Raw genomic sequence first — 60,948 nt, 5'->3', positions numbered from 1 at the left:
GGGCGCGTCTGCCTCCTGAAGCCCCCTGCCCTCTTCTACGCTCCATTCTCTCGCTCTCCTTTTTCCCGGCGAGCCTCCGCTTTCTCCATCTGCTCGTCGCCGCCCTCGCCCTTTCTTCCCTCCTCCTGACCCTCCCCCGGGTCGCCCCTCCCTCGGCAGCCCACCTTCGCCGCGCTCCTCCGCGGGCTTCTCGGTCCTCGCCCCTCATCCCTGGCCTCCCCTCGCCGGCCCCCAGCCTCCAAGGCCCCCGAGGCCCCCTCCCGCCCCCCTCGAGGCGCCGGCGGCCCCTTTCACAATAGCGCGGCCCGCCTCCCTCCTCTCCGCTCCCGGTTCGCTCCCGCCCGCTCCCCGCCCGGCGCATGCGCCCTCCGGTCAGCGGCGGCTGCGGCGGTGGCGGCTGCGAGCGGCTCCGTTTTTTTAAAGGGAAACGCTGAGGCGCTGGGGGTGACTGTGGGGGAGGGGGACCCCGAGCCGCGGAGACCCCCAGGGGAGGCGACAGACCCCCTCCCGGAGTAGGAGGGCTTTGGGCGGACCCATCCCTCCCACCCCTCCTGAGGAGGAGCGGGGGGAAAATGGAGGCTCGGGGCGGCTGAGGCGAGCTCCGGGGCGGGGGGCCGGGGCGGGGAAGGGGGGGTGTGGGGTGGGGAGACGAGGCGGGCCCGGCCGGGCCAGGGGGGGCCGAAGCGAGCTCCGGGGATGAGCTCGGGGGCGGCTGGGTGCGAGCTCCTGCCTCTGAGGCGAAGGCGGCGGCGGCGGCAGCAGAGGCGGCGGCGAGGCCCCCATGGGCCGGCGGCGGGCCTCAGCCGCGGCCTCCACTTCTCCGCACGCCGGCGGGATGGCGCCCGGGCCCCGGAGGAGCCGCGCTAGCCAAGGCCTGCTGCCGCGCTGCTGAGGCGAGCCCGCCAAACTCCCCTCCCCCTCCTCCGTCCTCGACCCCCCACACCTCGCCCCTTCCCCACCCCCTCCTCCGTCTCGGTCCCCGGCGCTGCTCCGGACCACTATGACCATGAGATCCGCAGTGTTCAAGGCGGCCGCGGCCCCTGCCGGCGGCAACCCTGAGCAGCGACTGGACTACGAGCGGGCTGCGGCGCTGGGCGGGCCCGAGGACGAGCCCGGGGCGGCCGAAGCCCACTTCCTCCCCCGGCACCGTAAGCTCAAGGAGCCGGGGCCCCCGCTGGCCTCTTCCCAGGGCGGGAGCCCCGCGCCCTCCCCGGCCGGTTGCGGCGGCAAGGGCCGGGGCTTGTTACTCCCGGCCGGGGCGGCCCCCGGGCAGCAGGAAGAGAGCTGGGGCGGCTCGGTGCCCTTGCCCTGTCCGCCCCCGGCCACCAAACAAGCCGGCATTGGGGGGGAGCCAGCGGCCGCGGGAGCCGGCTGCAGTCCCCGACCTAAGTATCAGGCGGTGCTGCCCATTCAGACGGGCTCTCTCGTGGCGGCGGCCAAAGAGCCTACGCCCTGGGCTGGGGACAAGGGTGGGGCGGCTCCCCCAGCTGCCACCGCCTCGGACCCGGCGGGACCCCCACCACTACCTCTGCCGGGGCCGCCACCCCTCGCGCCCACCGCCACCGCCGGGACCCTGGCGGCCAGCGAGGGCAGATGGAAGAGTATGAGGAAGAGCCCTCTCGGGGGTGGCGGCGGCTCGGGAGCCTCCAGTCAGGCCGCCTGCCTCAAACAGATTCTTCTGCTGCAATTGGACCTCATCGAACAGCAGCAGCAGCAGCTGCAGGCCAAGGAAAAGGAGATCGAGGAGCTGAAGTCAGAGAGAGACACGGTACGGAAGGGGTTAATTTACGTTCGGGACGACGAGCGAGTTGTGCGCATGCTCGGGGGAAGGGGCTGTAGGAGGTTAAGGTATCCCTTGGTTAGGGGTAAGGGGGTTGGCCACCAGCAAAGGAGTATCTTAAGTGTTGGGTCCTTGGGAACCAGGCTCACAGACACGTCTGATTGGAGGGAAGGGTTAAAGGGCAACCTCCCAATGGGAGGGGGAGGGGAGGTTTCAGGTGCCAAAGGGTTAATTTAAAATGACAGTCCCAGACTTGTGGGAAAGACGTGGAGAGTGGGAAAAGACCTGATTTGTGAAGGGTTAAATATGTAAAGGTGGAATGCATATGTGGTGGCTTTATGGAAGGGGTTAAATGAAAGAGCTTTTGCGTTAGAAATGCATTTTTAGAGAGGGACAGAGCAGCTGTTGCACTGCTGTAGCATCTTTAGATAGGAGGGCAGTAGGCCTTTTAACTGCCAGAGAGGTAGAGGTGATCCACAGTGGAATTCTGTTTTAGTTTTTTTAAATGATATGAAGAGAACCACCGCCTTTGATTTCAGACAGTTTTGAATAAGAATCTGAGTTATAAAACATGACCCACTGACTAGCTAGCTCCCTTGTATAAGCATGGTGTTGAAGGGCTAGTAGATTTTAAGGCATGAGGGGAAAGTGAGTTTATTAAATGTACTAAGTAGACCCTCTCCCTCCAAAATCCCTGTTTTAGAATCTTAAGATAGTAGGGCAGTAATTTATTATTTCTTTGTAGTTCTGAGGAGCATGGCTATATAGGCTTGTTTTCACTGCAGCAGTAGTCAAGAGCACCTTATGCGTTAAAACATAACCTTTCAGGTACCAGGAAAGCTATGTGTATGGGGGGGGGGGTGGCGGTGGGTATTACTGTGCTAGCATACCTCACAGCTGCCTAAAAATAAACATGGTTTCTACAATTGTTGTGTTCAGGCTGCAGCAGTCTCTCTCTCTCCCTCCCTTCCTCTCCCCTTTTCTCTCTCTCTTTTTGGCGTTGTGTGCGTGCGCACAAGGGCTAAGCAGGGGAGCAGAGGGCTATTTATTTTCTTTGCTTTACAAATGAATTGCATCAGGCATCGGGCTCTTTTATTGGAGAATGCATTCTGCAAGGTGGAATGGGAGCTGGGGCAGGTCTCATCAAAATATCTCATGGTCTTGATTTGTGGAAGTTACTCAACATGGAGGTGGCACTGCTCAGCTACTGTACTGCAGTCTAGGGGTGTGATGGTACTGTAATTACAACACATCATATCCTTACATGGGAAGGGGGGAGAGAAGGACCAGTGATGGGGAAGAAATCAAGGAAATGTCACCCACAGACCATGGTTAAGTAATGTTAAGGCTGTGAATGAAAAGAAGATGAAATGAAATGACAGTATGGCTGACAGGGGGGCTCTCTGCTAATTGTGGAGGTTTCTGCTGAGTTCCTGAGGTAGTGACCCCTTTGCAGACTTCCCCAGGCAGGAAAAGTGGGGTGAGTTAAGGATAGAGTATCAGTCTGAACTTGGCATTCACTGTTTCTGTTGTGTATTGCAGTCTTAGCATTGCTTAAGCTTGTTTCTCTTATTCCAGTTGTTGTTTGGCCTCTACTGAAATCACTGCAGCTAAGTAGATATAATGAAGAGAACATTAATATTGCTGTCTACCCAAATAAAGTTCTCACGGTAGTGTTTAAATAGCATAGTTGGCACCTCTTCTCAAAACGTTCTAAATGTGAAGTTTTCAATGCTAAAGACGTCCATTTTCAGTTTGATTATGTAGTTCTCCTTTAATTAAAGTTAAAAGATTTGGCTTAATTAATATTTAGATAAATAGGTAGATTTTTTTCTCAAATGCAAAGAAATACGCATATTTCATGATCAGTGGGACTATGGGAACTAGTTATAATTCTTCCAGATTGAGTGTTCATTGTTTAAATGCCCTGTACACCCCTTTCAAATAACACTGCAATCCCTCATGGCACTGTGACTGTGAGCTTTTCATTCCTTCTCAATATACTGTTTGGACTTTGCCCTTGTGTATAGCATTTTGGAGTGAAAGTAGAAAGGATAGGATTTGGAGAAACCTAGGGCCTCCTAAAAGAACATAAGGTTAATTCTGGAAAACTCCCAAACTGACTTGGAGCCACATGATTAGCAGTAGAGAGACCATGCCATTTGAAAGGCATGTTGTGGCCCCTCCCAGAGAAGAGGATCTTCTTTCAAAAGAATGAACTACAAATTCCCTCATGCCCCTCCTCAGTTAGGTTAGCCCTAAAATTAAGCAGAGTACCTCGTCTTCTGTATCGTGTTTAAGGAAAAACTATTGAGATTAATGCCTGTTAAAAATAAGTTGAATTACTATGGTCTAGGGAAAGAGGCTGAAGACCATACTGATGCCTAAATGGGGCTAAGTACCTGGGTATAATTTTTTTGTGTTTTAAGTCTGCATTTTGGCACTCTTTCTTTTAGCTCCTTGCTCGGATTGAACGTATGGAAAGGCGGATGCAGCTGGTAAAGAAGGATAACGAGAAAGAAAGGCACAAGCTGTTTCAGGGCTATGAAACTGAAGAGAGAGAGGAAACGGAGCTATCGGAGAAAATTAAACTGGAGTGCCAGCCGGAGCTTTCCGAGACATCCCAGACTCTGCCTCCCAAGCCTTTCTCTTGTGGGCGGAGTGGAAAGGGACACAAAAGGTGTGCTGATCACTTTGTTACACTGTCTGGACATGATGAGAACATGTGTTTCCAGTAACTGAGAGAAGGGGATTAGGATTTCTGAATTAGTTTTAATACCACCTTATCCTGAATTATGAGGTCTTCCATTTCTGAGAAACTATCTTGAAACATTCTTGTAGGCTATAAAAATCTGTTAGGAACATTTCGGTCACAGTAGTAATTACAGAATGTAGAGTACATCATAAAGAGAATGGGCAACAAATGTGATGGCTGAGTTTCTTAAAACTATAGCAGTTCACTTCAAATTAGGAAGTGTTAAATTCCTTCATCATGTTAGGTAGTAGTGGATAAAGAAGTAAGATCTGACTGTCCTTGGACCCAAAGACATAAGTCAGACTAGTTGTGAAGGTGGTGTAAAATCGGAATTCAGTTGCAATAAAATAGGAAAGTAGACAATGGTGATATAAACTGAGTTTTGTAAGATTCAGAGACATTAAAGATTATTCATTCTGAGGTAGAATAGTGAAACTTTAAGGAGGAGATGGATCTTGAAAAAGAAGTATAGAATTTAGGTTGGTAAAAAGAAAAGGAGGTGGCATTCTAGGAATAGTGGTGGAGGGAAGGAGATTGGTGGGAAAAAGCCAAAAGATAGCAAGAAAAAACAAATAGAGATTATAACTAACATGGTATAGAATTTGGGGGAAAAATAAGAGACTGGTCTCTGGTTGATAGGAATGAAATAGGCCACAGAGTAGTGGCACCTAATGTTAGCTAAAGGGTCTTGAATAAAATAGGAACCTTCTTAGATTTAGTAGGCAATAAGATACTATTAGAGGTTCTTAAGCATGGAAACTCACTTGTTCAACAAACACTTAACTGAGGGCTTGTTACATATACTGGTAAGCATGAGGCTGTTCCTGCTTGTGACTGCCAACTGAACCAGATGTTTAGATATTTAGATACCTGAACTTGTTTGTTCTCTTGCCCCCAAATGTAATCAAATAAGATTTTATCAAGAGTCAATACATTTTATAATGTTTTCTTCCCTATCTAATAGGAAATCCCCATTTGGAAGTACAGAAAGAAAGATTCCTGTTAAAAAGCTGGCTCCTGAATTTTCAAAAGTCAAAACAAAAACTCCTAAGCACTCTCCCATTAAAGAGGAACCCTGTGGTTCCTTATCTGAAACTGTTTGTAAACGTGAATTGAGGAGCCAAGAAACTCCAGAAAAGCCCCGGTCTTCAGTGGACACCCCGCCAAGACTCTCCACTCCCCAGAAGGGACCCAGCACCCATCCCAAGGAGAAAGCCTTCTCAAGTGAGATAGAAGATTTGCCGTACCTTTCCACCACAGAAATGTATTTGTGTCGTTGGCACCAGCCTCCCCCATCACCGTTACCATTACGGGAATCCTCTCCAAAGAAGGAGGAGACTGTAGCAAGTAAGGCATAGAGAACACTTGCTCTTATACCCTAGTGGTGGCGGTCAAGCTAACAAGTGTGAAAATGCCTTTGGCATTTTTAAAAAAGTGCAATCAATAAAGCAGAGTTCTGTCAAGAATGAGTAAGTTAACAGCCAGAGACAGACACTGTGCAGGCATTGCAAATAGATGGAATTACAGCAAAATGTGCTCAATGTATTTGCCTGCTTACAACACTGGGAGATGTGTTTGCCAGTAAGTTGCTCATCACAAGAGCACCAGACTTGGGGGTGTAATCTCCGGCAACTTGCATGCCCTCTGAAAGAAGGGTTTTCTGTGCTGTGAAATGCATAGAACTTATACTTTGCCATGCACGACTGTTCCTGCAATTGATATTGTGTGAAACCTGGGAGGGTGGTCTTTGGGTGTTCTCAGGGGCCAATGGTAATTTTTGGGTTGGGGAGCCAGCTTGGGGTGGGGAATTTCACCTGGGCCTCCGCTCTTTAACTTTATAAACATTTATCTGTATCTCTATGTCCCGGTCTGGGGGGCAGGAGGAATCTGCCAAAGACCAACAGTCTTACTTTATCTTACTATACTTCACAAAGGTTCTAAATGTGAAGAGTTTACTTGGATTGCAGTAGCCCATTGGTTGTTCATATATTTAAATAAAATGGTCTACAAACTATTTTTCAAACAATAAGGACTATCTTGGGATATCTGAGCTGCTTGGGGAGGGTGTCGGGTACGGGACCTTGGTCTTCATTCCCTTTTTTTTTTCTTTATGGCTTCCACACAGAAATGCTCCCCTATCTCCTACATCAACCAGTAACTGCAATGTGCCTTCAATTGTGTAATGTTAGTCTGTGACAGTCACTGCGGGCGCTCCGGGGTGATGGTGGGGGAAGTCTTCTTGAATAGAGCCACCGCCCCAGGTTTCTACCACTGTGTCTTGCCCTAGCAGGGATGGGGATGGGAATCCATTCCAATAAGACAAGAGCATTCTCCAGGCTTTGTTTGGCTGTTCTGATGACAAAATTAAGTGGGGGAAGATAGATTACTCTTCTTAACTATCTAAAATTCATTAGGCCTCACACTTGAATACATGAGCTAGACCAGGATCCTGATCTAGGTTCAGGTTTTTTGTTGGTTCAGTCAGTTGAACAGGTTCATCCTTAACGGTTAACTTTCTTGCTGCCATGGCAATGCTGTGTAACAACTTAAGAGAAACTGTGAAGCAACTTCCCATCCGGGATTGGGAAATGGCTTGGTCCAGAGCTGTTCTGTTTGACTGGCTGTTTTGAAAACCCTCTCTGCCCTAGTACAGAAAATCCAAACACCTCTGAGATTGTGGGGATAGCAGTACAGAAGGAGTCTGATTGGGGGGAATCCCAGCCCTTTGAGGAGCCTGAGTTGTGAATAAACGTGTGAATCCTTATTCTTGCTGCCCCTATCTCAAGAGGAAGCTCAATGGCTTGTTCTAAGGAAGCCAAAGTCTTTGTGCATGTTGTTCAGGCTGGACCAGCAAGGTAGTTTGTTTGGAGGGAGGAGGGAGCTGTTTAAGAAGACTACATATGTAAGTTTTGAGAACACTGATCTTTTATTTGAAAAATAGGGTCAACTTTTACTCACCTGCCATGTTCTGAGTTTAAGGTTTGATATCCTTGGCCATCAACTGTTGCAGGGAAACCACCCTAAATAATGAAGAAAAGAAGTCGTCTCAGTGTAAAAAAAAAAGTGGTGGGCTTATTTTCTTTTCTTTTGTCTGTTGTTCCCTCTTCCCCTCCCCCAGAGAGAAATTCTCAAAAGAGCAACTCAAAAAAACCAAAATGGCTTCCTAGTGAGAACTTCAGTGATGATCCTTTCCTCCATTTTGGGTGTGGGCTTTTTTTCTTTTTACACTGAGATGATTCTTCTTTCCTGCATTATTTAGGGTGTCTGATGCCATCAAGTGTTGCAGGAGAAACTTCAGTCTTGGCTGGTGAGTAGAATAGGAATTGTGCTGGCTGGGCCTGGGGTGGGGGTCGGTGGGATGGTGGATGGTTGGGAGCTGTGTTTCCCATCAGCTGGATGTGGGAGAGTGAGATTCTTTGGTGTATGATTACACTATAGACTTCAAAATGACTACAAATTTCAGTTGTTTTTCAGGAACTGCAATAGCATCCATTATATGAATTGTCAGGTATTGGCTTAGGGTTTTTTGTGCTCCTGTGTTTGGCAGACTGCAATGGCATTTTAGGTTCTTTTATACCATAGCGAGGACACTGAATGTGGCTTCAGGTGAGGCCATAGAATGGATTCCTATCACTTGGTAACTTTGTCCTATCTGGGAAGAGGCCTCTTGTCCTAGTGAATAGTAGGAGGGTTGTGTGACTTTGGATTTAAGGGTGGTTCCACCCCTCCTCCCTTTCTTTTTCTTTCTTTTTTTTTTTTTCAGTTCCTTCTTGGAGGGACCACTCAGTAGAGCCTCTAAGGGACCCAAATCCTTCAGACCTTTTGGAGGTAGGTACCCAAGACCTGTCAGCAGAGGGAAGTGAGACACAGAGTAGAAATGGAGGTTTAACTTGAATGTGTTATAGTGACAGGATGGATGGGTTAAATAACTCTAAAGCCAGAACGGAACTTGAGCAATTATCTAGCCCAACTCTTGTTTATGTAGAAAACTGAGTTGCAGAGTGGCTAAATGATTTATTCAAAAAGAAATAGCTAGGCATTGTTCAAAACAAAATGAAATTTCATGCTAAGTAGAAAAGTTAGAATGTGCCACTCAGCAACAAAATTATGTCTTTCAGACTCATTTGACTCTTAAAACTCAGACTCTTGCAAGGCATGGAGGTAGGAAGGATTGCCTCCCTACCTCAAGCCTCTGGGGTTATTTCAGTTTGACATGATTTTCACCTTGGAAAGTTAAATAATTTTTAAGTTTGGACCATCTGCAAGGGTGGGTGTGGGGAGAAGAGTATGTGTTTTGTTGATTCCGTTACCAAGAGGTTCCCATGACATCCATAGAACTTACAGACTCAGGTGGACCTGCAGGGGAAAGATCTGACATTCCTGGAAGCTGGAAATGAGTTCGTATACACATGTGTCACATGATGATAAATTGTTTATCAGCTGCTGTTCTTTACACAGAACCTGGATGACAGTGTGTTTTCGAAGCGGCATGCAAAACTGGAGCTGGATGAGAAGAGAAGGAAAAGGTGAGACAAGATACTCATCCTGGAACAGCTGAGCCCTTGGACCCTAACTTCTCTCATCCATGCTCTGAAAAGTCCTGGAGCCCTTAACACACTTAAATTACTGCCATCGCAATTGGTTGAGTATCTTCGTTTGAAGTGGTAGTTGTAAAGATGTTTGGCTTCTTAAGTAAAGATGTTTGGCTTCTTTTTCTTTGTGTATGCCCTTCCTTAGTTCCACTCTCTGTGGAACATCAATGCATGATTTGGACTGCTGGACCTAAACAGCTCTTTCCTGACCTGGCAGACAGTTCACTTTACTACCTCCACTCTCCCTACCCCATTAAGAAGAGTAAGCACAGGGGCTCTTGGGTGGCTCAGTCAGTTAAGCATCTGCCTTCAGCTTGGGTCCTGATCCCAGAGTCCTGGAATCAAGTCCCGGTTCAGACTCCCTGCTCCGTGGGGAGCCTGCTTTTCCTTCTGCCTCTTCCTCTCTGCCTATTTGTGCTCTCTCTGTCAAATAAATAAATAAATAAAATCTTTAAAAAAGAAAGAAAAGAGTCAGTACAGGTCTCCCTAGTGTCTGGATTGTGTTAGTTGCTTTTATAGAGCAGGTTTTCAGTAATACTGGGTTTGTTTGTTTGTTTTGTCTGGTTTGTTTTTTCCCAGATGGGATATTCAGAGGATCAGGGAACAAAGAATTTTACAACGACTGCAGCTCAGAATGTATAAAAAGAAAGGAATTCAGGAATCTGAGCCTGAGGTTACCTCATTTTTCCCTGAGCCAGATGACGGTAAGTTTTGTCTATCTTAAAGAGTAGGTTTTTCAAAGAAGGAAAAGGGTGCGAGGCTCTATGGGTCAAACTTGCTCTGAATGAATGAACAGCATTTTGGAGCAGGTGTAGTTGCCAGACATTTCCCCTCTGTGTCACTAACAAGGTCCCATTTGGCTTTCTTCCATAGTTGAAAGTTTGATGATTACCCCCTTCTTGCCTGTTGTAGCATTTGGACGACCATTACCCAAATTAACTCCACAGTAAGTATAAAAGTTTCCACCCCCTCCTCCCTTCTCAGGTAGCCTGCACTTTACCTCCTTTTTAGACCTCATAAAAGCCTAGATATTAGGTGGAACAGGTGGCTCAGGAATAGCCATGACTCTTTGACAGAAGAGTCTATCTGGGCAACTAACTCTTGCAGTGATAAAATAATTAGAAGGATTGCTTTTTGAGTTAGAGATTATTTAGTCACTTTAATAGCACACTGTTTCTCTGGCTTTGAGACATTCTAAATTTGGAACTTGACAGTCAAGGTTAGGAGTGGTGAGGGGCAGAGTATCTTTTTAGAGTTAATCTTTTGTCCACACAGAATCCCTTCTTGTCTTCCAAGTTGATTTCCTTACCCTTTCTTTGCCAGGAATTTTGAGCTGCCCTGGTTGGATGAGCGTAGCCGATGCAGGTTGGAGATCCAGAAGAAGCAAACACCTCACCGGACGTGTAGGAAATAGCTGGGCTGGCAAGAACCTTCTGTCTTCAGATAGTTGTAGCATGCCATTCCCAGAGAATGGCAGAGACCTGTATATGTGACCTATGTCCTCATGTATGTTATCATTCGCTGATAATGCCCTTCCATATTCCCTTGATCTTGTTTTGTTTTCATCGCTCTGATTTCACAAAAACTCTTTCATTGGGCTAATTGTGAATTATGGACGGTGATTGGGATTTCTTTTCCCTTTTTGGGGAAATGAGCTCTCAAGCTAAATCTATAGGATGGCAGATTCGGAAGCCTCAGGGGTCTGCTTCTATACATTTGCCTACGTTAGAGGGGTAAAAGGGCTCTCTTCATTAGACTTGTGGAAGATGAAGCAACCCCTGCCTTTAGAGCTGTGCCTGCATGGCACTCTTCTCGCCCTGGTATACCCTACCTTAGAGTCCGAGTATAGTGGTGTTTACCTTATAACAAAACAAACAAACAAAACCTCACCATGAGCTTAAGGACCGGATGAGGAATAAAAAGTGAAGTGATGAAGCAAGTCATCTTCACAGGGTAGAAGAGAGATTGAAAAGTTGGCAGATAAATGTCCGAAAAGACAGTTATTCTCTTAAAACTATTCTGTGATAAAGCCATGTGGGAAGGGATTTGGGCTGTGATTATTTTCTTAGTTAATGGGCAACTGAATTTCTTCCTCCATTCCTCAAGAAATAAAATCCTTGGAAAAGAGAATGGGGATGGTTAGTTCAGGGCAAGTTATGACTCTAAACAAAAGCAGTTGACATTTGAGGATGGCATGCCAGAACCTGTATAGATGTCCTTGTGTCACATCACTTCTCAAGTATTCCTTAGTTGGGCTTTATTCTTTTAGCTGAGCTCTTGGTGGTGGGATAGAGATTTAGGGAGGGTGGGGGGTGAATGTGGAAATATGTGCTTCCTTTGGCTGGCAAATGTCTACATCTTGAAACAAACAGATGTACCTAATGAGCTTCTCCATTCACTTTGTAAAAATAGATTTGTATGTATATCATCTTGGTCCCCCTTTCCCATTTTGTTAAAAAATTTCAGGACAGCACTTCAGGCCACTTTGGTCTCAGTGTAAGATCCCTGTAACTATCTGGAAGGAAAATAGAGCCAAGACCTCTGGTCTTAAATATATAGGAATTGCCTTTCTTTAGTCTTCATGACTATTGTGTGAAAACAAGTAGGGGTCTAATCTCCTAGAAGGTAGGGGCTTTTATCCTTGAAGAGAATATGTCCCCAGATTATTAGCACTTTTAGAGGAGAAGCCAAGGTATGTAGGGTGTGTGGCCGGCCCATCAATGGAGCATGAGAGAATGGGGATACCATTGTGGGAAGAAAAGAAAAGTTCCTCAGGGGCCTCCCACTGCTAAAGATTTTTGTGACATGTTGATCTGTGCTCCCTGGGTTTGACTTTTAAAGGAATTATTCCGGCAGCACATGTAGTATTCTTGGATGATCTTGCTGCTTTTATTTCTCCTTTTGTGTGTGTGTGTGTGTGGCTATGGGTTTTCATTTGTAACTCCATCTGCTTAGGAGAGTGGGCTCTCCACAAGGGAACCTGCTGTGAACTTCACTGCAGTAAGAGTGTAGAGAGAAATAGGACTTACTCCACTAGGGGCTCTCATCTCACACCTTAAGGGGAGGAAGGAGATTTCTAGAAAAACTGGGCCAGATTTTCTTTGTTCTCCATCATTTTAATATGGCAAGCTGTTTGGCTTTCCTATTCTGACCTGTGTTATGTTCCTTTATAATGTGCCCAAGAAAAAAAAAAAGACCAATCAGTGTCTCTTTACATTGTTCCTGATTCCTCTCTTCTTGATTTTCAGCATTTGTTGGATTCCTAATTTGGATATGGGTTCGCAAATTTAACCTTTGTGCCCTGCCCAGGGGACTCCCCAGATTCTGAACTTGAGCTAAACTAAGAGGAATCCATGAGGTGCTATCTGGCCAGACTTAAATGGATTCTATTTCCTTGGTTATCCCTCTACCTAGGACCGTTCATTTTATTGTCCCCTCTTCTAGATCAGTTCTCCTTTGATTCGGATATGTTGGGGTTTGTTGAGGAGGTTGGAGAGTAGATTAGCAAAATTCCAAGAGTGAAATTACAGTGTGTTAGAGTGTGGGGGGAAAATTAGTCTTATTTTTTCCCTACATGGGATACAACACTGTGAAATTCAATCTTCAGCAAAGGCCCTGCAATTCTCCTAAAACATAGTTCTTTGTTTCTTTCTTTAACAAAGTTTAAGCTAGTGTTAATAAATTAAAAAGAGAAATTGCTTGTCTGTCCACTTCAGCTTTGTTTTATGCCCATTTCATATTGTTGTCTGTGTTGTAATTCATACTTTTGATACCATTTCTGATGTGTAAAATTGGTTGTCTTGTAAATATCTTATAAAGAGTTCAATTGTAAATAAACTATTGTGGCTGTTAATTTTTGAACTTCTGCTTCAATTTATTAGATTTATTGGGAAGCATTAAATAGTTCTGCTTGTAGATACTAAAAGATTAGAAAAAAAATCATTTTCACAAAATAGAGAAATACACCATTTTCTTTTTTGTGTATGAGCACAACATATGTTTTTCATCCCTCTTTGTTCTGTGTTCTCCCTTACATATATGGTAAGTGGCAACTTTAAAAACAATATCCTAGGATAGGATATTCGGTGCCTGGTGTCTAAATGAATAAAACCTCATAGTTGAAAAGACCTTGGAGGTCATCTAGTCTGACCCTTAATACATGATTTCCCCTTCACAACATTCCAGACAAATGAAGTCCAGCTTTTGTTTTAATTCTTCATTTTTTTTCTATGCATTTTTTTGAAGATTTTATTTATTTGACAGAGAGAGAGATCACAAGTCAGCAGAGAGGTAGGCAGAGAAAGAGGGGGAAGCAGGTTCCCCGCTGAGCAGAGAGCCTGATGCAGGGCTGGATCCCAGGACCCTGAGTTCTTGGTCTGAGCTGAAGGCAGAGTCTTTAACTCACTGAGCCACCCGGGCGCCCCAATGTATTTTTTCCTAAATGATAGAAAATCCTTTCTCACTGATAAAATCTAACTTCCTATAACTGCAACCCATTGGTTCTTGATTTGCCTTTCAGGGAGATGAAAAAAGATCCAATTCTTTCTCGTTGTCTCTTAAATAGTTAGATTGCTGTGGCTATCTCAAATCTTCTCTTCATGTAAACATTCAGAAAGCTTACACTTGTTCCTCAAAAGCAAGGATATTGAGTTTTTCAGTTCCCTCGGAGTGAACAAGCTTGCTCATGTTCATTTAAAAATTGAACCCAGACCAAACAACTGAAAGGTAAAGCATCAGATTATCACTTTCCTTATTTAGACACTAAACTTGGCGGCTTCATTTGCATCAATTTACCTTGAAAAGATCCTCCAGATCTTTCTAACACTTACTAAATCATCCATCCTCCATTTTGAACTCAGGCAGCTGGGTTTTGGAGCTGGATTTACAAGTTGTCACATTTGGCCATTTGTTTAACCAGTTGAGATCTTTTTGGATCCTGAATCTATATGAAGGCATCCAAAATGCCTCCTAGTTTCATATTGTCTATAAATTTGGTCAACATCAAATCTTTAGCCACACAACTTGTAAAAATAGTACAGAGGGCAGAAATCGGTGCTATGCGATAGTTACCTTTCACCGTTTTATATATATTATTAACGTGCACTCCTATAGGCAAACTAATAACTTATGGTCCAAAGAAAAGAGACCTTTTTTTTTCATTGCCGACAACCTCTTGCCAAAATCAAAGCATTCCCCTCATCTACCTGTCTGGTAACCCTTAAGGAGAAAATCATGCCAGAATATTGAACCAACGCCAGTTCCTATGATCATCTCTTTTAAAATCGGTTCCAAAATCTTCGTTAAGTCTAGCATCATACCAGCTTGCACTGTGGGAGAGATGACAGCCGGGGTGGGAGGATACAAGAAGGAAGAGGACATGAGAAAACACGGTAGCGCTGCAACACTAAGTCCTCGAGCTTCACTGCAGACAACTCGCTTTCCCTTCACTCTTCAACTTCCAATGGGCTGCTGTGGCAAATGTGATGCAGCACAACAGCTTTAGAGGTTTACCTTGGCTCGTGATTTTACCAAGCAATGGAACGCAGTAAAATGATCTGCTTCAAACGCGGGTAGAAACGAGAAACGGAAACAGAAAACTATGAAACTGTCCCAATGCCGCAGTGAAGCTGTGACAAGTGGGCTCCTTCCACTCGGAAGTCCCAAAATGGCTGGGCGAGGAACCGGGGCCTCAGCTCTCCTCGCCCCCGGCCCACCCAAGGGAAGACAGGGGTCGCGGCACGCCCCCCGTACGTCACCGGTTACGTAATCCCGTTCGCCGGCAAACGTGCCGCAGGGCGGCCGCCCCGCCTCTAAGCCCCTCCCCCTGAAAAGCGCGGCGGCTAGTGTTGCACGTGAAGCATGCCGGGACTAGCTCCGGAGCCTCCCGGCAGTCCCTGCGACGGGCGCGGTACGTCAGGAGCTGGCCGGCGGCGGCCGTTCTTCGTAAGATGGCGGATCGGCGGCGGCAGCGGGCTTCGCAGGACACGGAGGACGAGGAGTCTGGTGCTTCGGGCTCGGACAGCGGCGGCTCCCCGGCGCGGGGCGGCGGGAGCTGTAGCGGTAGTGCTGGAGGCGGTGGCAGCGGCTCTCTGCCTTCCCAGCGCGGAGGCCGAGCGGGGGCCCTTCATCTGCGGCGGGTGGAGAGCGGGGGCGCCAAGAGCGCTGAGGAGTCGGAATGTGTGAGTACGCGCGGGTGGGGCGGGCCGGGGGGCGGGGTGTAGGTGGTGATGGGAAGCTAGGAGTTAATGGTAGATGCTGGGGCATATTAGATGTTAGGGAAGAGAGGTAACCCCAGTGCGTCTGGAGCCCCAAGGGAGGAGGAGCTGTTAGGGGTTTCTGGGGGAAGGGCAGAGCCGCTGCACGAGAAAAGCGGATGTTTTTGTGGAAGTGAAGGGGCCGGACCTCCCTTGGTTGCTACTTGTTAAAGATGTACCTTTCCTCATCTCCCGTTTCAAACATTCCGTGTCGAGTCTTCAGCTCCCCGCCCTTTGGAAATCAGGGAACTAACCCATGTCATCTTCTTTCGTTCAGGAGAGTGAAGATGGCATCGAGGGCGATGGTGAGTAGCATCATGACAAGTTTTTTGACCGTAAACTCAGATCACCTATTTCCACCAATTGACATCCTCTCAAACTTAAGGATTTGGAGGAGGGTGCCACAACGCGGTTCTTTGTCGCACAGTGACAAAGACCTACGTCTTAGCAGTATGATCTTGGGCAAATCACTCTTTGACGCTGTTCCCCATTTGTAAATGGGGACTATAATTTTATCTTTCTGGTAGGTTGTTGTCAGAATTGAATGAGAGTCTTAACTTGACTTAAAAAGCAATCAGGAAATGTGTTTCGAATAATTTCTGTTTATTTTCTTACTTTACATATTTCTGTTTTCTTTCAGCTGTGCTGTCGGATTATGAAAGTGCAGAAGACTCTGAAGTGAGTGTGATGGGTTCTTTTTTGTATGGTATACAGGTTGGAAATTTTTACATGTGTTTTAAAAACATGGACGCACCTGTGGTTCAAAAGTACCCATGACCTACTTGTTATTTCTCCTGTGCTTTTCAGAAACTGTCACAAAAGGTCTTGTTTACTTAGAGTGAGGGAAGTTTGGTGCATGCCTCTTCGGGTTTCAGATTTTTTTTTAAGATTTTATTTATTTATTTGACAGAGATCACAAGTAGGCAGAGAGGCAGGCAGAGAGAGAGAGGAGGAAGCAGGCTCCCCGCGGAGCAGAGAGCCCGATGTGGGGCTCGATCCCAGGACCCTGAGATCATGACCCGATCCGAAGGCAGAGGCTTTAACCCACTGAGCCACCCAGGCGCCCCCAGGTTTCAGATTTTTTAACACTGTTAGTAGTTCACTTTTCACCCTGTCTGAAGAAAATAAGGTTTTAAATAGGATGAGAACGTTCTGAAGCCCTTCACAGAATGACAGTTCCTTTTATGCTGCTTAGGGAATGAAACCAGCTAGTTGGATATTTTTCCCAAGTATATCTGAAAACCTTAAAAGGGCAGGATTCTGAGTGGTTTGTATCAGAAACACCCCTCAGTTTATAGGGAGCTTTCTCCCTCTTAAATTCAGGAGAAATTTTCCATAAGCCAAGCTTTCGTGGTCTTATTTGTGTTGGTTGGTGCACTACTGGAGATACTATGAGAATGGCTGCTTGTTTCCTGGAGTTGAATAAAAAGGCCTGAGTTCTGGAATTTGGGTCATGAGTTTATGGACAGGAGGAATTGGATTTTATATAAACTTTATAGAACTCTTGGTACATTTTAGATTTCCATTAAGTTGTAGAGATGCAACAGTGAACGCTATACTACAATTTCTGTGCCTAGGAATGACTTAGGAAGTGAGATAAACATGCAGACAGTTATATGATGTGACAACTGCTTGGGGTAGAGTTAAGTAGGGTATTAGTGGCTGAGTACTGAATCTATCTTAGGCAATCAGAATAAGTTGGAGTCAGGTCATGTTATAGGCAGAGGGAACAACAGCTGTGAAAGTCCAGACATAGGAGAGAAGACTGATTATTTGGAAACTTGAAAGTAGTTTGGTGTAGCTGGAACATTGTTGGGACAGGATGGATACCAGAAATAAAGGCAAATCAGTGAACAGGGGCCAGATCATGAAGGGGTTTACTTGTTCCTTTTCTTCGTTATGTACCTGCTCTGTGCCAGGAGTTGAACTAGGCCCTGAAATAAAAAACATGGTTCTCCCCTCCTGGAATTTGCATTTTGGGGGAAGACAGACAATTAAACAAGTTATTATAGTAATGTTTGATAAGTGTCACAATATCAGAAGCATAAAGTGTTTTGGGAGCACATGGCAGGGGTAGCCAACTAACTGGAAATGCTTAGAGGATGAGATGTTAAAATAGAGACTTGAAAGGTGAGTGGGCGTGAGCAGAGGGAACACTGTCTGGGAAGAGGGTCGTGAAGGGATGGATGGCATGACAAGTTGGAGGATATGAAAAGTTTAGTGTGACTGGTGCTAAGTGATGGGTCTGAGTCCAAATCTTAAAATACATTGTGAACCCAATTAAAATGGATTTGTGTTTCTTCTAGTTTTATTTTTTAAAAAGATTTTATTTATTTATTTGACAGAGAGAAAGATCACAAGTAAACAGAGAGGCAGGCAGAGAGAGAGAGGGGGAAACAGGCTCCCCAGTGATCAGAGAACCTGATGTGGGGCTCAATCCCTGGACCCCAAGATCATGACCGGAGCTGAAGGCAGAGGCTTAACCCATTGAGCCACCCAGGCGCCCCCCAGAGTAGCTTTTTCTAACTTCATAGAGCTCTTTCTTCTGTTGTTTTCCTGTAGTCTTTAAAAAGAAAAGAAAAGAAAAGAAAAGAAAACATGGCTTGCTTTCTGAGATTTCCTGCTCTTGTTCCCTTTCCCAACATGTTTTGTAGCTTCTCTTCATTCCTCTTGCCCCCTCCTCAATTTGATCCTTCTCTCAAGTTTTTCTTTGGTGTGGGACCCTATCTAGAAGAGATCCCTGTCAGTTGCTGTCAGTTGAAGGGAGCTGTCAGTTGCAAGATTTCAGAGGGGATAGACGGCTCTAGCCCTTTCAGAGCTTCTTACTGGAGGAGTCTCACATTCAAACGCTATTGGAGATACTAAGATCCGTCCTAGTTGCAACCCTTTGTCTTAGTTTAGCTTTCTATCAAATACCTGTTGATTAGTTCAGGCTTCTCCTGTTCTCAGTTCCATTTACTACCTGTTCTCAGGTCCATTTACTACTCGTCTCTCTTGAGTAGGGACACTAGTCTGATGCAGGTCTTATGGGTCTTGGTGCTTTATTCCTGTGTACTCATATTTTGGCATCTGGGGGATACTTTGTAACCTAGTTTTGGTATAAATGTTGTTTTTAAAGGGTTTAAATGGGGGCACCTAGGTCGCTCAGTGGGTTAGGGCCTCTGCCTTCGGCTCAGGTCATGGTCCCAGAGTCCTGGGATTGAGCCCCGCATCAAGCTCTCTGCTCAGCAGGGAGCCTGCTTCCCTCTCTCTTTGCTTGCCTCTCTGCCTACTTGTGGTCTCTGTCAAGTAAATAAAATCTTTAAAAATAAAATAAAAAAATAAAGGGTTTAAATTAGGACTTTGATTTTGCTGGCTAGAAGCCCTCATTTCATGTGGAGATTTGAAGGGGTCAGAAACTATGCTGCTCACTCTGGAAAACAACATGGAGGTTCCTCAGAAAGTTGAAAATAGAGCTACCCTACGACCCAGCAATCGCACTACTGGGTATTTACCCTAAAGATACAAATGTAATGATCTGAAGGGGCACATGCACTCAAATAGTTATAGCAGCAGTATCCACAATAGCAAACTATGGAAAGAACCTAGGTGTCCATCAACAGATGAATGGATAAAGAAGGTGTGGTGTATATATATATATACAACGGAATACTATGCAGCCATCACAGGAAATGAAATCTTGCCATTTGCAACGATGTGGATGGAACTGAGAGGGTATTATGCTGAGCGAAGTAAGTCATTCAGAGAAAGACAATTATATGATCTCCCTGATACAAGGAATTTGAGAGGCAGGGTAGGAGCTTGGCGGGTAGGGAAGGAAAAAAATGAAACAAGATGGGATCAGGAGGGAGACAAACCATAAGAGACTCTTAATCTCACAAAACAAACTGAGGGTTGGTGGAGGGAGGTGGGTATGGAGAGGGTGGTTGGATTATGGACATTGGGAAGGGTATGTGCTATGGTGAGTGCTGTGAAATGTGTCAGCCTGACGATTCACGACCCATACCCCGGTCTGTGTTTTTGTGTAATGTGTATTTCCTGGGGGAAATAATACATTATATGTTAATAAAAATAATTAATTTAAAAAAAAAAAACAAAAAAACTATGCTGCTGCCATTTTCCCAGAATCTTCCAAGAGGATTTTTTTAAAAAGAGACTTGACTGTGAAAAGGAGGCTAGAGAGATGGTGGCTGGAAAAAAGACTGAGGTCAAGAGAGATTTTGGTGGTTATTTTTTTCACATTGGAGAATCAGGTATGGTTAAAAATTGAAGGAAGGGAGTGGAAAGGGAAAGAAAAGAGAGGCAGTAGATAATAAGTTTACTGGTGTCCTTGATTGGCTTTGTGAAAGGAAATAGGAAACAGCCAAAGGAAACATTTTCTTTGGTAATTATAGAGAGGTGGGAAGGAAAGGTATGGAGGAAGGAAACTGCTATTCTCTTCTTCATTTTGTTTTCTTTATGAAATAGAAGGAAAGACATCGAGTAGGGAGGTTAGTGGAGGGAGGATCAGGGGAGGAATTTTCAGACTAAAGGAGGTTTAAGTAGTTGAGGTTGGAGGTGGCACTGATGTGTAAGCTTATATGACTTTTTTTTTTTTTAAGATTTTATTTATTTGACACAGAGAGATCACAGATAGGCGGAGAAGCAGGCAAAGAGAGAGGAAGGGAAGCAGGCTCCCTGCTGAGCAGAGAGCCTGCTGGATGCTGGGCTTGATTCCTAGACCCTGAGATCAGGACCTGAGCCGAAGGCAGAGGCTTTAACCCGCTGAGCCACCCAGGCGCCCCTATATGACCTTTTTTTAAAATTCCTTCTTTGATGATTATTAGTCTGGTTGTAGACAAAAAAGGCAGACATTTTAAGTTGATCCAGTCCTTGGCACAGGGGAGTGGCAAGGTACTTGGTGATTGGAACTTAGTAGTGATTGAAGTGAATAGGCCATGGAGACTAAAGAGAGAGGAAAGTTTTAAAAAAAGAGAGAGGAAGGTGTGGAATAAGACTGGTAGGGAGAAGGTAGAAGGATCAAAGGAATGGATATCTTAAGTTGGAGATGAGAGGATAAGCGAATAAGAATAGGAGTAAAAGACTGGGGTTTTTTGGTGTGTTTTTCTTGTTTTTGTTTGTTTGTTTTTTTTTTTTTTTTTGTTCGTTTTAACCTAAACTCTAGGGGCTTTTGGGTCGCTCAGTTAAGCATCTGCCTTCAGCTCAGGTCATGATCTCTAGGGTCCTGGGATCAAGCTGAAAGTCTGGCTCCCTGCTCAGCGGGGAGCCAATTTCTCCCTCTCCCTCTGCTGCTTCCCTTGCTCGTGCTCTCTCACTCTCTATATATCAAATAAGTAAATAAAATATTTTAAAAATAAGATAAAAAAATGAATAAACTCTACTCTCCCAACACGGGCCTCAAACTCATGACCCTGACATCCGTCGTGCTTGCTCTACAGGCTGAGGCAGCCAGGGAACCCTAGGCAGGTTTTTTTTTTTTTTTTTTTTTAAGCAGCTTTATTGAGATATAATTCGCATACCATACAATTTATTTAAAATGTACAGTTCTGTGGGTTTTTTTGTATATGCATAGATATATGCAGTTATTACCACGATTAGTTGCAGGACATTTTCATCACATTGAAAAAAAACCTTGTATCCTTTAGCTGTTATTCCCCCTGCCCCTTAGTTCCTCCATCCTCATCCCCTGGTCCCTAAGCAATTACACATCTACTTTTTGTGTCTAGGAGTTTTCCTATCTTGGCCTTCCATATGAATGGAATCATAATATATGAATTTTTGTGACTGGCTTCTTTCACTTAACATTATGTTTTCACAATTTTCATCCATGTTGTACCATGTATCAGTACTTAATTCCTTTTTATGGCTGAGTAACATTACATTGTATGGGTTTACCACATTTTCTTTATCAGTTCATTCATTGATGGACATTGGGTTTCTATTTTTTATGTATTATGAATAATGTTACTATAAATATTAGTGTACAAGTTTTTGTGTGGATGTGTGTTTTCATTTCTTGGCTATATATCTAGGAATGGAGTTGCTGAGTCATGGTAATTTTTTTTCTTTTTTTAAATGTTTTTTTTTCCCTCAAAGATTACTTTTTTTTTTTTTTTTTTTTTTTTAAGATTTTATTTATTTGACAAAGAGAGACACAGCGAGAGCAGGAACATAAGCTGGGGGAAGGGGAGAGGGAAAGCAGGCTTCCTGTCGAGCAGGGAGCCTGATGTGCAGCTTGATTCCAGGACCCTGGGATCATGAACTGAGCTAAAGGCAGTCACTTAACAACTGAGCCACCAGGTGCCCCAAAGATTACTTTTCATTTATTTATTTGAGAGAGAGAGACAGCAAGCATGAGAAGGGGGAGGGGCAGAGGGAGAGGGACAAGCAGATTTCCCACCAAGTGAGAAGCCTAAAGCAGGACCTGATCCCAGGATCATTGCCTGAGCCAAAGTCAGATGCCTCATCCACTGAGCTACCCAGGTGCCCCATGGTAACTATGTTTAATTTTCTAAGGAACTGTCCAACTGTTTGCAAAGCAGCTGCACCATTTTACATTCCCAACAGCAATATATGGAAATTCCAATTTCTTCATGTACTCACCAGCATGTAATTTTCTTGCCTTGACTTTTTGATTCTAGCCATCCTAGTAAGTATGAAATGGTGCCTCATTTTGATTAGCACTTCCCTAATGACTAATGATGTTGAGCAGTTTTCCTTATATATTTTCCATTTGTGTATCTTCCTTTGAAAACATGCCTAATTGGACTCTTTGTCCATTTTTTGTTTTTTTTTAGATTTTTATTTATTTGACAGACAGATCACAAGTAGGCAGAGAGGCAGGCAGAGAGAGAGAGAGAGAGGAGGAGGCAGGCTCCCTGCCGAGCAGAGAGCCCGATGTGAGGCTCGATCCCAAGACCCTGGGATTATGACCTGAGCCAAAGGCAGAGGCTTTAACCACTGAGCCACCCAGGCACCCCTCTTTGTCCATTTTTTAATTGGGCTGTCTTTTAATTGAGTTGTAAGAAATTTTTTTAAGGTTTTTATTTATTTGAGAGAGAAAGAGAGAGAGAGCATGAGAAAGGGGAGGGTTAGAGGGAGAAGCAGACTCCTCCCCAAACAGGGAACCCAATGCCGAACTTGATCCCTGGACTCCAGGATCATGACCTGAGCTGAAGGCAGTTGCTTAACCAACTGAGCCACCCAGGTTCCCTTGAGTTGTACGAATTCTTTATAAAATATTCTAGATTAAAGTTCCTTATCACGGGGCACCTGGGTGGCTCAGTGGGTTAAAGCCACTGCCTACGGCTCAAGTCATGATCCCAGAATCCTGGAATAGAGCCCTGTATCTGGCTCTCTGCTCAGCGAGGAGCCTGCCTCCTCCTCTTTCTCTGTCTGCCTCTCTGCCTACTTCTGATCTCTCTCTGTCAAATAAATAAATAAAATCTTAAAAAAAAACAAAAGTTCCTTATCAGATACATGATTTGCACATCTTTTTTTTCCCTATTCTTTGGGTTTTCTTTTTACTTTCTTGATGGTGTCAGTTTTCAATTTTTATAAAGTCCAGTGTATCTTTTTTTCTTTTTGCTCTTGCTTTTGATGCCCTCAGAAGGCTTTTCTGAATCCTTGCCAAAACCAGAGTTGTGAAGATTAACTCCTATGTTTTCTTGTAAGAGTTCTATAGTTTTAGCTCTTATATTTAGGTTTTTGATCCATTTTGAGTTAAAAAAATTTTTTTTGAGAAAGAGAGCACAAATAGGAGGAGAGGAAGAGAGAGAAGTTGACTCTCCACTGAGTGGGAATCCTGACGGGCTCGATCCCAGGACCCTGGTATCATGACCTGAGCTGAAAGCAAACACCTAGCTTACTGAGCCACCCAGGTGCCCCAATTTTTATTAAGATATATTTATTTGAGAGAGAGAGAAACAGCATGCGTGCACGCAGTGGGGAGTGACAGCGGAGAGAGAGGTTTTTTTTCAGATTTTATATATTTCTTTGACAGAGCACAAGCAGGGGGAGGGGGGAAGCAGCAGGCAGAGGGAGAGGGAGAAGCAAGCTTTCCACTGAGCAGGGAGCCTGATAAACTGGGCTCGATCCCAGGACCCTAGGATCATGACCCAAGCCAAAAGCAGATGCTTAACTGAGCACCACCAGGGAGAGAGAGGCTTAAGCAGACTCCTCACAGAACATGGATTCTGAAGGAGGGGTCAGTCTCACAACCCTGAGATTACCACCTGAGCCAAAACCAAAAGTTGGATGCTTAACTGACTGTGCCACCATTTTTTGAGTTAATTTTTGTATATGGGGTGAGGTAAGAGTCTAAGGTCAGTTTTTTGCACGTGGCAGTTTTGATCAAAGGAGTATGTAAGAGTTTTTAAAGAGAAGCAGGTCTACTTCTTAAAAAATGTACAGCATAAAAATGAAATGTATAGGGGTGCCTGGGTGGCACAGTTAAATGTCCTGACACTTGGTTTCAGCTTGGGTAGTTATCTCAGGGTTGTGAGATGGAGCCCCACATTGGGCTCCATGCTCAGCATGGAATCTGATAGAAATTCTCTCTCTCTCCCCCTGCCCCTCCTGCTTGTGCTTTCCCTCTCTCTCAATAAATAAATCTTTATAAATAAATAAAGTAAGTTAAGTAAAATGTACAGGATGGTTCTCCTGGTTGACTCAGTGAGCAGAGCATGCCACTCTTGATCTCAGGGTCATGAGTTCAAGCCAGATGTTGGATATGGGGCGTACTTTAAAAAAAAATGTAGGGGCGCCTGGGTGGCTCAGTGGGTTAAAGCCTCTGCTTTCGGCTCAGGTCATGATCCCAGGGTTCTGGGATCGAGCCCCGCATCGGGCTTTCTGCTCGGCAGGGAGCCTGCTTCCTCCTCTCTCTCTCTCTGCCTGCTTCTCTGCCTACTTGTGATCTCTGTCTGTCAAATAAATAAATAAAATCTTTTTTTTTTTTTTTTAAATGTATAGCAGTTCCAGATTTGACTTGTCTGGAGTGTGGCTATGGAAGCAGATGCCTGTAGCAGAGGTGAAGACTGAGCACCTTGCCAGTCTTCTGGGTCAGTGGCAGGGTGGGCTGATGCAAGGCATAGAGGTGTTGCTAGGTGACAGGAGCTTCACGGGATTAGGAGTTTAAAGTGAGGCTGGAGAACTTAGATCTAGAAGAGATACTGTGAATGAGGAAGATAAGAACTCTACCTCATACTCTTGAGATATGTAGGGAATGAAAGAATGGGCTAAAACTTCTGTGTGAGAATGCTACCAGGGAAGCAGTTGCTTTAGGGGAGAGCATTCATTGAAGGTAAAATCAGCAGTGGAGGAGTTTGTCTCTGGAAAGGATTTTGGTGTCAGCTCTTGGCCAAAGCAGTGTGATCTTGGGGTAGCACCTTTTGGCTTCAGTAGGTGCCAGATTTTAACTCTAATTTGTAGTCTCCTCAGCATTACCCTGTTTGTATCTTTCTGTCCTTCCCTGGAAATAAAATTAGTTTCTCATTTGGAATAAAAGAGTTGCCTCATTTGACATTCCACCATGGACTGGAGGGGGTAGAGCATAAAACAAAGTTCTCTCATTAATCATGCTAATACTATTTTAAGATGTTTGAATTCAGTCTGTGTGTGTGTGTGTTTGGTGGGGACTAATGAATTAAGGTCACATATGCATATCGAACAGGACTTGCAGTTTCGTCTTCAGAACATGCAGGGAACATGGGATCAGGGAAAGAACTAAAGGATTACTACCCATCTATCGCCATGTCCAGGAGAAGGATAACTAACTCTTGACTGAGGGGACATGGGAAGAATCAAGGGTGCTTGGTTATTAAAAAGCTATGGGTAACGCACCTGGTGGCTCATTTGGTTAAGCAACTGCCTTCATCTCAGGTCATGATCCTGGAGTCCCAGGATCGAGTCCAGCATTGGGCTCCATGCTTGACAGGGAGTCTGCTTCTCCCTCTGACCCTCCCCCTTCTCATGCTCTCTCTCTTTCTCTAATTCTCTCTCACTCTCAAATAAATAAATAAGGTCTTTAAAAAAAAATCTTAAAGAAAAAAAAACGGTGTGGGTAGGGCTTGCCTGGGTGGCTCAGTCGGTTCAGCATCTGCCTTTGGCTCAGGTGGTGATCTCAGGGTCTGGGGATCAAGCCCCACATTAGGCTCCCTGCCCAGTGGGGAATTCACTTGTCCCTCTCCCTCTGCCCCTCATCCCTGCTCGTATTCTCTATCTTGCTTGCTCTGCTCTCATTCAGATAAAATCATACAGGGGCGCATGGGTGGCTCAGTGGGTTAAGCCTCTGTCTTCGGCTCAGGTCATGATCTCAGGATCCTGGGATTGAACTCCGCATTGGGCTTTCTGCTCAGCAGGCAGCCTGCTTCCCCTGCCACTTCTGCCTGCCTCTCCGCCTACTTGTGATCTGTTTCTCTCTGTCAAATAAATAAATAAAATCTTAAAAAAAAATGTAATCCACTCTTTCCTTATTTGAGAGTAAATAGTGCCTTGAGAAATCATAGTGTTATTACAGTTTGCAAGTTCAGTAGTTGAGCTTATTATTTATAGACTAAGTCTATATTTCCCACCTTTATGTAGTACTGTTTCTGAATATATAAATTAATGCAATGTAAATTTATTTTGATGTATTGAATGTGTAGTAGTTGTTTGTCATACGTTTTTTCAGTCAGTGGATATTACACCAAGTTACTGTCTAATGGAGATCCATGAAAATTAGAGAGCCTAAAAAGAAGGTCCATATAATCTAAAAGGTTGAGAATCTGCCTAAATCATTTTGAGATGGGAGAATTCACAACTTGAGTTGAAGTGTAATTTTTAGGCCCTGCATGTTTAAGAAACAATCCATGAAGATGGAGAGAAATTATTAACATCTCCTTCTGTATTCTAGGCAGTTTAAAGCCTCCCTTTCATATTTCCTGGGTTCCTTCCCCAGAGGCTACCAATGTTAACATTTCCTTCCATATCCTGGAAAACTTACATGTATCTGTATAAATGTATGTGCATTTATTTTTTCTATTGTGCTTTTTTTAAGTGCCCCATCCTTCAGAAATTTTAGTAAGGATATTGATATGTTTGTTTTTAATCCTTACATTATATTAAAATTTCATTAGAAAATGTTCACTTAAAGAATGGGGAAAAAAATGCACCGTTTTGAACTGACAGGGTAACTTTTTTCAGGGTGAAGAAGGGGAATACAGTGAAGAGGAAAACTCCAAAGTGGAGCTGAAATCAGAAGCCAATGATGCTGCTAATTCTTCAGCAAAAGAAGAGAAAGGAGAGGAAAAGCCTGACACCAAAGGCACTGTGACTGGAGAGAGGCAGAGTGGGGATGGACAGGTCAGTGTTCACCAAAGGCCTCCACTTTGGGGGTCAGAATAAGGGCTCTTAACCTTGGAGAGAATAAGGAGCCCTTTATCTGTCTTCTAGGAGAGCACAGAACCTGTGGAGAACAAAGTGGGTAAAAAGGGCCCTAAGCATTTGGATGATGATGAAGACCGGAAGAACCCAGCATACATACCCCGGAAAGGGCTTTTCTTTGAGCATGATCTTCGAGGACAAACGCAGGAGGAGGAAGTCAGGTAACAGCCTCTTGTTGCTACTGTGTAGTACATATTTAGTGCTTACTATAGGCCAGGCACTTTGCTAATTTACTGCTCACAGTACTTTAAGGTTATTATGATTATCATTTTTGTACAAATGAGGAAAGTGAGGCTTAGGATCTTTGGTAACTATTGGTGGAGGAGCTGGGATCTGAATACATACTTCACTGTCTTCTTTAGTCTGAGGCTCAAGCCTCTGGGACATGAAGTACTTGTGTAAGTTGCTTTACAAGCAAGAGATGTTTTCAAGGTGCCGAGTAGTTTGAGGTAGTCTCCCCGTATTTCTGTGTGTGTTCTGTTTGAGCCCAGCAGGCCCTGCAGTGCTGTGATTGACTCTTGGTTTTGTGCGCTCCATCTGGGAAGATGGGGAGACCAGTGAAGTTCTTCCTGTTTTTCTGCCCAGCCTTCTTTTTTGTGTGTGTGTGTGTCTTTACTTGGTAGAGTCTGCCTACCTAAGATACTTCTCCCTGGTTTTATCCAGACCCAAGGGGCGTCAGCGAAAGCTCTGGAAGGATGAGGGTCGTTGGGAACATGACAAATTCCGGGAAGATGAACAAGCTCCAAAGTCCCGACAGGAGCTCATTGCCCTTTATGGCTATGATATCCGCTCAGCTCACGATCCCGATGACATCAAACCCCGAAGAATCCGGAAGCCTAGGTGAGAAAGTTTTGGTTTACACTGTTTATATTTGTAGAAAGAACTCTGCTATTTATTTATTCATTCATTCATTCATCCGTTTGTTTATTTATTTATTTATTTACTTTCAAGATTTTATTTATTTATTTGACAGAGAGAGATCACAAGTAGGCAGAGAGGCGGTCAGGAAGAGAGATGGGGAAGCAGACTCCTGGCTAAGCAGAGAGCCCAATGCGGAGCTCGATTCCAGGACCCTAAGACCATGACCTGAGCTGAAGGCAGAGGCTTAACCTGTTGAACCACCCATGCACCCCAGAACTCTGCTTTTTAAAATGCCATTCCAGCCTGTAATTCAGTGGATGAGGAATATGGGAAGTCTCCCTGACCCTCAGTTTAGATCTTTAGTGGTCTTATTATTATTTCTTTTCTTAAGACTTTATCGTTCCATTTATTTAGGTTTGGGAGTCCTCCGCAAAGAGATCCAAACTGGATTGTTGAGCGACCAAACAAGTCCCATCGCCATCAGGGTCCTGGGGGCACCCTACCACCAAGGACATTTATCAATAGGAATGCTGCAGGGACTGGCCGAATGTCTACTCCCAGGAATTACTCTCGATCTGGGGGCTTCAAGGAAGGCCGTGCTGGTTTTAGGCCTATGGAGGCTGGTGGGCAGCATGGTGGTCGGTCTGGTGAGACTGTTAAACATGAAAGCAGTTACCGATCACGGCGCCTAGAGCAGACTCCTGCACGGGACCCATCTCCAGAAGCTGATGCTCAAGTGCTTGGCAGTCCGGAGAAGGAAGAGGCGACCTCAGAGATACCAGCTGCTGCTCCCGACACTGTACCACCAGCCCCTGACAGGCCTGTTGAGAAGAAATCCTACTCCCGGGCAAGAAGAACCAGAATCAAAGCTGGAGATGCAGTCAAGATTGCAGAAGAGGTGCCCCCTCCACCCGAAGGGCTAAACCCAGCACCTCAAGTCCCAGAAACGACCCCTCCTCCACCTGCTAAGACTGGAAACTGGGAGGCTCCAGTGGATTCTACAACAAGTGGACTTGAGCAAGATGTGGCACAACTAAATATAACAGAACAGAATTGGAGTCCCGGGCAGCCTTCATTCCTGCAACCACGTGAGCTTCGTGGTAGGTACTTTAGGGTTAGTGACTAGCTTTTTACCTTGTTCATCATTGGGTTTGTGGGTATGGGATTTAGGTCTCAGGGATATGGGGTCTGACAAATATCTTTGTTCTCATTGAAAGAAACAGAGGGATTCGTGGGTATATTCATCCAAAGACCTCAGAGAAGTTTTATCTGTTACCCAAGACTACCCCTACTACTTGGCCTACTATTACCTGACTAGCCATTGATACGGAGCTCCTGCATACAGAATCTTTTACCCATTCTCTGTAGGAAAAGTTGGAAGATGGTGGCAGTAGTCTTATTATATGAGCTAATGGTTGAATGTTTGAAGGCAGAGACAGACTTACTTGAATTTGGATGAGAATTGTGTAGTCTCTCTTTTTTTTTTTTTTTTTTTTTTTTTTTAAAGATTTTTTTTTTTTTTTTGACAGGGAGAAATTACAAGTACACTGAGAGGCAGGCAGAGAGAGAGAGAGAAGGAAGCAGGCTCCCTGCTGAGCAGAGAGTCCGATGCGGGACTCGATCCCAGGACCCTGAGATCATGACCTGAGCCGAAGGCAGCGGCTTAACCCACTGAGCCACCCAGGCGCCCCAGTGTAGTCTCTTTGAAAGGAAAGCCTAAAGAAATTTCTTAATGGAGAACTAGGCTGCCCTATAGAACTTTCATAGTGTCAGAAGTTTTTGAATATTTGTATTGTGGCCAGAGTGACTGAGGAACTGAACTTTTAATTAATTGAGATTTAAATAATTATATGTGGCTACTGGATATCACAGTGGACAGCATAGTTCTAGAAGCTGGGACCTATTTACCATCGTTCTTGCCCATCTGTCTATGTCTCCCTCCAGTCAGGTAGATAAAAGGATCCTTTCCTTAATTTCTGAAATCTGATTTGAATTTAAAAATTGATAATCCTCATTTGGACTGGGAATTTCTTTCTTTCTCTCTCTCTCTTTTTTTTTTTTTTAAAGATTTTATTTATTTATTTGACAGAGAGATCACAAGTAGGCAGAGAGGCAGGCAGAGAGGTGAAGGGGGAAGCAGGTGCCCCACTGAGCAGCGAGCCCGATGTGGGGCTGGATCCCAGGACTCTGGGATCATGACCTGAGCCGAAGGCAGAGGCTTAACCTACTGAGCCACCTAGGTGCCCCTGGACTGGGAATTTCAGCATCCTTTTCTGGTGTGCATGATTTTTGAATACCAAAAACCCGTGTAGCCTAAACTGGACCTGGAGTTAATCATAGGATGAGGACTATACCCTTCTACAGATACCTTATTGCCATTGGAAGACAATCTCTAAAATACCCTTTTTTTGTCGTGAGTCATTTTCAGCCAGAGAGGAGTGTCTTCCCAGACTTCCAGCCTAGAACTCTGTGGCCAAGAACAATTGGGCACATTCACAGAATGTCCAGTTGTTTCTCAAACTAGGGCTGAAATTTTTTCAATATGTTTGATAATGGACTGTGCTGATTATAACCTCCCAGGGATTCTGTACTGGGAAATATTTAGTGGGAAAATTGCATTTTCTCATTGAAGTCCTTTTTTCCCCACATTTAAAGGCTTTTTATTGTTGTACTCAGCTTGCATACAAGTAGGGGCAAATTTCCAAATGCTATTGACAGGAAGCAGTGATACTTTATTATTATTTTTGTTTCATTTTGTTTTTTAAAAATTTTATTTATTTATTTGACATCATAAGTAGGCAGAGAGTTAGTGCAGGGAGAGAGGGGGAAGCAGGTTCCCCACTGAGCAGAGAGCCCAATGTGGGGCTTGATTCCAGGACCTTGAGACCATGACCTGAGCTGAAGGCAGAGGCTTAACCCACTGAGCCACCCAGGCAACCCGCAGAGATACTTTAAAAGGAATTTTGTCAGTTTAAAAGAAGAAAGCAGTTCCCCATGTTGTATTCTTTAACTTGTCAGTTTTCTTGATGTTCTCTTTAGTCCCACTCATACCTATCTGCTCTTAAGCCGTGAATTTTGTTTTGCTGTGTCACAGGTATGCCCAACCACATACATATGGGAGCAGGACCTCAGTTTAACCGGATGGAAGAAATGGTACAGAAAGGGAGAGGGAGTAGTTGGGGGAGGGGGCTGCATGCAACAGCTATTCATGGTTTAAACTAAGATAACATTTTGGGAGTCAGTGTTTCATTGATTTACCCATATTTCTTTTAATTTGGCTCTCCAGAAAGGGTAGCAGGGCCCAGGTTTAGATCTTGATGTTTCTCGTTGGTTTTTCAATTCATTTTGCAAATCCTCTTTTCTTTCCTCTATTTTTTTTTAGAGAGAAAGAGTGCACAGCAGAGGGTGGGGGAGCAGTGCAGAGAGAGACAGAGGAGAACCTAAGCAGTTCCCCATGCTCAGCTCAGCACAGAGCCCAGTGTGGGTCTTGATCTTGTGACCTTGAGATCATTACGTGAACGAAAATCAGAAGTTGGATGCTTAGCCTACTGAGCCCAGGCGCTTCTACTCTTTCTTTCTTTCTTTCTTTTTTCCTTTATTTAAGTAATCTCCAAACCCGTATGGGGCTCAATCTCACAACCCCAAGATGAAGAGTTGCATGCTCTTCTGACTGGGCCAGTCAGGCGCCCCTCATTTTGCAAATACATATGCCATGTACCTGAAGGAAGGTGGAACTTGATATGAGAGTCAGCTCTCTTGCAGTCTTTTTGCTCAGACCTCTTTATTTCAGGGTGTCCAGGGTGGGCGAGCCAAACGCTATTCATCTCAGCGGCAAAGACCTGTGCCAGAGCCCCCTGCTCCTCCTGTGCACATCAGTATCATGGAGGGACATTACTATGATCCACGTGAGTTTTTTCTTATTATTGGCACACCTTTCTTGGCAGCCCAGAGTGAACTAAGAGACCAGCCTCTTGCCTTCTGAGTTTGCCTTCTGACTTCTCACAGTGGTTATCAGACATTGTCTGGCTGCTGCTTTCTTCACTTGGAAAATTGAGAACATCTTTTAAAGGGTTTGGGGGACAAGGAGATTTGTCCATGTGATATGAAGAGTGAGGGTTTATGAGAGTCCCAATGTGATATCTTACAGTGCAGTTCCAGGGACCAATCTATACCCATGGTGACAGCCCTGCCCCACTGCCTCCCCAGGGCATGATTGTGCAGCCAGAAATGCACCTTCCCCACCCAGGTAAGCTTTGCCCCTCTGCTTCTGCTTGTATTTTTCCAGTACATGAGGATATGTGTTGGGGGCTTCACAGACTCCATCGTTCTGAGCTCTGTGCTGCTTGCTCACAAGGCTAGCCACTCTGGCTGCTTGGGCAACAAACTCGTCTTGAGTCCATCCTGAGGACTTCCATCCTGAGTCTGTGCTGAGCAGGGCAGCCAAGCCATCCCATGGAAATGATGCTGTTCTCTGTTTCAGTTTTTGTTTTCCTCTTCCTGTGCAGGTTTACATCCCCACCAGACTGCGGCACCTCTGCCTAATCCAGGCCTCTATCCCCCACCAGTGTCCATGTCTCCAGGGCAGCCACCACCTCAGCAGTTGCTTGCTCCTACTTACTTTTCTGCTCCAGGCGTCATGAACTTTGGTAATCCCAGTTACCCTTATGCTCCAGGGGCACTGCCTCCCCCACCACCACCTCATCTGTATCCTAATACGCAGGTGAGATGGCTAATGAGCAGATTTTTCTAGGTACACATCCTTTAAATCAGATAAGCATGTGGTATGGGGAGAATGCTCAATTTGAGAGAACATTTCATTGCCACTGATTTTGTGTGTGGCGCCAGGATGCCTCTTGGTGGTCAGGAGCTGGAAATGCAGCTTATGTAATGCCCATCATCTGTTTATTCTCTTTTGTTTGTTTGTTTCTTTCTTTCTTTTTAAAGATTTTATTTATTTGCGAGAGGAGAGAGAGTGTGTGCAAATGTGAGCAGGGGGAAGAGGGAGAAGTAGACTCATGGGACTCGATCCCAGGCCCCTGGGATCATGACCTGAGACAAGGCAGTTGCTTAACGGACTGAGCTACTTAGGGGCCCTCTTCGGTTTCTTTAATGGTGTTTCATTCAAGTGCTTCAGTATGTCTTAGGTGTCCATGTCTGCTGTTTATTCAGTTGAATGGAGAAGCTGTATTATCCTTACACTCCCTGTACTGCTTAACTCCCAACAGGTTGACACCATCCGGTGTGTGAAGTGTCACCATTGAGCTCAGCCTCTTCCATTTTTCAGTTGATGGTAGGAGTCAGAGAAAGCTAAGTAGTACTTTGAAAAAGTACAAACCAGAACATAATTAGGATATAGTAAGGCAGAAATGAATAATCACTTATTTTAAAGGGGAACAGCTTAGAGATTTATAAAATTCCTGAGTACATTTTTTTACCTGAATAATGTTTCCTGTTCATCCTAGTTTAGGTGAATTTATCCCTAACTTTTTTCCTTCTACCTTATTGGGGTCACAGGCCCCATCACAGGTATATGGAGGAGTGACATACTATAACCCCGCCCAGCAGCAGGTGCAGCCAAAGCCCTCCCCACCCCGGAGGACTCCTCAGCCAGTTACCATCAAGCCCCCACCACCTGAGGTATGAGAGCTGCTTCCAACATCAGTGTGCTTTCCTTTCTCCTAGTTTTCTCTCCTTTTCTGGGTGTGTCTCCATGGTTGGTTGGTTGGTTGGTTTTTTTAATGACTGGTAACAAATTCTAAATTTCTTATTTCAGGTTGTAAGCAGGGGTTCCAGTTAATAGGAGTTCCTAAGTATTTTAAATCAAACATCATACAAAAGTAAGTATATGGGTATTACGATCTCATAATTTCTTTTTAGAGATTTTATTTCTTTATTTGAGAGAGAGAGAGGGCAAGCATGAGTGGGGGGAGGGTCAAAGGGAGAAGGAGGGAGCCCCATGTGGGACTCGGTCCTGGCACTCCAGGATCATGACCTGAGCTGAAGGCAGTCGCTTAACCAACTGAACCACCCAGGTGCCCTGCTTCTTATAAATTCTTAAAACTAATGCTCATGGTTACTTGCTTAACAATCCCCTAATTAATGCTTCAAGTTGTAATCATGAGATATCTTATGGGGAAGCTTACAGGAGTCTCAAAATTGGCCAGCTGCTTTGTTTTGCAAATGCACTGAGCAGGGTTGAAGCAGAAATCATTGTTAACTTGGCGGAATTTCATTTGGGAAGCTGCAAGGAAAAAATGCAGGAGGATATTCTTTTTTAAGGAAAGGGGAAATCTAAATTTGAGATGTTCGTAGCAGAGCTAATTTTAAAGGTCATAAAGAAAGACCATGGGGGTTTTCTGTTGATTTGTTAGGGACTTTATTTTAAAACACATTATTTAGAAAGGTGGCTTTTTGAAAATAGCTAATGCTTTGATGATTCTTCCCTTTTCCCCACCACTGTTAGAGAACCCAGGAAAGAAGAGAAATACAGCTGGCTGTGTACTCCCAGGAGGGCTTCAAAGATACAGGGTGGCTCCTACCAGCAAGCAGCTGAATGAGAAGGAACCCTGACCACCTCTGAGGACAGGCTCTGTTGGAGAAAGGGACAAACAAGTGGACTTCCTCCCCTTCTCTTTTCTTTACTGGAGTTGGCTGTGCTCAGAGGAGCAGAGACCCAGCCAGCTTCTGGGTCTACATCTAGAAGTCCATGTCTTTTACTCTTCATTTTTTCCTGGGAAATTGAAGTGTCTTCTCCCAGGGAAGTTCATTCCTGTTTGTTTTGTTTCTTAAGATGTTCGTTTTTAAAACCTGGCTTGCTATTTATTCATTTAGTTTCTTTATCTCTCTGCCTTTAAATGAGACAGGTTAATTCTTCTTATTTTCTAGCTCCTCTGCTTTCACTTTTGGATTTTCCCTGCATCCCAGATAATTGAAATTTTACCAGCCAGTTTTCCTCTACCAAGCCTGCAAAGAGGTGGCCTTTCATTTTTGGCCGTCCTTTGTTGTTGTATACTTGGATTCTCTTAATTCCTCTAACCCTGTGGAAGCAGAGCCGTCCACAGAGTGTTGTGGAGAAAAGCTCAGTGTGTGTGGTAGGAGCCCAACTTGACTTCTGTTTTCAGGAATCTGAGCCTCCATCAGTCCCTGTACTGTGGTAGGCATCAGTCCTCTACTTGAGGGCAAAGTCTCTACAGTGGAGAGAGATGGCAAACCAGATGCTTTTGTGAGAAAGGGAGAGTGGAGTAAGCCTTTGCCTTTTAGGGGACTATATTCATATAGTCCTCGGGGCTCAGTCTTTGAGGTAAGTGGAATTAGAGGGCCCTGCTTCTCTTCTTTCCATCCCTCCTATGACACCCCCTTTCCAGTTGCTATGGACCAATGCATCTCTCTAGAGGCAGATACTGTCCAGCAAGCTACCTTGTACTTTACGGTTGCTCTTCTTGTCTTTCCTGCTACAAGTGTTTTAGATGTTACTACCTGGTTTTCCCCAAGTTCTGCTCCTGTCCTTGCAAAACATCTGGGCTTCAGGCCTAAGGAAACCAGTCACTTTCGGGGCAAGGGTTCCTCCCTCTTCCTCCCTATCCACGGCGCTGAACCACTCCCCTGCTGCCTCTGCAGGAGAAATTCCTGTTGCTGCAGCACTTGCGTCTGCTGGGAGTAACTTGGCCACTGTCCCAGTCCTACAGAACGTGAGGGAGATGGTGGTGGCTATGTCTCCCCAGGTAATGTCACTGTTTCTATTCCTTCTCTCCAGCAGCTAATCTAACCACTCTTTGAGTCACAGGTGTGGGGTGGGGAGTGGGGAGAGGCACTCAAGCTGTAGACTCCAAGGAGGAAATAACTAAGAGATTCTTCCAGGGGTGGCTGATGGTTGTGCCTTTTGTAGGCTGTCCCCTTTGCCTTAAACCTGAAGATGTCTCCACAAGCCTGTGGGCAGCATGCCCAGATTCCCAGACCTTAAGACACTGTGACAGTTGTCTCTGTTGGTCCACTGTGTTTCATTGCAAGAATTTCTCCATGTGTGTTGTTGTTGTTGTTTGTTACCGTTTTAAAGGGTGCACATTTGTGATCAGCATTGTGACTTGGAGATAATAAAATTTAGACTGTAAACTTGGCTCCTTTGCCAGTGTTTTGCATGAGTCTTGATTTGGGAGGGATAGGAGAGGTCTTGCTGGTTCCCCAGAGCCACAGTCACAACTCCTGCCAACTCAGGATTTGTGAAATGGAAGCCCCGAGAGGTGAGGAGCCCACAGGTGTGTCTGTACTCCCCACTGGTTATCTTCTCCTAACTCCATCGCCTCATAGACCCAGGATACCATGTAGTCCCTTAGATTGGAGGTGTCAAGGACAGAAAAACGAATGAAATGTAGTTATCCTTTTCACCTTTGTTAGTGTTTGGCCAGTGAGTAAATGTGCAACTGTACCAGGTCCTAAATGAGGGAGGCACAGGTGGTTAGCTTTCTTCTTGAAAAGTAAAGACACATTGGCACTAACGTACCAAGAACCATAGCCTAAGAGTGAGGCTTCGCTCAATCTTCGTCGAGGTAAAGAAAAGCAATTGAGACCATCAGCTGTCGCTTATCTTACCAAGGCCACTGGCTGGGCCTCTGACGTGCACAGGTCAGCTCCAACCTTTGTTTCCTTTCAGATCCTGGGTAGGGCAGAAGTTTACTACAGAGGTTGATCCCAGTGTGGGTGGGGGGGGGGGGGTGCAGTTAAATTTTAATGTGGAGCTGGTGGCAACTGTTCTTGGGTACCCCAAATCCTTGTACACTGAGGGCATGGACATCCTAGTGTCTACCTTAAAACAGTTGGGACTCCCCCTACATCCTTTGGTACTGCTGCTTGAGCTGGCGGACCATGACTCTTAAACCCTATCCCTAATTCCTCTTCATGTCCATTTGCTTTCCTCCACAAGGTGATGGGTAACTATGGGCCTGATCTCCTGGGGTCATGCAAAGAATGCCAGCCAGTCTTGGTAGGTTACTGGGAGCAGGAATGACTGTGTTAAGATGCTTCCCCTTCACCCCTGCCTCTTGCTTCCCCGGTCCTACGTTAGATCCCATTGAGCTCTGTTGCCCTGGTAACAAGCTCAGGGAGAAGAGAAGAAACTCAAGCTCAGCAAAGCCCCCAGTTTGTCTACCCTACCAGCTTGCCTCTCGGTGGGCAGAAAGGGAGTATAAAGGGCAGACAGATCAGCTTTAGGTAGCCTTGGCCCATCCCCTTTTAGGGACTCGGAGTTGCTTTGCCACCCTCTAAACAGCTGTTAATCATACCACTCTCCCACTATTTCTTCCACGCCAACCCCCATCCTCTGTGAAGTCAACACATAGGCCTGTTACCTTGTGAGTGACCCAGAACAGTAGGAACTTCAAATCTTGAAGTTGTCTCCCTGCATTGGCAGCCCACTCAGGTTGGATTGTCCCTCTGGGGCAGTGATCCTCAACCCTAGCTATTTGAATCACTTGGGGATCTTTTCCATGTCATCCTTGTGCAGGGACAAAGCTAATCTATATAGTTCCAACTTCAGTATGTGTTCTGTTGAAGCAAGTACCACTTGGGGATCTTTAAAAAATGCCAGAAACATTGGCCTCGTTTTAAAGATTTAATTGCTTTAGAGTGTGACCTATGCATCAGTATTTTTGAGAATTTCCCCTGGATTCCAATGTGCACCTAGGGCGAGAACCACTGTTCTAGGAGGGCCATGACTCACTGCTGGCTTTCCTTCCAGATTCAAGTCCTTGAACTTAGTCTCTGTCCAATATCCTTGAGTAGTTGCAGGGGTGGTGGGGTCCTAGTCCCCAAGCTTTCAGTTCCCAGAAGTGTCTCTGCCTCTTATTTCCAACCCCCACACCCTCCACACTCCCCAATTCTTCCCCCTTCCTAACCGACAATCCCAAATCCTGCCCAGAGAGGAGGTTACCAAGGCAACCAGCTTAATCTGGTAACTGTGGCATGTGCTGGGAGTGGAGCCCTCTCCTCTTCTTATTTGGTTCGCAAAATGCCTGGGGAGCTTGTAGCCACTCCAGCCGGTTTCTCCTCTTAACCCCAGGGATAGTGGGGTGTCCAATAAAGGGAACCCAGCAAACCAATACTTGGAGCTCTATTCCTGCTTCCTAGCCAAAACTGCTCTCTCCTTTTTACTGTTCCCTTTCCAAATCCACAAACAGATGGGTGTGCAAAGCTTTAGTTCTGTGAACACATGCTCTAGCACACATAGGACCAGATATGCACACATAGTGACATGTGTGTAGTACACACCCTGTTCAGTTCAACCACCACTCCCAGCCTTTAGCATTCCTGTCCCTGCCTTGTCCCTGCACAGTAAACAGGGGTGGGGCATTGTCCAAGGAGCTTCAATCCCTCTGGAACCTGGTGCCACTTCTCCACCTTGTTACTTTAACCTTGATGTGTTTACACTGAGTGTGTCTCTACACCCACCTCCTCCTTCTGGGGTAGTGTATCCTTAGGGACAGAATGCTCCTGGCACAGGCATCAGGAATAAAGATCATTTAGAGTGCAAATTGGCACCACTTTCCCTCCTTCATGGCCATGTCAGCTCTGGAGGGGCGCTCTATGCTTAATGATGTTGGTTGGAAGTTCTAGAGCTTGTCACTCATCTCCATGACCCTGCCCTCCCCTGCTGCCAGGTGGGCTCAGGTGCCCTTGTACTCCTCATCTCCTCCCCACTGCCTCCTGTCTCTTCTCAGCCCAACTAGACCTGCCACAACCTGCTGCTCCCTGCCTGGCTCCTACCTGCCTGCCAGTACCTGCCTCTCGCAAGCCAGGCCCTCACCACCTATTGTGCCCTACCAGAAAGGGCAGATGGGCACCGCCCCCAGTGCCAATGCCAATTTACCCCAAGCCTTTCCAGCCCTTCTTATAGAAGGAACATAAAGACCACAAATATGGCAACAGACCATACTGTTGGGGTTGAGAGTGATGGACACCCAATCAGCAATCTGATTACCTATACCTCACCTGGGTATAGGTAAGCCCAAGCTGTGCAGGCCACATACCTGCCCTACTTCTTTGAAATGATACTTAAGAGCCTCTGTTAGCCCCCAAGCCAGGACTCACTCTCCGTTGGTAAATCACTGCATCACCTTTGCCCTTAATTCCTGCGTCTGCCCTGAAGCCAATCCCATTCAGCCCCTTACTATTTCCCTCGAGGCCAGCCCCAGCGCCCAAGTTCAAGCCTCGCGCGGCCCAGGGGGCGGGTCCAGAAAGGGCAGGGGCGGGGACTGGGCGGAGACTGGAGGAGGGGGCGCGGTCTCAATTCTGCCACCTTCCCCCGGGCCAGGAGCGCAGCCGCCGCCGCCGCCGCTGCTGCCGCCGCCGCCGCCGCCGCGTCCTCTCCCAGCCTTGCGCTCCGCCCGCTGTCTCTGCCGCCGCAGCCCGGCCCAGGAGCGCAGAGCCCGGGGCACTGGCCCCGCAGCCTATCCGCCCTCCGCGCCGCGTGCCGGCTGCGACCGACATGGGGGGCCACTAAAAGCGAGCACTCTTTCCGTCTGGCACCTCCCCGGGCCACTGGCCACTGGACCCCGGCCAGCGAGCCTCGGGCACCTCTGGCCCCCAGTCCGGCGCCTGGCACAGCCCTCCGCTCTGCCCCTCCGGCTCTGAGCATCGTGTCCCCGCCCCCCCCGCCCGCGCCTGGGACACCTGGGTCCCCCGGCGGCCCCGAGGAGAGGGGCGGGGGGGGGGCATGAAGCCGTTGGAGAAATTTTTGAAGAAGCAGACGTCGCAGCTGGCGGGGCGAACGGTGGCGGGAGGTCCCGGCGGGGGTCAGGGAAGCTGCGGCGGCCCTGGCGGGGGCGGGGGACCTGGCGGGGGCGGCGGTCCAACCGGGGGACTGCGGCCGCTGCAGCGGCGTCAGAGCGTGTCTCGCCTGCTGCTCCCCGCTTTCCTCCGAGAGCCCCCAGCCGAGCCGGGGCTGGAGCCGCCCCCTGAAGAGGAAGGGGGAGAGCCGGCGGGGGTCGCGGAGGAGCTTGGCAGCGGGGGACCCTGTTGGCTACAGCTCGAGGAGGTGCCGGGGCCCGGGCCGCTCGGGGGAGGGGGGCCCCTGCGCTCCCCTTCCTCGTACTCCTCTGACGAGCTGTCCCCGGGTGAGCCCCTGACTTCCCCGCCCTGGGCCCCCCTGGGCGCCCCCGAGCGGCCGGAGCATCTTCTGAACCGGGTGCTGGAGCGGCTCGCCGGAGGGGCCACCAGGGACAGCGCCGCCTCAGGTAAGGCCCATCCATCCCGGAGTAGAGGGCTGCCACAGGGTTCCTCTTCCTTGCCCTTGGACAGTGGGGGGTAGGGTGGGGGCGCTCTTCCGGGAGCCTCGGTGTGGGGTTGAGCGGTCAGCTGAAGTGGGGCAGCGGCCTGGGAGGGGAACAGACCCTTATGCAGAAGGGAGGCGGCAGTGCCACCTTCCTCCCTGTAGCAGCCTCCTCACCCACCAGCTGGAGAAGCTGAACCTCTTTCTCTCCTTAAGCCACCCTTCCCTTCTGGCTATTTTACCCACAGATTCTCATGGGTCCCTGATGTTGACTACCTCCTTATTCGGTGGCCCCAAATTAAGGCCTGAAACACTAAGATGGAACCTGCCCAGGGCAGACCCAGCTCCACCCCCCAACCCCCACCCCAAGAGGTGCTTTCCAAGACCCGAAAGACCTTCTAGGAGTCCCTGATTCTGTCTAGAAGCCCCAGAGCACAGGACTGGCCCCCTCAGTGGGGCAGTGCCAGGCAGGCTCAGGGCCCAAGCTGCCTTTTGGGCTCGGGCAAAGGGATGCATTGTCCTTAGCAGCTTGTGGGGAAGGAGGTGTTCTAGTTGGGGGCTGGTGCAGAAGTTGTTTGTCAGGGGAGAGGTGGCTGGACAGAGACAGACATTAGGACCCTGCAGCATCCCTGGGGAGGGGGGGTTCTGAGCCCCTCCAACTCCTGCCCTTCCCAAGGCAGGCCTCAGCACAGGCCTCTTTTAAAAAATAATAGCCACACCCTGAGAAACGTATTCCCTAAATGATGTTGCTATTTCACCACTCCCCACCAGCACCCCTTCTAAGGGGACTGTGAGGAAACTGAGGCCCCAAACTGCTGGTTAGTGGTGGAGGTAGAAGAGCGATGACGGGTCTTTAGGTCTGCCTCTCTGCATTTCATTAAGCCCAGCAAGGTCTGGGGAGGGGATCCCTGCTTGAGGGCCCAAAGATGGGGGTTTCACACTTTGCTCTTAGACCTCTGCGGGGAGCCTGGACCTAGGCTTATGGAATAGGACACTGCTCCCCTAGATTTTCCTCAAGACCTGGGTCCTCTTCTTGGCTCAGCTGTCGTTGCCCTGGGGAGCTGACACCTTTTGGATTTAATTAGAAAAATATCAGACACACACAGCTCTCCTAACCATAACTTCCCGCCTACACCACACACCCTGTGTCTCTATGACACATTCCCTGGGGAGGCTGTGCCTTGGACCAGAGCCTGGCTTGGAAGAGACAGACGCCAAACTGTAGCCCCCATAGCACCATCTCCCCCACTCTGCCCCGTGTTCCTCTTCCTTTGCTCTGGCTCCGATCTCCCATGAGATAGATGGGAAGGATATTGGGCAGCCCTATACCTCATCACCACCTTTGGAGCCAGGGGTCACGGCTGGGGCTCTCAGACTCACTTTAAGAACATAGCAGGGTAGCGAGGCAAAGAGGAAAGGGAGAACGTGTTCTTCCCCTTCCAGAGGGACCTGGTGCCATACACTCTGCCTGGTCTCTCATGGGGAAGGACTCTTGAATTGCTCGCCACCCTATTACCTGGGCTGGCAAGCTAGATCTGCAAAGTAACTGCTTTGGGGAACCTCAAACCAGTTCCAGGGTAAATGAGGATCACCTTAACATGCCACTCTGATATTCTCCAGTATAACCAATGTTCTCAAACCATCTTGGCTTCCTCCCAGAGTGTGTGGGAAGAGGGGACTTATAGAAGTTATCCTCAAACCAGTCCAAGGCTTGCAAACATCTATGTAGCCCAATCTCACCACTGTGCTCTACCCTGACACGCTGCTTGCCTGGGGCATACTGAGAAAAGAACAAAGACTCAGGAGTCTGGGTTCCTACTCTGGCTCCAGGCAGGTGCCTCTCAGCTCTGGGCCTCAGTTTCTCATTGGTGAACTGCAACAGTTCAGGTAGAGGATCTGGTGTTGGTTCTCCTCCTCTACTTTCATGGCTAGAACCAAATGCCAGGGAGCCAAGGGACGTCAGAAGCCTTGGTTTTGTCCTGGGGCAGTGCCTGGGGATCTGGCCCTAACCTGTCCTGGTCAGGACACCTGGCTCCTGGCTTCCTCCCTGCTCCCTGCCTGTCTCCTGTGTCAGGCTGCCCTGCCCCACCCCAGGGCTGGCTGCAAGTCAGGGCGACCTTGTACCTGGCTGACTGGCTGAGCCAGGCCCAGATGGGGGAGTGAAGGGGGAAAAGAGTGGTGAGAGCCACTCCCCTCCACCCTTCCATCATTAACCCTTCCATCTCTGAGCATCCAGAGGACACAGGGCTTCTATTTAAAGGCTTTGGGATCAAAGAGATGGCAGTCACTCCCTCTCCTTTTTAATGGGGCTGGTTCTCACCTGCCCAGTTGGAACTCAGAGCTGTTATGTAGGGAATAGGGAGGGGAGGAGGGATACAGACATAGACACACACACACACACACACACACACACCCCACTGAACTTAACCTCTGTGTTTGGAAGTTGTCTAGAGACACTTCTGTGTTCGACCTCTTTTTGGGGGCAGATCTCAATCTTGCCATATTATCTGACCAGCTTCCCACATACATTGAAGAGTAGTGGGCGTGGCCATCAAAGGGCGCCCCCTCCTTCCCTCCAGCTGCCTTGGCAGCTGCCAACCCCACCCCCGCAGCGGCTGCCCAGAACCTTCACACGTGTGTGTGCACGCGCTTGTGCAGAGCATGACGGGGCAGGTGGCTGGGGCTCCAGACTGGCAAAGGAGAACTCAGTCTAGGAGGCAAGAGGGGGCCGGTAGGGAGTGTCCAGTCGGGTCCTGGAAGTGCCCGCCTGACATCAGTGGCACCAATTGATCTCTACAGATATCCTGCTGGATGACATCGTCCTCACCCATTCTCTCTTCCTCCCCACGGAGAAATTTCTGCAGGAGCTACACCAGTAATATCCTTTTATGGAGCTTGCAATAGGGGAGGTCAGGAGGAAGCCACTCCCCCTACCCCACCTGTGATAGGGTCCTCAGCGCTTCCCTAGGAAACACACCTGGGTTTCAATTCCAGGGGTTTTACTCACCCGCTGTGTGACCTTGGGCAGACCACCAAACCTCCTGGGGCTTCAGTTTCCTCTTCTGTAAAAAGGGGGTAAACAGCACCTGCCTGCCTCCCTATGGGGTTGCTGGGGAGATGAATCTGATAGTAGATGTGGGAGCGCTCTGGAGACTGCAGAGCCTTGGGCCAACATAAGGTGTTATTATTCTATTAAGAGAGCCCTCTCCCCACTGAACTGTTGCTCTAAACATCTGGTTGCAAGTGGGTTATTATAGGGTCCAATGTAAACATCAGGTCAAGGCTGTGCTTCAGTGGGGTCTGCTAGAGGTAGGCCACTGGCCAGGCTCTTTGTCGGGTCTCATGTAAGCACAGGGCCTCTCACTGAGTTATTTTAGGATCTAATTGTACATGTCAGGCCACTGAGTAGAATACCATAGGCTCTCTTAGAAACACTAAGCCTTACACTGAGGTATGGTCAGGTTTGTGGTAAGCCCCCCTGGCCTTTATCGGCTCCAGGTTTTGGGCCGGTCAGGGGTTGGGTGGGTCCCGGAGGGATCTCTCCAAGTGAAATTCAAACAGGCAGGATGCTGTCAGATGAACATGGTCAAGTGGGGGCCATCCCTACCTAATCTGAGCAAAATCCCAGGCTGGGACATAAAGGGGTCTTGTCTCCAGGGACCCCTGCACCTCCCTTGTCCCTGGCCCCAGATTAGAGAATATTTGGGGGGGGTTAACCACCCACCACTTCTCATCTCCTTTCCCAGTTTCTTCTGGTCTGCCTGCCCAGGGATTTTTCTTAACTAAGGGGTCAGTTTTGTTTGGGCAGGAGGCATGGAGGGCCCCGAGGGGCTGGGCCGGAAGCAGGCTTGTCTAGCCATGCTCCTTCATTTCCTGGACACATACCAGGGGCTGCTGCAGGAGGAAGAGGGGGCCGGCCGCATCATCAAGGTGGGCCTGGGAAGAGAAGGCGGGTGAGCAGGCTATTAGAAGGGGACTCCTGTGAAGGAGCCATACTCCTCAAGCTGGGTACCTGGAAGAAGATGCCAGTGGACCTCAGTTTATATGGTTCCTCTATGTTTAAAGACGTGGAGATGCTGCCCCAGCCCTTGCCAATAGCGAAGCTTGGGATGAGACCCCTGCCTTCACCTTCTCTCTCCTCTGCTCCCCAGGATCTGTACCTGCTGATTATGAAGGATGAGTCCCTTTACCAGGACCTCCGAGAGGACACATTGAGGCTGCACCAGCTTGTGGAAACAGTGGAGCTAAAGTGAGGGGAACGGGTTGGGGGAGGGGATAGGACAGAAGTCCCCCATGTTCCTCTGTTGCGGGGACTGCCTCTGGCCTTTTGGCTCCAGTGTGGTTTTATTTCAGCAGCTTTCTCTTGCTAGAGGGTAGCACAGAGCACAGCCTCCAGTCACTGACTTGTCCATTCTCCTACCCATTTCTTTGTTAATCCAATGATGTATGGGGACATATTTAACAACCAGCACTTTGGCGGGGGGAGAGCCCCTATTTGTAGCTTTTGCTGATTCCCATGATGTAAATTCTCTCGCTGGCTGATTTCCAGCACTGTCATGTGAATGTGAATACTGAATATGAACTTGGGAAGAAATGGGCAGTGGCGGGCCATTCCACAGTATTTTCAGCATACAAATACACGAGAGGAAAATAACACCGAGAGCATAGATAAGAGCAGGGCACCTGGTGGTTCAGTTGTTAAGCATCTGCCTTCAGCTTGGGTCATGATCTCAGGGCCCTGGGATCGAGCCCCGCATCAGACTCCCTGCTCAGCGAGAAGCCTGCTTCTCTCTCTCTCTCGCTTGCTCGCTCACTCTCCCACTGCCCCTGCTTGTGTTCCTTCTCTTGCTGTGTCTCTGTCAAATAATAAATAAAATCTTTAAAAAGAGCATAGATAATAGCAAAATGTAGTAAAACAGGATGCTACCTTTGGGGTGATAATTTGGGTAGATGTTCATAAAACATTTCTTTATATTTTATACTTTTTATATTTTATATGGCTGTTTTAAAACCTAGAGGCAGAATCTCCCCAAATTTCACAATCTCTTCTCATGAGCCAATGTGAGTCAGCTTCAGGACTCCACTTTGTCTGTCCACCTGTCTGTCCATCCCTCTGACCATTTCAGTCTCTTTCCTCTCCATTCCCACCAGTGCAACCCTTGTTTCGACCTCATTAGCTCTCACCTGGATTATTGCCACAGCCTCCTGCTCAGGGCTTCAGCTCATGGTCTTGCATCCTCTCCTTCTTATGCTGACACCAGAGAGATCTTTCCAGTTTGACAACATCACGCTCCTATTCCAAAAACATCCAGGGCTCCCTATTGCCCACAAGACATAATTGCAACCCCCCCTTTTTAAAAAAGATTTTATTTATTTATTTGACAGAGAGAGAGACAGGGAGTGGGACACGGAGAAGCAGGCTCTCCCGTGGAGCAGGGAGCCAGATGTGGGGCTTGATCCCAGGACCCTGGGATCATGAACCAAGCCAAAGGTGGACGCTTAGCGACTGAGCCACCCAGGCGCCCTCAAATTATAACACCCTTGCAAGCATTCAACACCCCCGTCTTTCTGCCAATGCTTCCTGCCTCATCTCTCACATCCCCCAGCCCCCATGACACTCACTATACACCCCACCATTCCCTGAACTCCTGGGCATTCCCAATTCTAATTTCTTGCCATCATTTACATGGTTCACCCAAGAAGGACCACCCTGTACTCACTTCTCTTTCTGTTGTCCTTCAAGACCACGGTCAAAAACATCTTCCTGATGAAAGTTCCCCCTCCCTCTTGCCAACAGAACTCTGCTTGTACCCTTGTTATATCACCTAACACCTCCTGTCTCGTGTTAGAAGTAGCTGTATCCATGTCTGTCTTCCTCCCAGGCTGTAAAGTCCTTGAAGGCAAAATTCAGGAAACAGAGGATGACCTACGCCTACCATGTGCCAAGTAGTGTGCTAGGCCTGGAGGGTGGGGAAAAAAAAATCTAAGAAGAAGTAAGCCCAGCCCTCAAAAGCTCTCAGTCTTGCAGAAGAGATAAGATACACACATGAACAAATATTAGCCCCGTGTCTTAGAGCAGTTGATGCCAAAAAGTGACCTTTCCTGGTGGGTGGGGTGGATCAGAGAATTCACAGAAGAGGTGGCATATGATCTGGGTCACTTGGACAGTCATCCCATGCTGGTCACTGTCTCCCTTCTGACCTCTTTTACCACTTTCTGAACCTGGTGCTGCTGCATCCTTGACTCAATTCTGATAATCCCTTGCTTGGTGTTGCCTGCCTGGCGCTCCATATGCGTGACAGGACTTCCTGACGCCCAGCTGTGTCCATGCCAGGATCCCAGAGGAAAGCCAGCCACCCAGCAAGCAAGTGAAGCCACTCTTCCGTCACTTCCGCCGGATTGACTCCTGCCTGCAGACCCGAGTGGCCTTCCGGGGCTCTGATGAGAGTGAGTGTGGGCGTCAAGCGGGGCAGAGCTTCTGGAGCGGCTCAGAGGGCCCTCTGGGGCGTCTGGGTTTTAGGGCACCTTCAGCGGAGTCTCCTGGTGGAGTGGAACCTGTCCTTTTGACAGCCTCTTGCTCAGAAGCCAGCTGACTGAAGGTTAGGGGTGAGATGGGCTGGGAAACCGACATGCGCTGAGGGGGCTGTGTCTGTGCTGCCCTTCTGCCTTCTTATGCCAAGCCACCTCCCTGTCTCTGCCCAGTCTTCTGCCGGGTCTACATGCCTGACCACTCTTACGTGACCATCCGCAGCCGCCTCTCGGCGTCTGTGCAGGACATCCTGGGCTCTGTGACAGAGAAATTGCAGTACTCAGAGGAGCCTGCTGGGCGTGAGGACTCCCTCATCCTGGTGGCTGTGGCTTCCTCCGGAGGTGAGGCTTGGGAAGAGCTGGGTTGAGTGGTGGTGGGGGCCAGCAGGAGAGGAGAAACTCAAAAGCCTGGTGCTCTGGGGCGGGGGTGCGGCCGAACTCTAGGCCCTGGCTTCTGGAAGTGTGGTTCTGGGACCAGTCACATGAGCACCACTGACCTGGGGGTTTATTAAAAGTGCAGTACCTCAGACCCTGCTCCAGACCCACCGATTCAGAATGAGCATTTTAACCAGATTCCCAGGTGATCCCTATGCATATTAAAGTTTGGAAAGCACTGGTCCAAGACACTTGGATTTGGATTCTGGTGCTTGCCTTTCCTTACTTTGGGATCTGGTTCTTTAACCCCCCAGACCATCTGAGGATGCTGTTTTTGAGGCTAAAAACACAGGGTGGGCCTCCAACTTCTATGGGAGGCAGGAAGCCTGCAATGTAGCCAGAACCTTCTCTTCCTTTGAGGCAAGGGGGGAAAAAGTCCTGGTGTCCCCCAGCTGATAGAATGAGAGAACTGTGGAAGAATATTGGGTCTAAAAAAGAGCTTATGACTGCAAGAGAATTCATTATTTGAAAAATGTCAGGTAAATATGGCATAAACTGATGGTAACCTAACACGAGTCCCATTAGTCTAGAATGTGTCTGTGCAGGGTTAGGAGTTTCCAGGTGGGATGGCGACCGTGGCTGGGGTGTGTGAGGGTGCAGGTGGCCGGGGCCGAGGCAGAGCAGCTCGTTCTCCTGCAGAGAAGGTCCTTCTCCAGCCGACTGAAGACTGTGTCTTCACCACACTGGGCATCAACAGCCACCTGTTCGCCTGCACGCGGGACAGCTATGAGGCCCTGGTAAGAACTCCGTCCCAAGGCCTTGGCTGGGAGCCAGGGCCCAGAGGGGCTATGGGCAGAACCTCACAAGCCCAGAGTGGAGTCCAGCCCCTATGCCCCTGCCTGCCACCAGATGCCCCTCCCAGAGGAGATCCAGGTCTCCCCTGGAGACACAGAGATCCACCGAGTGGAGCCGGAGGACGTTGCCAACCACCTTACTGCCTTCCACTGGGAGCTGTTCCGATGTGTGCATGAGGTGGGGACTGTAACTAGTGCTGGGCTGGGGGGCTGGAGGGAGAAATGTGCCATTGTGGGGGCTCTGGAGACCGGCAGGCTGTGCAGCTGAACTTAGGGTTAGAAGACTGGCTGGCAGGGTGCCCTTGGGCAGTTCACCCCAACTCACCCCAGACTCTCTGAGCCTTATGTCCCCAATCTGGGAAAACAAAACAAAACAAAATAGCAAAGAGAGAGATCCCCTTAGTAAGGTGGGTCTTACATAGAACCTGATCCATGGTTACTCTCTTTAAGCTATTCTCTATTAAAGAAAGAAAATAAGGCAGTCACAATAATGTCTATCAGATGGTTCAAGGACCTGGCACCTAGTAAGTGCTCAGGGGATAGGAGAGTATTATTAATGTTGCTCCCTGCCCCCCATCTCTGTTGCAACCTGTCTTGTCCCTGTTTTCTTCCATTTGCCACCCTCCCGCCCCTGCCCTTCGGCCCTTCCCTCCGCCCTGTGGCCACCCGGCCACTTACATCCCCCCCATCTCCCTACATGCCCCCCTCCGCCCCCTCGCTGGCGGCCCTCCACCACGCCCACCGCGGGTGCAGCTGGAATTCGTGGACTATGTGTTCCATGGGGAGCGCGGCCGCCGGGAGACGGCCAACCTGGAGCTGCTGCTGCAGCGTTGCAGCGAGGTCACGCACTGGGTGGCCACCGAGGTGCTGCTCTGCGAGGCCCCGGGCAAGCGCGCGCAGCTGCTCAAGAAGTTCCTCAAGATCGCGGCCATGTGAGTGCGGCCGGCGGGCGGTGGGTGGGGGGCGGGCGCGGAGGGCCCCCTCGCCCCCGCGGCACTCGCTGACTCCGCCTCCCACCCCACGCAGCTGCAAGCAGAACCAGGACCTGCTGTCCTTCTACGCCGTGGTCATGGGACTGGACAACGCTGCGGTTAGCCGCCTGCGGCTCACCTGGGAGGTGATGACACGGCTGCCCTTTCCTCTCCTCCCGCCTGTGCTGGCCGGGCTGGGGCGGGGGGCTGCGGCGGGCGTCCTTGGCCTCCCGGGTTCACCCAGGCGGCAGCTCCTGGAGGGTAGGGAGCCTTTGTGCCGAGCGGAGGGAGGCGCCCTCTTCTGGCAGGTCCAGCCCCCCGGGCGGGCACTCAGTTTGGCTAACGGACCCTGTCCTGTGCAAAATAGTAAAAAGCCGGAATCCCCGCCCGCGTGGGGCAGGCAGCCCAGGCCAGATGGCAGGCTTGGACCCTGGATTGCAGCCAGCACTCAGCGAGTCCCCTCGCGCATGGCGTATACCTAAGCAGAGACTCGAATTCCCCGGTGTAATTTGTTCCTGTGGGCTCTTCAAGCTCCCGGGACTGCATCAAGGGCTGACTCTATTTCCCCACCCACCAGCTGGCCAGCCCCCTGCAAGACAGCCAGGCCCTTTCCCCCTCTGACACCGGGGGATTAGCCAGAGCTGCCGTGAAACCCAAGGAGCTCCACTCTGACATTTCCTCTCCTTCCTTCAAACTCTCTACAGAAGCTGCCAGGGAAATTCAAGAACTTGTTCCGCAAATTTGAGAACCTGACAGTGAGTGGGTTCAGCTCTTTTATCTGCCCCTGGACTTGTACCCCAGAGGCCCTCTGTCCCCATAAACCTGTTTCCTCAAGCTTCCCTTCAAGATTTTTAGTGCCCGAGACTGTCCCCCACCCCCATACTGGGAGGGAAGAGGTGGGAGCATTGCTACCCCCTTTTCCTTGGAGGAGGGAGAAGGGTCACGCCTCTTCCCTACTTCATCCCCAGCTAGACACCCATATGTATGCTCTCTGATCAGAGATGGATCTAGGGCAGGAGGATGAGGGAGTAGGACACATCTTTAATGTGCACTATCTGCCCCTTTACCTCTCTTCCCTGAACATCAGGACCCCTGCAGGAACCACAAAAGCTACCGAGAAGTGATCTCCAAGATGAAACCTCCTGTGATTCCCTTCGTGCCTCTGATCCTCAAAGGTGAGAGTCACTCCTGTACCCTTCTGGCCACACTCTCCATGCCCCAGTTCTGGCTCTCAGCCCCTGGCACTCAACTCTGAGTGCCCACCTGGAGAGGAGCCCCCTAGTGAGAGGTTGTAGGGGAGGGGAAAGGCCCTTTGGACCTCCTTCTTCCTCACATGGGTTTCTTTTCTATTCCCTAGACCTGACTTTCCTGCACGAGGGGAGTAAGACCCTTGTTGATGGTTTGGTGAACATCGAGAAGCTGGTGAGTGGCACTGCTGACCGTGGCCTGGGCGTGGAGGCTGGCATCCTTCCCCCTCTCCTGGCAACCCCCTAAAGACAGCAGCCTTTCTCCTTAGTGCCCAGCTTGCCTGACAGACTCCTGACTGTCCCCGGTGGCATTGCCGTGGCAACCCGCCCACGGGTGGCAAAGCTGACAGGCAGCTGGGGAGGGATGGGGCGGGTGTGTGTATGTGTGTGTGTGTGTGTGTACACGCGCGCGCGGGTGCGCGCACCTCTTTCTCTCCCCACAAGCCGGTTATACCCCTCCTTTGGTTCTTCTGAGACCCTCCAGGATCAGATCCTGGAGGGAGCAGGGTCAAAGCAGCAGAGCTGGAGCAGAACACAGCAAGGGGAGTATTAGAGGGGGGAGCCTCTTTCTGAGCCCTTTTTAGGGCTCATTCCTTGTCATCTCCCAGCATTCAGTGGCTGAAAAAGTGAGGACAGTCCGCAAATACCGGAGCCGGCCCCTCTGTGAGTACCGAGCTTCTAACAGCCTCCTGGGGAGAGCTCTGCCTGAGCGGGAGGGATCTGGGAGGAATCCCTGCTCACTTCTTGATTTCCTTAAACTTGTCAGCTCTCCACCCTCTCTCCTTAGCCTTCCCCGGAGCCCTCCTGCCCAGCACCTGTCCCAATTCACACCCCTCTCCTCTGGCCAGCGTGCATGAAGAGAGGGAGAGCGCGAGAACACGGTGGGTGGGTGGGAGGCTGGGAGCCTGAACGCTTTTCTCTTGTCACACCCCCAGGCCTGGATATGGAGGCATCGCCCCATCACCTGCAGACCAAGGCCTATGTGCGCCAGTTCCAGGTCATCGACAACCAGAACCTCCTCTTTGAGCTCTCCTACAAGCTAGAGGCCAATAGTCAGTGAGAACAGAGGTTCCGGTGGGCGCCCCGCCGAGGTCCTCGGGCACCTGGCACTCAAGCACTTTGCACGATGTCCCAACCCACCCCTGACACCTTTCCGCTGGGGCAACTTCTTGCCCCTCAGGGAAGAGTCAGATGGACTTACCCCTGGACTCAGAAGCCTGTCCACCTTGCTGAAATCCTCTCTCCCTTGCTCCTTCCAGCCCACACCCCACTTGGCTGGTTTCTTCCCTCGCAGGGAAGGGGGCAGAGAGCTCCTTCCTCTGTCCCCTCCCATCGAGGTCCGGTCCAGAGATGGAGCTTCCAACCTCCTCCCAAGCAGGCAGGAAATCGGCCCACCCTCCTGTCTCACAGAGCAGAATCATGGGAGGGGTTGGCAACCTTCCTCTCCAGCCCGGTCTGCCCTCTCCCTGGTCAGAGCCGGGACCCCTGATGTACCCCACTGGAATATCACATCGCCCTTGTGTCTGTGTGCCTGTGTGCGCCTGTCCCCTTGAAGAAGCAGGAGTATATCCGGTAACTGCGGGAGGGTGTTTTGTATGGAGAGGTCCTTCTGTTTGGTGCTGCCCTGGTGTACTGGGCCCCGCAATGGTGTGGGGGTGCTCTCCCCACCCCCCCCCACTCCCTGCTCAGCTCCTTTGGGTGCCCTGCATGCCCAAGCCTGTGGGCAAAGCCGTTCACAGGGCAGGGGGCATCCCGTCAGCTCTTGTGGGTCCCCCACTCAGGCCTCCCCAGGGTCTCTGGGTGGGTTCCAATGAGAGGGTAAGAGATGCTCAGGGAAACACAGGCCTTGGCTGCCTACCGGACGCTTCCTCCGCATTGCAGGGTGGGACATGGCGCCATCAGGAGCCGGGGGTTCTGCTGCCCACACTCCTGCTTTCGGGGAGTCTGCTGCTAAGAAGGGAGCTGTCATCTCCCTTCTGGCTCTTCGGCGGGACACCAACCACATGGTCTCTATCCTTCTTCCTGTCTTGACTCCTGCTGGTCCTCCCCATCAGAGCTGGGGTGAGGTAGACCCCTGTACCTGGGCTGGCAGCGCCCGGGAGTGAGAGCAGAGGGAATGGCCAAGGCTGTCAAGGCAAAATCAGACTGTGTTGATGCCTTTCGTACCTCTCTGTCCCCCCACCCTCTCCCACGGGGGCCTCCAGGGCAGAGGGGCCCAGCGCTCCTGGGAGCTACTGGGAGAGGTTTCCGGGCACAGCCTCGCCCCCTCCCCCTTTCTGACACCACCTCTTCCCCTTCTGAAGAGGCAGCGGCGGCAACAGCAAAAGCAGCTGCTGCTCCTGCTCTGAGGGTGTACATATTTTTTACCAAAAGCTCTGGAATTGTAAATTTATTTTTTAAAACTCAAAGAGGGGAAGAGCCTTGTATCATATGTAAACATTGTATCATAGGTTATGTTGTACAGTCCCTTTTATACAGCGGTCTGTCTGGTTCCTGCCACAAAACAGTGTATATGGGCTCCCTACCCCCAGCCTCACAGACACAGGCACTGTGTCCCGCCTCCTCTATCCCCCCGCCCCCCCAGACAGTGACCACAGCCCGCCCCCCGCCCTACTTCCTCCCTGCAGCTGTCCACGTGCCCTCCTCTCCCTGAGGCCACCTTTCCTCCTGAGCCTGCTTGGCAGCCTCCTCTTCTCAAGCGCTGGGGTCCACTGGTCCAGCCTCATCTGCTGCCCGCCCCTAGCCTTGATGCCTGCCCCACTGCTCTCCAGCTTTGCCAGCGTGAACCGTGTGGACCGCAAATAGGCTCGGTTGTCTGCAGAAACTGCTGGGTGGAGAAAAAGCTGATAAAGTCTATGAATCAAGCTGCTTGCTGTTCTCCATTCTGTTCCTCTGAGGCTAGGGCAGGGGATGAGGGAGGGAAGAGGGACCCCCCCCTCTCAGTGCACTGGGTCCCTCAGCAGGCTGCTCTGGAATGACTGGAAGTGTGGATGAGAGGGAAAGGCGCCAACCTCATGAGACTGGTCGCATGGTGTCTGGGACACAGACAGGTGCCACGGGCACGTGAGCTCGTTAAATGCTAAAGCCGTCAAGGCAGAAGGTGGAAGCTGGGAAGTCCTAGCAAAAGGGACAAGTCACAGGCGAGCGAGGGGACAGAACTGGGCCCCTAACTGAGATATGTCACTGCAGGCAGCGTGCACATCCCACCAGCCACTACTCAGACAGTGTGCACTATTCACACAACCGATGTCTACCACTTACACTAAGATGGGAAGCAGCTAGAGCCTAGTGTTCGGCCCTAAGGAGAACCTAAGCTTCAGGAGATGATACATATTCAAAAAGCCACACAGGAGCCCTCATCTTCCCACGTCACACACCTGTTACTCCCTGTCTTCTGCATCTCAGGAGATGCTCCTCCCATCCACCCAGGGTTTCAAGGCAAGAATGCAGCACTTGCCCCTCCACACCTCCCTCTCAGCCCTCCCTCATCTCATCGGCCTGTCCTGCTGGCTGCAATTCCAGAACATATTCTGATTGGCCCACTTCTCTGGGACTCCTCTGTGACCCCCCTGGTGCAAACCACTCACCATTCTCCCCTGGATGACCACCCCAGTCTCCCACCTGGCGTCTCAGCTTCCTCTGTCCAGCTCGAACCTCATCCCTCCACTTGGTTCTCACACCGTAGCCAGGTTGCTCTGTTAAAAACCTGAATCAGATCATGAATGGCTAAAATTAGAAACAGTGAGGGATGCCTGGGTGGCTCAGTCGGTTAAGCGTCTGCCTTCCGCTCAGGTCGTGATCCCGGAGTCCTGGGATCCAGCCCCACATCAGGCTCTTTGCTCCGCTCAGAGCCTGCTTCTTCCTCTGTCCCTCTCTCAGCCCCTCCCCTTGCTCTTTCTCTGACAAAATGTTTTTTAAAAAATAAAAACTGGGGTGCCTGGGTGGCTCAGTCATTAAGCGTCTGCCTTCGGCTCAGGTCATGATCCCGGGGTCCTGGGATTGAGCCCCGCATCAGGCTCCCAGCTCAGCTCCCTCTCCCACTCCCCCAGCTTGTGTCCCCTGTCTCACTGTCTCTCTCTCTGTCAAATAAATAAATAAATCTTTAAAAAAAAAACAAAACAAAACAGTGGCAATACCAATATCCGTGAGAACGTGGAGCAACTAGGACCCTTATAGGCCACTGCGGGTAGTGTGAATTGATACAATCACTTTGGAAACCTGCTTGGCAGTGTCTACCAAAACTGAATGTACACCTAACCTATGACCCAGAATTTCCACTCCCAAGAGAAATCAGTGCTTGTGTGTACCGAGAGACCTGGACGACAGTCATCAGAACACTTTCATTAATGACAGTGAAACTGGAAAAAGCTCAGAGGTTCTTGGATAAGTGGAGTGTGCTATCTTCTCACAGTGGAATACTACATAGCAATAACAAAGAGCAAATGCTACTGGTGTGAATGAAGCTCACAGACATAATATTGAGTTAAAAAAAAAAAAAAAAGCCAGACACATGACACTACAAATTGTAGGATTCTATTTAAGAGAAGTTCAAGAGCAGACAAAATTAATCTATAGGGAGAGAAGTAAAAATAGGGATTACTTGATGGGGATGGGGACTATTGACTAGGAAGGGGCATGAAGAAGCCCTTTGTAGTGATAAAAATGTTCTTTTTTTTTAAAGAAAAAAGATTGTTTATTTATTTGACAGAGAGAGACACAGCGAAAGAGGGAACACAGCAGGGGGAGTGGGAGAGGGAGAAGCAGCCTTCTTGCCAAGCAGGGAGCCCAATGTAAGGCTCGATCCCAGGACCCTGGAATCATGACCTGAGCCGAAGGCAGATGCTTAATGACTGAGCCAACCAGGCACCCTGATAAAAATGTTCTAGATCTTGACCTAGGGATGGTTGTGTGTGTGTGTGTGTTTTCACTGAGTTGTGAGATTTATACATTTCACTGTATGTATGTTATATCTCAACTAAAATAATTCTGATCATAACACTCCTGTTTCCGATAACACGTTAAAAATCAAAATCTTCCCTCTCTGGCCCCCCTCCTACCCCTCTCCTCTCACTCGCCCTCCAGCTGCCACATTGACTCCCATTCCTCTCTCAGGGAAACACCTTTCTCTTTCCTGAGCTTTCCCTGACCACGCTGACCCCACCTCGCCCACCCCTTCCTCTCTGTTTCCTGCCCCCTGTATTGTCTTCAAGGCTCTCATCAACCTCTGATATAACTGGGCTCAAATTCTTTTTTTTTTTTAAGATTTTATTTATTTATTTGAGAGAGAGAGAGGGATCACAAGTAGGCAGAGAGGCAGGCAGAGAGAGGGGGGAAGCAGGCTCCCCACTGAGCAGAAAGCCTGATGTGGGGCTCAATCTCAGGACCCCGAGATCATGACCTGAGCTAAAGGCAGAGGCGTAACCCACTGAGCCACCCAGGCACCCCAGGCTCAAATTCTTGCTAGATATGAGATTTGGCCTCTCTGTAGCTCTGATGAGAGCCTCCATGTATTTTCTTCATGCCTCTGCTCCTACAAGAATGTTAGCGCTTAGCTCTATGCTTGTTCACTATCCAGAGCCTAGACAGTACCTGGCGCAAAGAAGGCACTCAATACATGTTTGCTGAGTGAATAAATGAGGTTGGTTGAAATAGGAGCTGTAAGAGCACACAAGGCACAAGATGACAAGTGCTCTAGGAATGGAGCCAAAGAGATTCACAACTGGTCTGGGGATAGGGGTGGGGGACAGGAAAAGAAAGCTTCTTGAAAGAGATGACCCAGGACTTAAAGCAGTTTTGACGGCCGAAGTGTGGAAGTGGGAAGTCAGGGATGAGGTACTGGGAGGCACTGGGAGCTGTCCCTGCCCTGTGAACTGATCACCAGGGGAGCCAGATGTGTGGAGGTTGGACAGGTTCTGTTCTCCTCACAGGGTGCTGGTCTCACTCTGGAGGACTCCATGCCCTGGCCAGGTTCATAGGGGCCAGTCCCTTCTGTCCCTGCTCCTCTACCCCAGGAAGGGTAGGGAAAGCGGTATGGGTTTTTCCCCTTATCCCCATCTTGGCCATTTTCAGACCCATCAGTCATCTGCTCCCTTTCAGGGGTGATGATGAGAATTGACATTTGAAAAGGTGTCTTTTACCATTCACTATGCTTGCTTTTGTGTGCGTTCTTTCATTTCGTCTTCCTAACGAAGAGGTTGGCTCTATCAGTCTCACTTTCCAGATGAGAACTGAGGTCACGAGGAATTTCTCATTAGAGCCACAGAGAGGCCAAGTCTCATATCTAGCAAGAATTTGAACCCAGTTATTCTGACTCCAGAGCCCACAGTTTAAGATCTGCACAATCCTCACAGTTTGAATAACTAAGAAATATCTACCTTGTGCTTACCAGACTGCAGTGGCCACCTGACTATAGCTGGGGGGTGGGGTGGGGAGACTGTTCTTTCTGTTTCCTTCCACCACTCTGCCTGAATTCTGCCTCCCTGCGTGGAGAATGGCCAAGACGCAAGACGGGGTCAAGGGCTGTGGGCTGTGTGGGTAGAGGATGAACTCACTCAGTAGCCTCGCACAGCCCAGGCTGGTCTAGCAACGAAAAGGGTGAAAATGATTTGGACTGGTCAGAGGACCAACACAATCATAGGCCCTCCTCATCAGGTGTGCAGAGAGGAGAGTGAAGAATTTAAGCAGTACCCCTTGAATCCACTAGGTGTCACCACCAAGACTACGTTCTCTTCACACTTGGGGATATATCGGGAGGAGGGTAGAGTATTTCTTGAGGGAATAGTGAATCTCTCTTATGGTTTATCTGCAGGCAGGAGTCAGAAGTTCGACCATCCCTGACTTCCCATTTGTATCTTTCATTCTCTTTTTAAATTTTATTTATTTATTTATTTATTTGACATGGAGAGTGCGCAAGTTGGCAGAACCATAGACAGGGAGAGGAAGAAGCAGGTTGCCCGCCGAGCAGGGAGCCCAAGGTGGGGCTCCATTCCAGGACTCATCATGACTTGAGCCAAAGGCAGACGCTCAACTGACTGAGCAACTCAGGCGCCCCTCATTCTCCTCTTTCTGCTGGCTCTTTCCCATTTAGCATTTAAACCTTCTCAATTCCCCCATTTAAAAAAAAAAAAGATTTTATTTATTTGACAGAGAGAGACACAGAGAGAGGGAACACAAGCGGGGGGGGGGCAGGAGAGGGAGAAGCAGGCTTCACTTCAAGCAGGAAGCCCAATGTGGGGCTTGATCTCAGGACCCTGGGATCATGACCTGAGCTGAAGGCAGCTGCTTAACAACTGAGCCACCCAGGTGCCTTCAATTCCCCATTTTTTTTTTTTCAATTCCCCATTTTTAAAAACACTTTCCTTGACCCTACATGCCTGCTCCGGCTACTGTCTCCTCTCTCACTTCCCATTCAAGGCCAAACTTCTGGAAAAGATTGTCTCCACGTCCTCATTGCCCTTTCATTCTTTTTTATTTTGTCTTGTTTCCCTAACTTTTCATCATGAATCAACTCAAACACAGAAAAGTTTAAAGATTAGGACAGTGAATATCCTTAAAACTTTCTAGATACTATAATTACCATTTTGCTAAATTGCTTTTGTTGTCTCTTTCCCTCTTTTTCTCCCTTTTCTCTCCTTGCAGACACACACACACACACACACACACACACACACACACACACTTTTTCTTATGCTAAGCTATTTGAAAGTAAGTTACAAACATTATTATAATTTCACTGCTAAAAGCCTCAGTGAGAACCTCCGAAGGATAGGAACAAGTTCGTACATATCCACTACAGCATTATCACACCTAAGAAAGTCAGTAGGAATTCTACAATTTCACCTAATATCTTATTTGATTTTCCCTGGTTGTCTCAAAAATATCATTTTTTAAAAATATCTTTTTAAAAAGTTAAAAGAAGAGGGGCACCTGGCTGGCTCAGTCAATAGAGATGTGACTTTTGCCTTGATCTTGAGGTCTTGACTTCAAGCCTCATATCGGGGCTAGAGATTACTTTTTAAAAAATTACATCTTGGGGCGCCTGGGTGGCTCAGTGAGTTAAGCCTCTGCCTCGGCTCAGGTCATGATCTCAGGGCCCTGGGATTGAGTCCTGCGTCCGGTTCTCTGCTCCACACGGAGCCTGCTTCCTCTCTCTCTCTCTCTGCCTGACTCTTTGCCTACTTGTGATCTCTCTGTCAAATAAATAAATAAAATATGTTTTTTAAAAAATTACATCTTAAAAAAAAAAGGAAAGAAATCCTGATCCAATTAGGGCTCATGCTTTACATTGGGTTCTTACATTTCTTTTGTCTCTTTTAATCTAAAGTAGCTCCTTTGCTTTCTTTTTTTCCCCCAACAACATTGACTTTTTGAAGTCTAGGAGAAATGTCTTGTAAAATGTCCCATTGTCTGATTGTTTCCCTCACGCTCTTGTTCACTTGTACTTTCATCCCCCCTAGTGTAATTTACATTTTTCTTTTTCTTTTTCTTTTTTTTAAAGATTTTATTTATTTGACAGAGACAGAGATCACAAGCAGGCAGAGAGGAAGGCAGAGAGAGAGGGGGAAGCAGGCTCCCCACCGATGTGGGGCTCAATCCCAGGACCCTGGGACCATGACCTGAGCTGAAGACAGAGGCTTAACCCTCTGAGCCACCCAGGCACCCATAATTTACATTTTTCTAATAGTCACACTTAAAAAGCAAGAAGAGGAGCGCCTGGGTGGCTCAGTTGTTAAGCATCTGCCTTTGGCTCGGGTCATGATCTCAGGGTCCTGGGATCGAGCCTGCTTCTCTCTTTCCCACTCCCCCTGCTTGTGTTTCCTATCTCGCTGTCTCTCTTTTAGTCAAATAACTAAAATCTTAAAAAAAAAAAAAGCAACAAGAAACAGATGAATTAATTTTAATAATATATTCTATTTAATTCAATGCATACAAAATATTATTTCAACATGTAATTGATATAAAAAGTACTAATGAGATCTTTCACTCTCTTTGTAGTAAGTCTTTGAAACCTAGTGTTCATTTTATATTTGCAACATATGTCAATTTGGACTAGTCATATTATTTTTTAATTTTTTAAAAGATTTTATTTATTTATTTGACAGACAAAGATCACAAGAGGCAGAGAGGCATGCAGAGAGAGAGGAGGAAGCAGGCTCCCTGCCAAGCAGAGTCTGATTCGGGGCTCGATCCCAGGACTCTGGGATTCTGACCTGAGCCGAAGGCAGAGGCTTTAACCCACTGAGCCACCCAGGCGTCCCAGGACTAGTCACATTGTAATTGTTCAATAGCTATATGTGGCTAGCGGCTCCGAAATTGGACAGCATATTTCGTTCTCAGGGATTTCTAGGGTTTAAATATTTTAGAGGAGAGCATAGGTGATGCTGTTAATAGCATTATACCAGACTGCAAATAGTTCCAGGTTGGCTTGCATTAGTGAAGGCTGAGTTTGTCAGGGAGGGATTGCCAGATCTTGCCAGATCTCTCCATGAAAATGATACATTTGTTCTCTCTCTTTGTTGTAAGTATGTAGTGATTTTTGTATGTTGCAAATATCCTGTTTATCCCAATCATTCATTCCTGTTAGAAAGTTATTTTTAAATGCATCATGTAATTTTTCAGTGCAAAACGTTTAAAGACTAACATAATGAATACCCACGTCTCCACCATCCAACTTAAGAAATAAAGCTGTACCCTGCCACTGAGGCCCCAGGTGTCTGTCCCCAATCCTATCCCCTTCCATTCTCCCGAGAGACAACCGCTTTCCTGTGTGCAGTATCTTTTCCTTGTGTTTCTGTGAACGTTTACCGTGTACATAAACATCTCAAAACAATATAGTTTTTGCATTCTGGGGAGTAACAATTTTATTGAGATATACTTCACATACACTAAACTAAACTAAAGTGCACAGTTCAATGACTTTTAGAATAACCACAGAACTGTGTAACTATCACCACAATCAAATTTAGAACATGTTCATCACCTCAAAAAGAAATTGTACAAGACTGTTTTTTAAAAAAAACCTTTTTTTTATTTGTTTATTTGACAGAGATTACAAGTAGACAGAGAGGCAAGCAGAGAGAGAGAGAGAGGGAAGCAGACTCCCTGCTGAGCAGAGAGCCCGATGCAGGACTCGATCCCAGGACTCTGGCATCATGACCTGAGCCGAAGGCAGCGGCTTAACCCACTGAGCCACCCAGGCACCCCTGTACAAGACTGTTCTTAGCAGCATTTTTTTTTTAATCGTCGAAAAGTGGAAACAACTCAGTGTCCATCAACTGATGAGTGGATAAACTAGAATGTGGTGTATCCATAAGATGAAATATTATTTGGCCAGAAAAGGGAGTGAAGGGCTGATACTTGCTACAACATGGATACACCTGAGGGTGCCTGGGTGGCTCAGTGGGTTAAGCCTCTGCCTTTGGCTCAGGTCATGATCTCAGGGTCCTGGGATCGAGCCCCACATCGGGCTCTCTGCTTAGCAAGGAGCCTGCTTTCCTCTCTCTCTGCCTGCCTCTCTGCCTATTGGTAATCTCTCTCTGTGTGTCAAATAAATAAATAAAATCTTAAAAAAAAAAACACAACACATTGAAAACATTATGCTAAGTAGAAGAAGCCAGGAACCAAAGCCCACATATTGTATGAGTCCCATTCACAGGAAATGTCCAGCATGGGCAAAGCCACAGAGACAGAGAGGGGATTAGTGATTACCAGAATATGGGAAGAAGGCAGCACTGGGAGAGGCTATTAACGGGTATAGGGTTTCTTTTTGAGGTGATGAAAATGTGCTGGAATTAGATTGTGGTGATGGCTGCACAAAACTGAGAATATACTAAAACCTGTTCACCTGTCTACTTCATTTTTTTTAAAGATTTATTTATTTATTTATTTGACATACAGAGATCACAAGTAGGCAGAGAGGGAGGCAGAGAGAGAGAGGAGGAAGCAAGCTCCTTGCTAAGCCGAGAGCCTGATGCGGGACTTGATCCCAGGACCCTGAGATCATGACCTCAGCCGAAGACAGAGGCTTTAACCCACTGAGCCATCTAGGTGCC

At 48.0% G+C, this 60,948-nt stretch overlaps 3 protein-coding genes and 1 pseudogene across 4 annotated transcripts; 3 read left to right on the top strand and 1 right to left on the bottom strand.

Annotated features, from left to right (window-relative positions):
* The first annotated feature begins 627 nt into the window (after window positions 1–627).
* Window positions 628–12,988, top strand: MSL1 (MSL complex subunit 1). Of its 2 annotated transcripts, XM_059379837.1 has the most exons (9): window positions 628–1,768; window positions 4,237–4,460; window positions 5,500–5,882; window positions 7,795–7,842; window positions 8,299–8,363; window positions 8,994–9,061; window positions 9,707–9,831; window positions 10,001–10,073; window positions 10,451–12,988. In XM_059379837.1, the coding sequence occupies exons 1-9, from the start codon at window positions 1,001–1,003 to the stop codon at window positions 10,539–10,541; spliced, it is 1,845 nt and encodes a 614-aa protein (XP_059235820.1). In that variant the 5' UTR covers window positions 628–1,000; the 3' UTR covers window positions 10,542–12,988. The 2 variants fall into 2 exon arrangements, with proteins under 2 accessions (XP_059235820.1, XP_059235821.1); XM_059379838.1 differs by lacking the exon at window positions 7,795–7,842.
* A 2,013-nt stretch (window positions 12,989–15,001) lies between these two features.
* CASC3 (CASC3 exon junction complex subunit) lies at window positions 15,002–35,776 on the top strand. Its single transcript, XM_059379836.1, has 14 exons — window positions 15,002–15,306; window positions 15,659–15,686; window positions 16,022–16,059; window positions 26,563–26,721; window positions 26,812–26,963; window positions 27,466–27,642; window positions 28,078–28,763; window positions 30,758–30,816; window positions 31,454–31,568; window positions 31,811–31,909; window positions 32,169–32,383; window positions 33,178–33,300; window positions 33,437–33,500; window positions 34,127–35,776. Exons 1-13 carry the CDS (start codon window positions 15,076–15,078, stop codon window positions 33,458–33,460), a joined length of 2,106 nt encoding a protein of 701 aa, XP_059235819.1. The 5' UTR covers window positions 15,002–15,075; the 3' UTR covers window positions 33,461–33,500; window positions 34,127–35,776.
* A 1,345-nt stretch (window positions 35,777–37,121) lies between these two features.
* Window positions 37,122–37,216, bottom strand: LOC132004604 (U6 spliceosomal RNA; annotated as a pseudogene).
* A 1,750-nt stretch (window positions 37,217–38,966) lies between these two features.
* On the top strand, window positions 38,967–52,763 carry RAPGEFL1 (Rap guanine nucleotide exchange factor like 1). The gene is made up of 15 exons (XM_059379215.1): window positions 38,967–39,887; window positions 42,722–42,800; window positions 43,717–43,852; window positions 44,074–44,171; window positions 46,257–46,369; window positions 46,625–46,792; window positions 47,525–47,622; window positions 47,735–47,857; window positions 48,433–48,611; window positions 48,706–48,796; window positions 49,355–49,405; window positions 49,738–49,825; window positions 50,008–50,072; window positions 50,506–50,560; window positions 50,833–52,763. Exons 1-15 carry the CDS (start codon window positions 39,368–39,370, stop codon window positions 50,955–50,957), a joined length of 1,989 nt encoding a protein of 662 aa, XP_059235198.1. The 5' UTR covers window positions 38,967–39,367; the 3' UTR covers window positions 50,958–52,763.
* Window positions 52,764–60,948: the final 8,185 nt, after the last annotated feature.

This window comes from Mustela nigripes, chromosome 16, assembly GCF_022355385.1.
Source record: "Mustela nigripes isolate SB6536 chromosome 16, MUSNIG.SB6536, whole genome shotgun sequence".
NCBI lineage: Eukaryota > Metazoa > Chordata > Mammalia > Carnivora > Mustelidae > Mustela > Mustela nigripes.
This window is presented reverse-complemented; position numbering and strand designations above follow the sequence as displayed.

Excerpts from the sequence above, each read along its gene's own strand:
- MSL1 (XM_059379837.1), top strand. The coding sequence starts at position 1,001 with ATGACCATGAGATCCGCAGTGTTCAAGGCGGCCGCGGCCCCTGCCGGC. Across the intron at positions 1,769-4,236 it reads TGAAGTCAGAGAGAGACACG|CTCCTTGCTCGGATTGAACG; the intron begins GTACGGAAGGGG and ends TCTTTCTTTTAG. Across the intron at positions 5,883-7,794 it reads GAAGGAGGAGACTGTAGCAA|GGTGTCTGATGCCATCAAGT; the intron begins GTAAGGCATAGA and ends TGCATTATTTAG.
- CASC3 (XM_059379836.1), top strand. The coding sequence starts at position 15,076 with ATGGCGGATCGGCGGCGGCAGCGGGCTTCGCAGGACACGGAGGACGAG. Across the intron at positions 31,569-31,810 it reads GGGACATTACTATGATCCAC|TGCAGTTCCAGGGACCAATC; the intron begins GTGAGTTTTTTC and ends GATATCTTACAG. Across the intron at positions 33,301-33,436 it reads TCAAGCCCCCACCACCTGAG|GTTGTAAGCAGGGGTTCCAG; the intron begins GTATGAGAGCTG and ends TTCTTATTTCAG.
- RAPGEFL1 (XM_059379215.1), top strand. The coding sequence starts at position 39,368 with ATGAAGCCGTTGGAGAAATTTTTGAAGAAGCAGACGTCGCAGCTGGCG. Across the intron at positions 49,826-50,007 it reads CGTGCCTCTGATCCTCAAAG|ACCTGACTTTCCTGCACGAG; the intron begins GTGAGAGTCACT and ends TCTATTCCCTAG. Across the intron at positions 50,561-50,832 it reads ATACCGGAGCCGGCCCCTCT|GCCTGGATATGGAGGCATCG; the intron begins GTGAGTACCGAG and ends TCACACCCCCAG.